General features: G+C 46.8%; 2 protein-coding genes and 4 pseudogenes across 4 annotated transcripts; 3 read left to right on the forward strand and 3 right to left on the reverse strand.

The window, feature by feature from the left end:
• Positions 1-1,486: 1,486 nt before the first annotated feature.
• Positions 1,487-4,970, reverse strand: LOC136513290 (cytochrome P450 71A1-like). Of its 2 annotated transcripts, none has more exons than XM_066507283.1 (2): positions 3,889-4,970; positions 1,487-2,280 (listed from the first exon to the last, which is right to left on the reverse strand). In XM_066507283.1, the coding sequence occupies exons 1-2, from the start codon at positions 4,858-4,860 to the stop codon at positions 1,669-1,671; spliced, it is 1,584 nt and encodes a 527-aa protein (XP_066363380.1). In that variant the 5' UTR covers positions 4,861-4,970; the 3' UTR covers positions 1,487-1,668. The 2 variants fall into 2 exon arrangements, with proteins under 2 accessions (XP_066363380.1, XP_066363381.1); XM_066507284.1 differs by having other exon boundaries at positions 3,901-4,968.
• Positions 4,971-10,783: 5,813 nt separating this feature from the next.
• On the forward strand, positions 10,784-21,584 carry LOC136511174 (uncharacterized; annotated as a pseudogene).
• Positions 21,585-30,119: 8,535 nt separating this feature from the next.
• On the forward strand, positions 30,120-32,535 carry LOC136511175 (cytochrome P450 71A1-like; annotated as a pseudogene).
• A 3,735-nt stretch (positions 32,536-36,270) lies between these two features.
• On the forward strand, positions 36,271-41,467 carry LOC136512467 (auxin response factor 14-like). 2 transcript variants are annotated; one of them, XM_066506424.1, is made up of 10 exons: positions 36,271-36,887; positions 36,985-37,041; positions 37,722-37,904; positions 37,999-38,083; positions 38,730-38,820; positions 38,902-39,066; positions 39,535-39,573; positions 39,648-39,723; positions 40,171-40,336; positions 40,426-41,467. In XM_066506424.1, exons 1-10 carry the CDS (start codon positions 36,639-36,641, stop codon positions 41,289-41,291), a joined length of 1,977 nt encoding a protein of 658 aa, XP_066362521.1. In that variant the 5' UTR covers positions 36,271-36,638; the 3' UTR covers positions 41,292-41,467. The 2 variants fall into 2 exon arrangements, with proteins under 2 accessions (XP_066362521.1, XP_066362520.1); XM_066506423.1 differs by having other exon boundaries at positions 36,274-36,887; positions 39,457-39,573.
• Positions 41,468-44,221: 2,754 nt separating this feature from the next.
• On the reverse strand, positions 44,222-47,306 carry LOC136512469 (O-methyltransferase ZRP4-like; annotated as a pseudogene).
• A 15,815-nt stretch (positions 47,307-63,121) lies between these two features.
• Positions 63,122-64,904, reverse strand: LOC136514362 (O-methyltransferase ZRP4-like; annotated as a pseudogene).
• Between the last annotated feature and the right edge of the window lie 7,025 nt (positions 64,905-71,929).

Consider the following 71,929-nt stretch of genomic DNA (forward strand, 5'->3'; position numbering starts at 1 on the left):
TCTTAGTTGTGCCGTAACTGCACATTTGTGCTTTTTTCGAGCGAAAACTCTAACGCACGACGGTCGTGCTGGGTTTGCAGCACTGCACGACCGTTGCACCAGCGGCGCCCCCATCTCACCAGAGGCATGTAGGGTTTGGAACTCTTCCCTACTCTAGATCCCCGGCAGCAGGTTGGCCCAGCGGTGGGTGACGGTTGGTGGGCGGGGTGGCGAGGCAGTGGAGTGCCACCGGCCGTGGTGGTGGTGGAGGTGGCGGTTTGGGTGGAGCAGGGGCGGGGGAGGCTCTTCAGCGACCAGTAATGAAGACGATGGGTTAGCGAAGGGCAGGGGCACACGGCAGGCGGGGCAACAAGGCGGCGGGGTGCTTGCAGCCGTGGCCAGTGGTGGGCGCGGGTGGGGTCACGTGCTCCTCAACACGCATGATGGGTCGCGCATAACTCTCTCCTTTTTCGAGCCTCCGATGGGACAATACACCATATAGATGTCAAAGTACATGGTTTCAGATTTTTGTATTTGGTACAGCAACCTGCAGATTCAGAGAACTACTTATATCAAATCTCAGTTGGCAGTTTGTTGCTTAGGTTTTGATTCTGACCATGACCCAAGCCATTTTCAGAAACGATTACTGTACTGCTGGCCCAAGCCATGTTACTGCAGTAGTACATAAAACTGATGCATGTTGGACTGAAATTTTTCTCAATGGTACCATGCTGGATTTATCAAAGCGACTTGTGTTGTTTTATTTTCTAAAGAAAAATACTAGCAACTGCAATATATGTTGGTATCGGTCTGAATCAATGTTTTTTGAAGAAAAAATGTCCTAAACCGCATTGGCAGATTCACAAGCTTCTGTGTCTATAGAGACTGTTTCCTGATGGTATGCTACGTACAGCATTGCAAATTTGGGTAGGAGCGTGTCACCACTAAAATCTTCCAGGTGAAAATAAGCCAAAGCTATGTATATATCACTGCTTTAGGTCATTGATCGTTTTAAAAACTTATCTGTGTGCAAGCTAAAAAAAAATTAAAATCAGATATATGACCGTAAAGTCTATTTCCTAAAATCTTTAACAGAGACGTTCCATTAAAGTGTGTCCGTCTCTAAAAATAAAAGTCTATTTTTACAGTAGTGGCTCCGTCGCTCCCAGTTTAATGGCCCAACCGTTTGTAGGCGGAAGGCATGGTAGCACTGGTTGGTCCGGAGGATTTTTCCGGTATGGAAGTACTCCCTACATTTGAAATTACAAGGCTTATTTTCGTTTTGTTAGAAAAATCCTTTGGTCAACAATTACTTTATTGATGTGCTTTTTTGAACACAATAATGGTGCTATTCGATCATATTAAAAATACTTAGCATGTTTATGATTTTGTATCACATAGATGAAATATTATATCATTTTGTATCACGCATATAGGTCAAAGTCTTATTGTAATGAATGGCGGTATACACCTTGTGAAAATACACAGAAGGAAAGGAGAATATAGATGGATAACTTCCAAATTTAGAGAATTGTGGCCTTCTTCTATATATAAATACATGCCCGACAAATTTCTTATCAGTTGTTGTTTCGAAGAAAAAAAAGGTTAGAGGTTGTATATGTATACTAAACAATAGGTGGCCTTCCACCATATCTAACATACATAACAAGTTCTGTGTGTTCCCCTAGTTCATGCTTGCGGTGTTTTCGATACAAGGGTCAAGGGATACTTAAGACCAGGGGAAAGGCCACTCGACTCCACGACTTCAAACGACTCAAGGTCCTGGTCATCTGGTAACTCCCAGTCAAAATGATACAACAAATTTGCTAGTGCAAGCTCCGCGAGGCGCGTCCCAAAGCCAATGCCAGGGCATCCTCTCCTCCCAGCACCGAACGGTATGAATCGGAAGTCTTTACCACTGTAGTCAAAGTTTGTATGCACAAACCTCTCTGGCCTGAATGCATCTGCATCCTCCCATGACTCTTCGTCTCTGCCAATCGCCCACGCGTTGATGAGGACCTGGGTCTTGGCTGGGATATCGTAGCCATGCAGCTTGGTGTCTTGGACCGCCTCGCGGGGGACAAGCATTGGCACTGGTGCATGCAATCGTAGAGCTTCTTTGATGGCGGCCTGTGGTCGTGTCGTTGTACTCAGTAACTCCTCTGTGACTCGTCCATGTTCCCCTACAATTTGTCGCAGCTCGGCCTGTACTTTCTCCATTTCCTTTGGGTTCTTCACTAGCTCGGCCATTGTCCACTCCATCGTTTTGGAGGTTGTGTCGGTGCCAGCTAGGAAAAGGTCCTGCATTAAGAAATTTGTAGTATTGCTGTGTTAGTGACGAATACTAGCGTGCTTACTACTCAATGTGTCGTTAATTCAATGAAGTTTATTGGAAGTCAAGGATCCACAATTTTAGTCGTGTTGACATTATGAAGGTTAAATACATGTAATTTTCAAGTTTTAATATCCACATTGGTGGATAAATTAGACTCTACCCCCTCCGTCGCAAGATAAATCAACTCCAAGAATCATCCTAAGTCAAACTATATTGAGTCTAACCAACTTAATAGTAAAAAATGACAACTCCTAGAATCGTCATGTAGTATGACATACTCCCTCTGTCCTAGTTTAAATGCACGTCTAGGTTTTAAATAGCAAACTTAGTATCCATGTAAAATAACACTGCTACCCCTATAACACATCCATCTGACACTCCACTCGCCAAGACTAGCAGGTACACCGAGGGATAGAAGCCTCGGTGGGGAACAGATGAACGAGTGGAAGAGAGCAATCGAGGGCCCCTAGTGGGTTTTCTTTTCTTTTTTTAATAATATATTGTCGTTGGACTCGTCCATGGAAAGAGAAAATAAAAACTAGTGTTGCACTTCTCTCTTGTTGGTTCCGTCTAGTGCTGCACGCTTCTACACTTTCAGGCCTATATGTATGGATTATTGCGGGACAAATTTTGAACCACAAAGGTGCATTTAAATCGGGACGGAGGGAGTATTATCTTGGAGTTCAACTTCAACAAGCAGACTTCATTCGTTAAAAAAAAAGTAGACTCCAAAACTAAGATCCTAAGTTCGTGTCAGAGCAAATGTAATTTTTTGACCTATTTAATTGAGTAGAAATTATGTGTTCTTTGATAAAAAAAAAAGATATTATATTCCTATTTGTAGGTTATTTACAAGGACACATACTGGACTCTCAAGTATACTCCAAACTAACATCCTAAGTTCGTGTCGGAGCAAGTGTAATTTTTTTTACCTATTTAATTGAGTAAGTAGAAATTATGTGTTCTTTGATAAAAAAAGATATTATATCCCTATTTGTAGGCTATTTACAAGGACACATACTGGACTCTCTTCTGTAAGATTGTACCAACCAAAAGAAAAACGACAAACTGAGGTAGCCATCTCGTGTTGCTAGAGACGATGGTATTGAAGATCTACGCTAGGCATGGATGGTTGTCGTATATAGACTTATTATAATGATTAGCTAGACGTCGCGTTTTTTAGTTTTGCTTTTTCAGAGCTTACCTTTTACGTTTAGAGGCAGGAACGTACTATAATAATAACATTGATTATACTCCCTCCGTTCGTTTTTTTCATGCTATAAGTTTAACTAGATTTATAGAAAATACGTATAATATTTGTATCTTTTAATCTAATAAATTTATTATGAAAATAGATTCAACGATTTATCTAATAATATTAATTTTTTTATATTTAAAATTGATTAAAGTTATTTATTGGAAAATGAGAACGATAATTATTTAGGAACGGAAAGAGCATGCGCTATTTCATAGATAGTAGACAGGTATAAATTCCTCCCTTTTCCAAAAAGGAAAAAGAAAACTATAGAGGATAGTCAAGATCAATAAAATGTGTACGATAGTGAAAGGAGAACCCTTTGGCTTACGATGATGAGTCCCTTGACATCAGTCCTGTCAAGATTTAAGCCCGCGCCGCCTTGCTCCACGGCCGAGAGCAAGTCGTCGAGGAGGTCATCGGCATCATCCCCGCGCCCGCTGCTCTTCTCGTGCTCCTGCAGCGCTACCTCAAGAACGGCGTCAAGCTTCCTCGCCGTCCTCTTTGTCCTTGCGTCGAGCCCCGTCGCCCAGTCCACCCAGCGGAGGCACGGGAACACGTCGCTCACCGCGATCGTCTCCAGCTGTTGGCTGGTCTCCATCATCATCGCGCGGATCGCTCCGGGCTCCATGCCTCCGAGCTTGCTCCCGAACGCTGCCTTGGAGATGACAGTGTAGGTTAAGCTGATGAACAACTCACTCACATTGACCCCTCGTCGGCGCTTTCCACCGCCGTCGTCCACATGGGCGCTAGCGGCAGCGCGGACCCGGTCCACGAAGGACGCGACCGCCTCTTCCCGGAGCACGCGGAAGGAATCGACCCGCTTCGCGCTGAGGAGGTGCACGACGGCGATGCGGCGCAGCTGGCGCCACCGCTCTCCGTAGGCGCTGAAGGCAACGTCCCGGCAGCCGTAAAGGAGGCCACGCGCCGTGTGCTGCTGCGGACGGCCGCAGAAGACGTGGTCTTGGGCCTTGAGCACCTCCTCGGCCATGGAAGCTGAGGAGACCACGCGTGTGGGCACGGAACCAAGGTGGAGGAGGAAAAGCGGGCCGTGGCGCCGCGCCAGCTCCAGCAGTGTCCGGTAGTGGTGGCTCCGGCCGAGCTGGTGAAGATTGCCGATGATGGGCAGCGCCGGAGGGGAAGGCGGCAGTACTCGGCTGCCATCTTTGCGGCCTGATGACCTGAAGCTTCTTACGATGACGAAGCAGGAAACCGCGAGGACGACGACAGAGAGAAGCAGGTTAGAGTAGTCGAGCTGAACGGGAGCCATCAGCCACGACTCCACGAGCATATAGCGATGCTTAGCGGCGGAGCTCAGGAGCGAGGAGTGAATTCAGCAGTGGCCAATGAATAGATCACGTAGAAATTAGATTATGCTAGCTTTAAGGACGCTTGCAATGCATTTTTTGCCACATGACACAAGAGGACACATGCAACTCAAGAGATAAGACATGTGTGAATGATAGTACAAGTGTACAACAACCTTCTCTATCAATGAAATATGCATAATCTCGTGCCCCTTCATTCCAAACACTAGAAGCGAAGCACACCGCGACAACCGCATCGCTATTTTTAGATAAAGGACAACCGGATTGCTATGTTTGAGAAATGAGATCCACATATAAGATTCAAACTAATAGGAAACGATAGCGAAAATACAACAAACGAGATTTTTTCAGACCAGAACCTTCGTGCAGCAACGAGACTAGAGGTGGGATTTGGATCGTGTCGTATGTGCCAGCATGGCCCTAATTTTTTATAATTTAGCTCTTTTTTTAAATAAAATTTACATTTGGCCTTCTAGGAGATTTAAACTCATCTTTGGACCCGACCCTGGGGTCGGCGCCAGGAATCATGGTGCCGAGGTAACACGGTCTCGGCGCCACAGATCTTGGCGCTGAGGTGCCTAGCCGAGCACAGCAAGCCATCCTAGGTGGCGTTCACGTGGCCGGCACCTCGGCGTCATAGATCTTGGCGCCGAGCATTGATTCAAAACCCGCGGCCGCAGCTCTCTCTCGCGCGCGCTCTGTCTCTTCTCACCGCCGCCATCTACGCCCTGTCTGCGGCGCCGTCGTCGACCGCGCCTCCTGCGCCGGCAGCAGGCCACCGGCGGCCGCCCGGTCCCTGCGCCCCCTCCCTTTCCCGGCTCCTGCTTCCCCATGCAACCGCCCGCAGTAGGCCGTCGCTGCGCCCCCGTCGCCGTGCGAAGCCCGGCCGCCCTCGTCGCCCCTTCCCTCCTCCTCATCTCTGTCTGGCGGCGAGGGCGGCCCGCCACCGCTCGCCAAAGCTCCCGTCGGCCGGCTGGGCTCCGGGCCCTGCGCCCCCTGCCCCTCCGGGCTGTGCGCGAGCAGCCCATCCAAGTAACTTAAATTAGTTAGTAATTTTTTAGTTAACTTAAATTAGTTAATGTACTTTAGATAATTTAGTTAGTAATTTTTTTAGAATATTTAGCAAATTTAATTACATAGGTTGAAAGTTAGATGCTTATTTATTTAGTTATATTATATACTTAGGAATATATGTATGTAGCTTATTTAGTTAGATTAGATTGTTAGAGACATAATTAGGGAGTTAGTTACCTATTGATTTAGTTAGCTAGTTGGTAAGTGTAGTTACCAAATCTCTTATCTTGTTATAGAGATAGTTAGGCAGTTAGATACTTATTTGTTTAGTTCGATAGTTAGGTAATTTAGTTAGCAAATGTAGTTAGATATTATGGTTAGTTATCTTATAATAATATACCCGTAATAACTTGGTTGATGTGCATACCAACTAGATGGACAACGTAGTCACCCTGTATCATGGAGGAAGTGTGGAGGAAGATGAGTTTGGTAATATCAGTTTTGTTGGAATGCAAAGGGTGCCAGTGATATTCGATGATCGGCCATTGTTTTGTGAGTTGTTTGGTTGGGCTCGTGATGAGCTTAAATGCAATTCAAATGAAGATGCCATCTTAGTTGAGGGGGTACTTCACTATGGCAGGTCAAAGACAATTTTGAGGCGGTTGGTCCCAATTGCATCAGAGGCTCAATGGGACAAATATGTCAAAACTGTCATGAAGAATGAGTTTCAATGTTTGGATTTGGTTGTGCGGAAGTTGTCCAATGATCCCACCCCTCATTGGTATTCACCTCCTAATGTTCATTCACCCCCTCATGGGTTGTCGCCAGCACTAGAGAATCCGGCACCCTATGAGCCTCTGTTACCCAACCGTGAGGTGGATGTGGAAGATGCGGTTGTAGTGCCCGATGCTCAATCCGCCCCCAATGAGGTTGGTGTATGTCCTGGTGTCCGTGCAGAATGTGGGACTGATGATATTGTAGGCGCCCCTCAGGAGATCCCTTTGACCCAGAATCATCCTAGTAAGTGATTTAGTAACACTTTGTGTCGAGTTCATATACCCGGGGTCCCTCGAGGACCGGCTTCCACGCCAAGGCTCGGCCCAAGCAGACAGCACGTAACTCATGGGCTGGCCCAAGAGTCTAAAAACAACAGGCCAGAAGGGCGGTCCAGTCACCGACCGGAAGGTCTGGCCGAAGAGGAACAACGCCCGCTCGTCGACTACTTCGGCCCACCTCTCTGACCAAAGCGCTCGCTTCGGACTCCAGCCGCCTCTGGATGGCCTCTCCGATCGGAAGGCCTGGCCCAAGCACTGCTGCCGACTCCGACCCCACGTCTTCGGCCGGGGTTCGCAGAAACCCTGCTCACCGCTCTTCTCCGACTGGCGCGACCAGAGCCGACTGGGGCCATCTGACCGGGGACGCCCGCTTGGAAAGGACCAGGGGACGAACGGAGAAAGCAAGCCAGGGCGCACAAGTCAAACCACGATACTAGGGACCATACCATGTACGCTTGCAGGAACAGTACTCTGCAACCGCCCTAACACAAACAGTATTGTAGGCGCCGACATTTCCCTCTACAGTATTGTGGGCGCCATTAACTCCCATACGGTAAGGCCCCCCACATGCCTCTGGGCATTGATAGTGTTGTGGGTGCCGAGATTTACCGTACCAGGTGAACATGGTGAAACTCCTCACATGCCTCTAGGCATCAAACAGTATTTGCAGGTACCGACATCTACCATTCCTGAAGAAGGCAACGCAACCTCCCACAGGCATCTGACATTCTACTGTGACATCAACATTATTGTGGGCGCCTACCACTATCTTGTACCCGCCGGCATAGGCAACAAAGCTCAGCAGCATACGTACCCTCACCCTCTCATTTGTGAATCCATCCCCTTTATCTATAAAAGGGGATGCGCTCTCTCCAACGAAGGAGAGTCTTTTTAGTTAGTTAACATCGATCAAGTTCACTAGCTCACAACCACAGAACCGCCGGGTTCGAACCTCAGGCACACGCTTGAACACTTAGCTCATAGCGTAGCTCCTGTCGCTCTCGGCCCTTCCGACTAGAGCCGACCGGACCTCTTCTACACCCCATCTTTCTCCTTCTCGTTTGTAACCCCACTGCAAACTTCGAGCACCTGGGCTCAGGAATAAAGTCACTGACCAACCCAAACTGGACGTAGGGCACGTTGCCTGAACCAGTATAAACCCTGTGTCATTGAGTGCTAGGCCACCTCCGATCACAACGTACGACAAAACTATAAATATTTACTAGTTGGTCACTTTCTGCGCCGACAGTTGGCGGCGTCCGTGGGGAAGACGATGTACGTTCAACACTTTTTGGTCATCAGATGGCCCACTTTTCCACCACCCTCGCCATGGCGGGCTCGGGCAATACGATTCGCTTTGGCTCGCTGGAGTTTCCCGCACTCTCACCTGTTGGGATGTCGGCTCCACCCGACTTCGAGCCATCCTAGGCCTTCCTCTTCGGAAGCCTGGACTTTGTCGCCGACCGACTCGGCGTACTACACCTCCACGAGGAGGCTCACGTCTCGGCACCCGTCGGAGGGGCGCCCTCCATTGACTCCGGGACGCGCGACTTCGACGACGCGGCATCCGCGCTTCATTCCGAGCACACTCTCTGCTCAAACCCCACTATAAGTAATATGTGTACTGTTATATACTCTTTATTTACTATCTCCCACCGATCACCCAGAGGGACTGTATCCCCTACGCCACAAACACTGTACGATCAGTTCCCCTACGGCCTCGCGTCCTCTGTGGATAGTACGCTCGGGGGCTCCGAAGGATGCTGGCGCCATCCCCCCTCACATCCGAATTCATGGGAATGGCAGGCTACGCTCCTGCCATTTTCCACGAACTCCCGGATGACGTGGGCGAGAGCGACGATTCCAGCATCGGCGACGTGGCACCCCGCCACCGTCCGTCCCAGGAGTGCGCTATGGCGGACACTCCGGGACAGCCACCTGTGGTTGTGGAGTCTGCGCAAACTCACACCCCTTTGGACCCGCATGTGGGGGCCCTCGCGTCTGCGCACGCGCACGCCGAGGAATTACGACAACGGCGGTAGAACCAGCCACTGCCTGTGCCGGCGCAGTCGGTATAGCACGTTGCGCCCCATGCACATGGCCTAGCGGGTGGCGCCCGGGGTCGTGTCCGTCAGGTCCAACACGACATCATAAATGAGGGGAACGATCTCCCACAATTCACCTGAGCTGGCCAGAACATCGCTGCTGCGGCAATGCTTCTGCGCGGCGTTCCCGAGCCCGTTGACCCCTAGGAGCGGGCAGTCTACCGGAACCTCCGGGTTCTCGTAGAAGCCGCCTCCATTCAACAGGCCGAAAGCTCCGTGTCACGACTCCGACCCGCGCCCTCTCTCCCCAACGGGGGAACAGGGACGCGCCAGATGGATCACTCCATTCGCTCGTTGCTACAGCCGTCAGGCGCGGCTTGGGGGGCGGCAGCCGTGCCATGGTCCGACCTGGCGCCTGCTCCACACCGACCGTCGGTACACGAGCGGTCCGATCCGCACCAGGACACTCGTTGCATCGTCAGCAACCGGCATCGGGCCTGACACGATGATGATGTCCACCGTACGGTGGTAGGCGACACGGATCCTAGCCGAACCATCGAGGGGAGCGATGAAACACGCCCTAGGCGCGGTCGTCGGTCAGACGACCGGAGCCCCAGCCCTAAGGGCCTGGGACCATGGGCCTTCAGCCGGCATATCTGGAGAGCACCGTTCTCACAGCGTTTCCGACCACCCACCAACATCACCAAATACACTGGGGAGACAAACCCAGGCATTTGGCTCGAAGACTTCTGGCTCGCCTATCGAGCCGGAGGAGTGGATGATGACTATTTCATCATTCAGTATCTTCCCATTTGCGTGGGGGAACATGTTCGGGCATGGCTTGAATTCCTCCCACACGACAGCATCCGCGACTGGGCAGACCTCAAGATGGTCTTCGTCGGGAATTTCCATGGGACGTATGTCCGCCCTGGAAACTCCTGGGACCTCAAAAGCTATCAGCAGGAGCCCAGCGAGTCCCTACGGGATTACATCTGTAGGTTCTCCCAACGATGCAACTCCCTCCCTAATGTCGTCAACGCAGACGTCATCAGCGCATTCCTCTCCGGGACGAACTACGAGTCCCTGATCCATAAGCTTGGCTGCCTGAAACCCCGTACCACCCACGACCTGCTCGATGTCGCCACTAACCATGCCTCTGGTGAGGAGGCGGTCAGCGCGGTCTTTAGCGGAGGCCGGGACAAAGGCAAGGCCAAGCGCGTGGACCTAGACGAGGGCCCCTCCAAACAGAGGGGCAAGAAGAACAAAAAGGATCGGCCTCGATCGGACAACACCACATGGTCGCTGCGGCTGATCGCACGGGAAAGTAGCCCCAACAGGGGCTGCTTGACCACTTCAACAAACTCATGGACAGTCCGTGCACCAACCACGCCTACCCCGTCAAACATCTCTACAAGGACTACGAGCTCCTCAAATGTTTCCTCCGACAGGCTGGTGGGCCAAAGGAGGGAGACGGCAAAGAGGCGGCGGCCAAGAAAGGAGGCACGGCAGGCAAGGACGGGGACGGTTTCCCCGATGCTGATGAATGCATCATGATCTTTGGTGGATCCGACACCATCTGGTCCAAGTGACAGCACAAGGTTCGCTATAGAGAGGCATGCACCGCTGAGACGGCCATCCCCTCCTTTCTCAGCTGGTTGGAATCTCTGATCACCTTTGATCAGAGGGACTATCCCTCCCACGTCGTGAGACCAGGACGCTACCCGCTCATCGTTGACCCCATCGTCCGCAAGAAGCGCCTTACCAAGGTGCTGATGGATAGAGGCAGCGGCCTCGACATCCTATACATCAACACCCTCGATGCCATGCGCATCCCCCAATCGAAGCTTTGCCTGGTGGGCTCCCCCTTCCACGGGGTAATCCTAGGAGTGCAGGCATACCCGCTCGGACAGATCGATCTGCCCGTCATGTTCGGCAACCGGGCCAACTTCCACTCAGAGGTCCTCACATTCGAGGTGGTGGACTTTCTAGGGTCCTACCATGCCATCTTGGGGCGGCCATGCTACGCAAGATTCATGGCAATCTCCAACTACACCTACCTCAAGCTAAAGATGCCTGGACCAAACGGCGTCATCACTGTGAGTAGCGCCTTTTCGCATGCCTTTGCGTGCGACCACGAGCACTATGAGCTCACTACTACGGTCGTCAACTCGTCCGAGCTCCCACGGCTCGGGGAATCGTCGGCCCCGGCAGTCCCAGACTGCAACAAACCAACTTCCTCGATGGCCTTCTGTCCGCTCAAAGAAACCAAGGCGGTGGGAATCGACCCCACCAACCCAACCAAGATGGTTTGGATTAGGACCCAGCTCCCAACCAAATAGGAATGCGAGCTCATCGACTTTCTACGTGACAATCGTGATGTGTTCGCATAGCAGCCTTCTGACATGCTAGGGATACCGCGGGAGGTCACCGAGCACACATTGTGCCTTATCCCGAGCTCAAAGCCCACCAAGCAGTGCCTGCGTCGCTTCGATGATGAGAGGTGCAGGGCCATAGGAGAAGAGATCGCGAAACTCCCGGCAATCGGATTCATCAGAGAGGTATTCCACTCTGACTGGCTTACCAATCCTATTCTTGTCAAAAAGAAGACTGGGAAGTAGAGAATGTGCATTGATTATATTGGACTCAACAAAGTGTGTCCAAAGGATCACTTTCCTTTGCCGCGCATAGACTAGATAGTCGACTCCACCTCGGGTTGCAAGATCCTCTCCTTTATGGATGCCTACTCAGGCTATCACCAGATCACAATGAAAGAATCCGATCAGCTCGCAACCTCATTCATCACCCCATATGGTTAGTACTGCTACGTGACCATGCCTTTCGGCCTAAAGAATGCTGGCACCACCTACCAAAGGTGCATGCAGTAATGCTTCGCCGACCAAATCAACCCGCTCGATCAGCCTGATCAAGCCGAGCTGCCGAAACCAACAATTGCTGTCTATGTTGATGACATAGTGGTCAAAATAGCTCAAGCTTGCGACCTAATTGCAAACTTGGCCGCGACATTCGCGAACCTCCGAAGGTTCAACATCAAGCTGAACCCCGAAAAATGTGTTTTCAGGGTTCTAAAGGGGAAGCTGCTTGGATACATCATGTCCGAGCGTGGCATCGAGGCCAACCCCAAAAAGATCAAAGCCATCTCCAACATGGGCCCCATACGCAACATCAAGGGCATACAAAGGCTCACCGGCTGTCTGGCTGCCCTGAGCCACTTCATCTCCTGGCTCGGCGAACGGGGGATGCCACTCTACAAGCTCCTCAAAAGGACGGACGCCTTCGTCTGGACTGAGGAAGCCCAGCAGGCTCTCAAGAGCCTCAAAACATCCCTAACGTCAGCCTCAATCCTCGTTGCTCCTAAACAGGGAGAACCCCTCCTCCTTTATGTCGCGGCAAGCAACCATGTGGTGAGTGCCACCCTGGTCATCGAAAGGGAGGAGCCGAGACACCAGCTCAAGGTACATCGACCCATATACTTTATCGGAGAGGTACTTACCGACCCCAAGGTCCGGTACCCCTAGGTGTAGAAACTCATATACACCGTGCTAATGGCGACCAGGAAGCTCCTAAACTACTTCACCGAGCATGAAGTTGCGGTCGTCACTTCATACCCACTCGGAGACATCATCCGCAACCACGACGTCACGGGATGAATCTCCAAGTGGACACTCAAACTCATGGGCCATGACATCAGATATACCCCTTGCACCGCTATTAAGTCTCAGGCTCTCGTGGATTTTGTCGCCGAATGGACGGAGGTCCAGCTACTGACCCCGGACGTCACCCACGAGTACTGGACAATGTAATTCGATGGGTCCATAATGGCGCCCGGCTCGGGGGCTGGAGTGGTTTTGATCTCCCCAGATGGGAGTAGGCTTCGCTACGCAATCCGCGTCCACTTTTCAGCTTCAAACAACGCCGCGGAATATGAGGCCCTTATCAACGGACTACGCATCGCCATTGAGCTCGGTGCTATGTGACTCTACATTTGCGGTGACTCGGAACTAGTCGTTGATCAGGTCATGAAGGAGTCCTCCTGCAAAAGCCCCACATGATAGCATACTGCCAAGAGGTGCACAAGCTCGAGGCCAAATTTCAGGGGATCGAACTGCATCACGTCCCTCGAAGGGACAACGATGCCGCTGATTTTCTTACAAAATTGGTCGCCATGCGGGATCCACCCCCGAGCGGGGTCTTCATCAACGACGTCCATGAGCCGTCCGCCCGCATCTAGGAAAGTTTGATCTAGACACACCCCGATGCCCAGCCGCCGCTCGAGGGCTCCGACCCCAACGCCAAGCCAACGCTCGGGGGCTTCGATCCTAGTACCTCTATGACATCATCACCCACGAACGTCGCCGTATTGGCACTCGGTCAAACCGACTGGCGAGTACCGCTACTCGCCTACCTCCTCGAGGAGGTTCTCCCGCCCGAAAGGACTAAAGCCCAATGGATCGCTCAACACGCCAAGACCTTCGTCATGCTCAGTGACAAGCTCTACAAACGAAGTCCATCAGGGGTACTCATGAAGTGTATCCCCACCAACCAAGGGAGGCAGCTCCTCCTCGAGGTCCATGCTAGGATTTGTGGGCATCATGCGGCCCCAAGGTCGCTGGTCGGAAAAGCCTTCCACCAAGGTTTTTACTGGCCCACCGCGCTATGAGATGCAGAGGAGGTCGTCCACAGGTGTGAAGGATGCCAGTTCTACGTTCGGCAAACCCATTTGCCAGCACAAGAGCTCCAAACTATCCCCATCACCTAGCCATTAGCGGTATAGGGCCTCGACATGGTGGGACCCCTCAAAAAGGGCCCAGGCGGTTTCACTCACCTACTCGTAGCAGTCGACAAATTCACCAAGTGGATAGAGGCAAAGCCCATCACCAACATCCACTCGGAGGAGGCAGTCAAATTCTTCCTCGACATCATCTACTGGCTCGGCATGCCTAACTGTATCATCACTGACCATGTGACTAACTTCAACGGAAAAAAGTTCCTAGACTTCAACGATGGATATGACATTAGGATCGACTGGGCTTCGGTCGAACACCCACAAACTAACAGTCAGGTCGAACATGCCAATGGCATGGTCCTCTAAGGACTTAAGTCATGCATCTTCAACTGACTCAACAAGTATGCCGGACGATGGGTTGCAGAGGTCCCAACGATCCTCGAAAGCCAAAGAATGACCCCAAACCGATCCATAGGGTCCACACCCTTCTTCCTGGCCTACAGAGCTGAGGCAGTATTGCCCACCGACCTCGACCATGGCACCCCAAGAGTGAAGGCTTTCGACCATGACCGAACCACGAAGGCTCAACAAGATGCAGTCGACTTGCTCGAAGAGGCCCGCGAGACGACCGTCATCCGCTCCGCTCGCTACCAACAAACCCTCCGTAGGTACCACAAAAGGAAGATCAGAGGGAGGATACTCGAAGTCAGCGATCTCGTACTCCGAAGGACCCAATCGACAAAGGAAAAACACAAGCTCTCTCCACCATGGGAAGGGCCCTATACGGTGACTGAAGTAATCCGACCAGGCGCCTACCGACTGGAGGACAACAACGGTAATGTTCTCACCAACACTTGGAACACTGAACAGCTATGTTGTTTTTTCCCCTAAATTTGGTCTAACCACTTTTTAGTTAACACATGCTCCTGTAAGAGCGCCCCAGCTTGAACACTTTCAGCCCGGGTCGCTCGGGGGCTCCATAAGGGTACAATATTGAATATTACCCCTCTTTCTTTTTACTATCACATAATAAACAACTTTGTCCTTGAACAGAAGCACATTCCATTCCTTTGATTGTCCTACGTAACTCTATTCTTACTCCCAACTGAACGCACCCCGCCACGACCTATGGTTACAAGCGGTCGAGCCCCGCGGGCCATGCCCAGGCTCTTAACAGCTGTAGCCTATGGAACTAATGGGCAGGTGAGAGAGAGAAAAGGATAAAAACAAAAGTTATGTTAGGATAAAAACAAGGAACATATATCATGGTTCTGTCACAAAGCAGTACTGATGTATTCATTGATACAAAAAACTGTTCACATGGGGACTCACCCACAAACTCAAACTATTACATTTTCTACTACTACAAAATACTACTACGGCCGCTCGACGACATCGCCTGAAGCGCCAAAGGAGAAACCACGGCACACGATGTCGGACATAACCACAACTGCTGGTGCCCCGCCTGGTTCCGCTCCCTCGACTTCGGCGAGCGCAACGGGTACCTCAAGGGACCCGCTTGGTTTCGCTCCCTCGACTTCGGCAAGCGCAATGGGTACCTCAAGGGCGTCACACCCATAGATGCTCTGCAAAAGAGCATGGAGCTCCTAACCTTCTCATGCAGTCGAGGCAGCTCCTGGGTAGGGGCACTGCTACCGAGGTATGACCGTCATGGCTGGAAGAGATCTCATCAAACTTTATGAACTGGCCAACCTGAGCAGCTGTAGGCACGGGACCCTGCACCGACACGATCCTGAGCGACTTCCCCTTTGACAAAACTCGCCCGGTGAAGATCCACAGGAGAAAATCCACACATGGCTCCACCCCGAAGAAGGCCTCACAGGTTAATCCAGCACCACCCGTGGTAGTCTCTAGTTCGACATCACGCTACGGATTCATGAAAGGATATGTAAGTCCTCCCCCTCGCTCACCCCCTCTCTCACTTAGGAATCGCCGCAGCATACAGGCACTCTCAGTGAGAAAGGAGGAGAGACAATAGTTGGAGAATAGGCAAAGGACTGCGACAGAGAGCCCTCTCCCTCCCCCTATTTAAGGAAGAAACGCGGCGGCCAAAGAAGGGCAAAAGATTAGAGCGCAAAACTCTCCCCCTTCCCCATTCAATACGGATGGGAAACGATGGGACACGCCCTGACCAAAGGGACATGCACTGACCAACGGAATGACGCCGGGTCAGATGGAACGTCGCCTGATGAGACAAAACGTGGCATGGGTATGGCCCACCACTATCACACAACCGAGCGCAAAAACCAAAGTGTCACCACATGCAGGCAGCTCTCTGCATCCCCAGGCGGGACTTGGAAAAACCCAAAATGGGATCTCCATCGGGAGAGACCATCGGGCTTCCCAAAGTCGATCGAACGGCTCAGAAAGACACACCAAGACACAGGTAGGAAGTGAAGGGATGCCCCATGTAGGCCATGCAAACTCCATCACGAACGACGAGCATGGGTCCCGGTCGGACATTTCTGACTGAAGCTCTCCGAACCCCGTCACTCAAGTCATCAAGGTGAACACTACCAACCCCCTCTATTTTCTTATAATCATTTCATACATCCATACACGCATTCATTCCATACGCCCGTGCCTCCCAGATGATTTAGGCCCTGAACCGCTCGGAGGCTCGGGAACTAAGCATCGCACGTGCAGTGAAATGCATCACAACGCTCCATGTTGCGTCACTAAGCGATGGTTGCCTCATTCGACATGAGCAACCAATAGAGCAAGGGGAGAAAAACGTAGATGAGCCCCATGCGGGCCTCGCCCAGTCTGGCAGACCGGGTCATCTCAACCTTCTCGTTCGATCCTGAACCTCTTGCCAAGCCCATAGAATCTCCATCGAGGGGAGGCCGTTAGGCCACCCGGGTTGGTCTCTGGAATGACCCAGGCATCTATCAGGTTGCAGGTAAAGGAGCAGTGGAATGTCACAAGAGGGCTATGCCGACCCCGTCACGAACGACGGACCCGGATTCCGCTCGATCATACCCGTTAGCGAACTCATCGAGTGCGTCACTCGAGCCCGAGCGATCGGGACAAGCGACAAAACTCAGCCCCTCCGGTTGTGAGGAACTGAGGATGGGGTAACCCACACAACTCACATCGACCCCTACTAAGGTCCAACGAGGCTCGGGGGCTCAAATACACAAAAAGCCTAGGTCTGCGACCCCAAACTCGCCCCTTCCGACTACGCTCCAAAAACACCTGGGTCTGCGACCCCCATCTCACCCCATCTGGCTATGATTCGACTGTGCTCCAAAAAGCCTGGGTCTATGACCCCGAACTTGCCCCTTCCGACTACGCTCCAAAAAACACCTGGGTCTACGACCTCGATCTCGCCCCATCTGGCTATGCTCCTACTGTGCTCCAAAACACCTAGGTCTACGACCCCAATCTCACCCCATCCGGCTACGCTCCGACTGCGCTCCAAAAACTACCTGGGTCTGTGACCCCGATCTCACCCCATTAGGATCTGCGAGCACCGCCTTGTCGCCTCGCCTGATCCCAAACTAACTATACAAACTGCCTCACTCGATCCCACAGCACGCATCAACGCTAGGATTCACAAGCTCCATCTCACCCAATCTCTCAAGCGACTAAACGCCACTGCTGTTCAATGATGCCTTGGTTGACAAAACTCCATCCCAACTAAAAACGCACACACACGCCTGCAACCAAACACCCCCCAGATGGTTCTGCCCGAACCGCCCGAGGGCTCGGGGGCTACACCCACGGGTGCGCTCGTGTGCACTCGCCGACAAAACAAAAACCTCCCCCACTAACAACACAGAAAAACCCCCCAGATGGTTCTGCCCAAACCACCCGGGGGCTCAGGGGCTACACCCACGAGTGTGCTCGCGCGCACTCACCGGCAAGACAAAAATCCCTTGGACGATTCTGCCCGAATCGCCCAGGGGCTCGGGGGCTCCTATCGGGTTCATATACTCGGGGTCCCTCGGGAACCGGCTTCCACGCTAAGGCTCGGCCCAAGCAGACAACACGTAACTCATGGGCTGGCCCAAGAGTCTAAAAACAACAGGCCGGAAGGGCGGTCCAGTCATCGACCGGAAGGTCTGGCCTAAGAGGAACAACGCCCGCTCGTCGACTACTTTGGCCCACCTCTCCGACCGGAGCACTCGCTTTGGACTCCAGCCGCCTCTAGACAGCCTCTCCGATCAGAAGGCCTAGCCCAAGCACTACTGCTGACTCCGACCCTGCATCTTCGATCGGGGTTTGCAGAAACCCTGCTCACCGCTCTTCTCCGACCGGTGCGACCAGAGCCGACTAGGGCCATCCGACTGGGGACGCCCGCTCGGAAAGGACCAGGGGACAAACGGAGAAAGCAAGCCAGGGCACACAAGTCAAACCACGATACCAGGGACCATACCCTATACGCCTATAGAAATAGTACTCTGCAACCGCCCTGACACAAATAGTATTGTAGGCACCGACATTTCCCTCTACAGTATTGTGGGCGCCATTAACTCCCATACGGTAAGTCCCCCCACATGCCTCTGGGCATCAATAGTGTTGTGGGCGCCGGGATTTACTGTACCAGGTGAACGTGGTGAAACTCCTGACATGCCTCTAGGCATCAAACAGTATTTGTAGGTATCGACATCTACCATTCCTGAAGAAGGCAACACAACCTCCCATAGGCATCTGACATTCTACAGTGACATCAATAGTATTGTGGGCATCTACCATTATCTTGTACCCGCCGACATGGGCAACAAAGCTCAAGTAGCATATGTACCCTCACCCTCTCACTTGTGAAGCCATCCCCTTTATCTATAAAAGGGGATGCGCTCCCTCCAACGAAGGAGAGTCTTTTTAGTTAGTCAACATCGATCAAGTTCACTAGCTCATAACCACAGAACTGCCGGGTTCGAACCTCAGGCACATGCTTGAACACTTAGCTCATAGTGTAGCTCCTGTCGCTCTCAGCCCTTCTAACCAGAGCCGACCGGACCTCTTGTACACCCCATCTTTCTCCTTCTCGTTTGTAACCCCACTGCAAACTTCGAGCACCTGGGCTCAGGAATAAAGTCACCGACCGACCCAAACTGGACATAGGGCATGTTGCCTGAACCAGTATAAACCCTGTGTCATTGAGTGCTAGGCCACCTCTGATCACAACGTATGGTAAAACTACAAATATTTACTAGTTGGTCACTTTCTGCACCAACACTTTGGCTCTCCTTATTCTTTGTTCATTCCATTCCTTTGTCTCAGTGGTATCCATATTTGTGCTTTAAATGTAGGAGACAATCCTGATAATGATGGTTGTGCCCCTATTCCTCCATCAACCAACGTGGACCCAGGGTTTATGGCCTCTAACTGTGTAGATGTTGATATTGCGGATGATGAGGAGCCTTATGGCACAGCAAGGGCCATTGATTCTGACGATGACCGCCCAGTTGCAGCTTTGAGCAAACAAGAAATGGAGCTCATCAGATGCTTGTGTCCTGATCGTGATCCACTGGATCATGAATTCAATGACCTTAGTCATTTTCAACATGCTTATGGAGAAGAAAGAGATGGTGAGCTGCTAGAGGCTCTTGAGGCCGATGGCAGCGTGGAAATTTAGTTGGGCATGGTCTTCAAGGACTTGCCCACCTTAAGAAGGTGGCTACAGGAATATTCTGTGAGATGTAAGAGACCATTCAAGGTGAGGCACTCCCATGTGGAGCGCCTTTACATAGTGGTGTGCGAGATGGCAGATTGCAATTGGAGGGTCTGTGCTCGCAAACAGAAGGCCATAGGAAAATTCAAGATCACCAAAATTGTAGGTCCACACACTTGTGCCTAGACAGATCTAAAATAGAAGCATAGACAGTTGACCTCTACCCTCATTGCCAGAAAGTTATACACAACTTTGAAGGGTCAGCCCAACTTGAAGGCCAGGACAATTATGGAGATGAGTAAGGAGATATTTAAGTATGACATAAAGTATGGGAAAGCATGGAGGGCAAAGCAACGGGCCTTGAAGATGATATATGGGGACTGGGAGGGGGGTACGAGTAGTTGCCTACAATGTTCAATGCAATGAAAGCAGCAAATCCAGGCATGCATTACGAGTATATCCCGAAGCCGAATGAATGGAAGGATGGGAGGCAGATATTCTTTCGTGCATTCTGGTGCTTTCCCTAGTGTGTCAAGGCCTTCAGGCATTGTCGTCTAGTGTTATCCATTGATGGTACTTTTCTGCTTGGCAAGTACATGGGCACACTTTTGGTAGCCATTTCCTATGATGCAGACAACGCATTGGTTCCTTTGGCTTTCGCTTTGGTGGAGAGGGAGAACAAAGATAGCTAGGGATGGTTCTTGCGGCTTGTTAGGATCCATGTTGTTGGCCCTCATAGGGAGGTAGGTGTCATATTTGATAGACACCAAGGCATACTTGGTGCCGTACAGGAGCAGATTTCGGGGTATGCACCTTTGCACCACCGTTGGTGCACTCGACACCTTGCCGAGAATTTACTTTAGAAGGATGGTACGAAGGACAACTTTCCTCTATTTGAGGAGGTTGCTCGCATGCTTGAGGTGCTGTTCTTCGAGGAGAAGTTGGAGCAGCTAAAAACAACAACAAATGCAGAAGGTAGGCAGTGGCTGAGAGGATTGATGAGAGAACCTGAGAAATGGACAAGAGCCTACGATGATGGTGGATGGAAGTATGAGTTTCAGACTAGCAACATGGCGGAGTCATTTAATAGTGTACTCAAGGGTATACGTGCCAAGCCCATCAATGCCATTGTATCATTCACCTTTTATAGGCTAGTTACATGGTTTAACGATAGACACGCTCAAGCAATGGCACTACAGAGTAATAATCAGAAATGGGCACCTAAACCTAATAAGCAACTCGACAAGGCAAAGGAAAGGGCTATCACACATGACGTCGATTGCTTTGACCACAGCACCGGCAAGTACCAAGTCACAGAAAGGGGTGGTACAATGTCCGATGGTGAGGTCCGGCCATCAAGGAGTTATATTGTGGTACTTAGTAATTTATCATGCCGATGTGGGAAAACCAGGCAGTACCACTTCCCTTGTTCTCATTATGTTGCAGCATCTCAGCATCGCAACTTTGCCTACGAGACCCAGATACCATCGGAGTTCAGTGTTGACAGCCTTGTATAGACTTGGTCTCCCCATTTCGAGCCTTTCCTGGATGAGGGTCAGTGGCCACCTTACACTAGGCCAAAATACATTGCGGATCCAGATACCCGTTGGGACAAACGTGGAACCCGGAAGAGGACGAGGCACAAGATGGTCATGGACCAGGTTTCTGGTAGAACAAGGTGAGGGAGAGCAACCCCCTTTCTTACTGACCCCGAGCAGAACCAATGTGGCAAATGTGGTAGACTTGGGCATAATTCACATACATGCCATTGGCCGCTTAGTCAGGTGTAAATAACTAATGTTTCACATGCACGTTTACTAGTACCAAAAAGTTATTTATTTGTTCATATAAAACTTATCTGTACTTTGTCATTATATTTTGTAGGATGGAGCCGTTCCACCTGCTAGAGCCGTACTACGAGGAGAACCACCGAGGACGACTCACCGCGGAGGGGGAGGTAACAACTTTACTTCTACATGTTATTTTTCCTCTACACATGTACTTGTGTTCATGAATTAATATAATAATTTCTATTCTTTGCAAGAACTAAACCCTCTTTGTCCTCGTTCCCACGATAAGTTCGAGGACATGCGGTATGACAACAGGTACACTCCTCTCCTTGAGAGGGCTGGACTTGATGTTGTATTGTTCCAGGTTCGCCGTGGGGTGCCTGCCTTCAACCCCGTAGTGATCTCAGCTCTAGTCGACAGGTACCAAAATTATGAACAGATTCACTTCCATTTATATTTTTGGTTCTCGATGTGCATATAACCTTAGTACTTCTTTCTTGTTTTGTAGCTAGAGGTCGGAGATGCACAGCTTCCACCTACCTTGTGGAGAGATGATCGTTACTCTTCAGGACACGCAGAAGTTCCTGGGTGTCTGTATAAGTGGCCGCCCAGTTATTGGCCCCTACACTGCTGCTGGTTGGAGAGGTAGAGTTGAGGCCTTCCTTGGAAGAGAGCTTCCTCCAGAGACACCGGGTGCCCCCTCCTCTGGAGTACTCATTAGTTGGCTGAGGCAGAACTTTGGTCAGTGTCCTGATCATGCGGACGAGCAGACCGTTACCTACTACTGCAGGGCATGGATCATGCATCTTTTTGGTTGTGTTATGTTCCCCAATGCGACGGGAGACACCACGTCATGGATTTACCTGCCCTATCTTACTAACTCGGACACGGTGGGGGGGGCTACAGCTGGGGCAAAGAGGCACACGGATCGTTCACATGGCACATTGAGAGGCCTCCATTCCTCGTCTCAACCTATAAATAACCCCTCACTCCCTCTCATTCAAACACACAACAAGGAGGAAGAGCACTCCTCAGCATTATCTTTCATTGTAGTACCAATGTCTAGAGGGTCGTCTAGAGGGAGAGGAAAGGGGAAGGGAACTACCATTAGGTGGGAGGGTCCTCTTGGTCCCGATTTCTTTGAGGAAGCTCTTTATGAGAGGTTCCCAGTCGAGAGCAAAAGTGATTTCACCAAAGAGGCACCACTGAGAGGATACAATGAACGAAAAGAAGAGTGGCCAAAATGCATGCATGGTGAGGGAATAGATGGAGGCCGACATTTCTTCAAATGCCCGCGAGCATGGGTAATTGCTATTACTATTTGTTTCTTCAATATGTTCATCTTCTATACAACTTACATGACATACTTATTATAGACTTTCTTGTCCGAAGAAAACTATGGGTTCACTAGGTGGGTCGATCCTCGACCTATTTATCCACATGCGGAGTACATCTACTACCTGCAGGACCGTATCTTTGATCTAGAAAGGGAAGTTAGCAGTGGTTATAAGGACGACGAACAGGAAGACGACAACAATGGTGCCAGTTCATAAGAGGCACTCTGCAATGATCCATATTGTACCTGCCCTAATCACAGGAACAAGGGTCCTCCACCGCCACCCCTGCCGCCACCACCACCAACAATAGGAGGATACTTTGGAGAAGGTGCAACACAATTTGCTATGTGGCCACACTACTAGGACAAACCAATCTTTTTAACAGACGACATCCATGTGTTTGTCTTTTTGCTTTAATCATCTAAGGCATGTTAGGGTTAGTCGAAGGAAATATGTACCCTTATTTGGCACATGTTCTCACATGCCATTTTATGTGCTTGTTGTTTGTTTCAATTACCTAAGGCATGTTAGGTTTAGTCCAGGACCTCTATACCCTAGTTTGGTACATGTTATCACATGCCATTTCATGTGTTGTGTGTGTTGAATTAGGTAATCCACTACTTCGTTACATTTTATTTGCACTACGTGACCTCGTTTTACTACCTATGCAATATTAAAATCAATATTATGACAACAAATAATGAAACCAATGACACTATGAAACGTCCAATAATAGAGCACATTAATCAACATAACAACATTTGAAGTACATGACGACAAACTAAAAGTGCATTACATGACAACACAATGCAAAGTCCAAGATTAGACAACATTGTTCGTGAATATACTATAGAAATAGCAAGTTATGAAGACTACTGAGTGCAACGAGGCCACTTTTCCTTCCTCTGGGCATCGAGATTCTCCTCCATCGCTGCCTTCACTCGCTGCGCACGCTTAAGCTTTCTCTCCCTCTCCTCCCTGTGCGAAGCAACATGCCTCCTTTCCTCCTCTTCCTTGTGCTCCTTTTCTAGAGCCTCCTCTCTATGTCTCTTCTCCATCATCTCCTTGTCCTCTGCCTCCCACCGTAACAGTTTTTGCATCCACTCCTTGTCTTCCGGCTTGAGCTTAGGGTCGATCCACTGCTCAAAATCACAGAGCGGTGGAGGGGTCTGCAACAAATGCAATTGTTACAAAACAAATAAATCATGCAAGACTTCATTTGACACAATAAATATTAAACAACATTAATTTCTCACCATCTTGTTAATGCGGCACTGATGAAGTGTAGGCTCAAACGTAAAATTGGCACGCATCCAATACCTCTGCCTATACGTGTCCTCTTCATCGGACTTGGCTACCTTGCAAGGATCGCCGCAAAAGCACATGGGCACTGGAACACCACTAGGCAGAGGCAACGGGTCGAAAGCATTTCCAGTCATCCGGCCATAACTACAATTGAACATAAATACAAAAAATAAAACATAATACCAAAAATAAAAACATAATATAACAAGATGAAAAGAGATTACCTTGGCTTACTAGAATTACCATGCCTTGGCATCCTACCGTCACATAATATAAAAATATAAAAAATACTTCAAACATTAGGTACTAACGTATCTAGGGTTGCAAAATAGACATAATATATACCAAATCAATGCATAAAATTTGAAAAGGAGAGAGAGGATACCTTGCTCGTGAAGATGTATGGATCAAATCCAAGTATCCAAGGTCAAATCCATCAATTCAAGAGATTGGGCGGGGTAGGGAGAGGAAGAAATCGAGAGGGGGATGAAGAAATGAGAGCAGCATCGGCAAGGGAAACTTGGTTTCAGATTTTAAATCAATGCTCGGCGCCAGAATACATGGCGTCGAGCTTGGCGCCAAGATCTGTGGCGCCAAGACGTGTTACCTCGGCGCCATGATTTCTGGCGCCGACCCCCAGGGTCCAAAGATGAGTTTAAGTCTCCCAGGGGGCCAAACATAAATTTTCTTCAAAAAAAGGGCCAAATTGTAAAGATCTCTCATGCTTTGTGCTGTTTTGGATTATAACCTAGAAACGTTGGGTCATGCCGTTATGGCACAAGATAAGTGTCATTGTTTCAGTCTATATCACGTCTTTGTGTTGTTCCAACCCTAGCACGGTCCTCTTGCGGATAATGCCAACTCTAGCTCAGTGGACCATTCGTACTGATTATTGCCAACTCCAGCTCAGTGGACCTCTTGCCCGCCGACCCACCACGCACACTGCCAACCTAGTTTTTTAGTGAAGAAGTCTTTTCTTCGTCTCCTTTTTGAACTAGACTTTTTTTTCTAAATTACACAGTACAACGTAAACGTCCACAACACGCACGCACTCTCACCTCTATGAATACACGTACACAAGCCCCTATCTCTATGAGTACCTCTGAAGGACTGAGACGGCAGATTCCGAGATTCACGAAGTCACCACAGGTGCCTCGATATCGACGGGGGCGTCGTCTACCACTGAAAGCATAGCGCCATTAAATCTTGGAATAAATCCAGAAAAATGCGAGCACTAATCTTCCTTTCTACCCAGGTGGAATTTAATTTTCTTCTACCAACCCTCCATGTGGGCTTGTTTCTTTAAATGTTCGCATGTTTCTTTCGCAATGTTAGCCCATGGGTCCTAATAGACCGTTTATTTGTTTCATTTATTTATTTTTATTTTATTTTTACTTATTTTACTCTATTAATTGAATTGAATATAATTTGAATTTATTATTTGAAGAGTTTCATAAGGATACATTGCCCCTTTTTATTTTAAACTTTGGCATAATAACCCTTTACTAAAACAAAAGGAGGCTCAAAACATAAAGCAATATTGTCCTATTTGCGTACTCAATGTTAGTTTTAAAATTTTCATGAAGGTAGCCTGCAATAGGTTAAGTTTGGTGGCTGATAGTATTATACTATTCTAAGGCCGTCACAAACAACTTTCATATCAGGTAGAAATATTATGGAGGGAGTGGTAATACTTCATGAGACCATACATGAATTGCATAGGAAAAAAGTTGAATGGTGTTATTTCAAAACTTGACTTTGAGAAGGCTTATGTTAAGGTGAAATAGTCCTTTTTGCAACAATATTTGCGAATGAAAGGATTCTCTCCAAAGTGGTGTTCTTGGATAGAACAATTTGCCACAAAGGGTTGTCCTGGTGTGAAAGTAAATGATGTTGTGGGAGATTATTTTCATACAAAAAGGACTTAGACAAGGTGATCCACTTTCCCCAATATTTGTTTAACCTAGTTGCTGATATGTTGTCAATTTTAGTTTGCCCAAGAAAAGGAGGATGATCAAGTTGTGGGAGCGTTACCACACTTAGTGGTTGAGGGACTTTCTTTATTACAATATGCAGATGGCACGATTATTTTTATGGGGCATGATTTTGAGCAAGCAAAGAATATGAAGCTATTGTGATGTGTTGTTGAACAATTATCGGGGCTCAAAATTAATTTCCATATGAGTGAGCTTTTTTGTTACAAAGAAGCAAGGGATTTTCAAGAACAATACTCTCACCTTTTTAGTTGTGGTCTTGGTTCATATCCTTTTAGATATCTCACTATACCAATGCATCATAAGAAAATTAGCAATAAAGATTGGAGAGAGGTAGAGAATAGGTTTCAAAAGAAACTTAGTTCCTGAAAGGGATGTGTCTTATGGAGTCCATTTAGTTTTAATTAATTCATGCTTAGCAAGCTTGCCTATGTTTATATTATCCTTCTTTGAGATTCCTAGTTTTTTTTGAAAAAGTTGGATTATTTTAGATCCTGATTTTTCTGGCAAGGCGATGGCCCAAAGAAAAAATATTGACTAGCAAAGTGGAATATTCTTTGTCGCCCTAAAGAACAAGGGGGGGTGGTCTTTGGGATAAAAGATCTTGATGTGTAGAATAAATGTCTTCTGAGTAAATGGCTTTTCAATTTAATTAACAAGGATGGGGTCTGGCAACGTTTATTACAAAATAAACATTTAGAGTCCAAACCTCTTTTAGGGGTGGAAAAAATACTAGTGACTCCCAATTTTGGATAGGTTTGATGAAGGTTAAACTTCTCTTTCTTAATGGGGGGAGATTATAAGGTCAACAAAGGGATCCAAGTGAGATTTTGGGAAGATAAGTGGCTAGGAAGTCTTCCTTTAAGTGAATAATAATATCTGAGTCTCGATTACATTGTGCATATAAAACATGATATTGTGGCTAATATAATGAGCACAACTCCACTAAATATATCCTTCCAAAGATCACTAGTGGGAAATAAGCTAGTGGCATGGCATGATTTGTTGGCAAAAATTGCTAATATTAGTTTGAATGATCAAATTGATTCATTTAGATATGGCTACAAACAAAAAATAGACAATTTATAGTACAATCTATGTATAGAATTCTTATTGACGATGCTGCGGTGGCTCAAAACCTTATTGTTTTGGAGGCTCAAAATACCTTTAAAGGTTAAGATTTTCATTTGGCTTTTACATAAAGGGGTTATTCTTACCAAGGATAACTTAATTCGAAGAAGGTGGCAAGGAAGCAAACTTGTTTTCGTTCAAAGGATGAAACAATACGTCATTTTTTATTGTCCTTGTGCAAATTTCCTTTGGAGTATTTTTTGGTGACTTTTGGTTTACAACCTCCTTTTAATGTTGCACACATGTTCAGTTCTTAGCTAAATGGAGTAGACAAAACAATAAAACACCAAATTTTGGTGGGAATTTGTGCTCTATGCTGGGCTTTATGCCTAAGTCAGAATAACATTGTGTTTGATAAAACAAAAGGTACCATCTTTTATGCAGGTTTTATCAAGGCCACATAATAGATAAGGTTCTGGCCATTACTACAAAAGGTGGAGAATCGACCGTGATGGCACCGCATAGAGGCGCGTACGATCAGGCAGGCGAACAAGACTACTTGAGGCCACCACCACCATTCGTCCTTAGGTCCGTTAGGCTGTTAGTGTCTAGACGGGGCCATCCATTTTTGTTCAGGGAAAGTCCATTGGACTTCTCCCAACTTCTATCGAATTGAGCAGTTTCAAATTTAATAGCAATTTTGTCCAAGTTAGTACAAAATAATTAGATACTCCCTCTATTCAGAAATGGTAATCGTATTTGAACAGAGGAAAAGTATGTAACACCCTAAAATTTGCTCCTTTCGAAATAGAGTTAAAATGATTTAATTTTGTATTTTTGTGCTCATGAAAACATAGGAAAATAATTTTTTTATTAAATTAAAATTCATCATAGGGAGTAGCAACATTTTTGTGCATACATGTTGGTGCATATGTTTAATTGTGATGAGTGGTTTTGACTTAAACTAAAAAAGGATTCAAAACTCTATTTGAAAATGGCTTTGGAAATTTAGAAAAAAAAAAAAGAAAAACCTCACCCTCTCGCTCTTTCGGTCCGAAGGCCCAGCTCGCTCCACCCGCGGCCCACTCAATTCCCTCCATCCTAAGCACTCGCAACCGCCGGAGCCCTCCTGAGCTCCCCAAACCCTAGAACGCCGTCGTCGCTCTTGCCTTCCACATCCACCACCTCGCCGCCGCTTTGAGCCACTCCCTGAGCTTCACGTGCTGGTAAGAAGTACATCGGTACCTCCGTTGCTCTCTCCCTTCCTTTTTCATAAACGCGCACGCCGAAGCAACGTCGGCGACCCAAGCCGCCAAATCGAGTCCGCTCTCGCCTCTGTGCCCTCGCGGCCTCTCCCGATCCCCTAACTGAGTTCGCCTGGCTCTACTCTATCTTCGTATGCTTTCCATTCGGCCGATAATGCTCGAAGTCGCCGTATCGATGAACTCCGGTGAGGTGTTCAATTCCGATGACGGCGCCGCCAGCACACCTCTCCCTTTCCCCTCTAATTTGGATCGTCCAGGTTCGATCCAGCGGCTGGAATCAGCCGATACCGTTTTGGCTGGTAACTTTGCTAAAGAGCCCCTACACTTTTACATATTCAAACTGTAGTCCACTCAGATTGAAAATCCTGATTTTTTTTATTTATTTTAATTTGAATTAAAATCTAGTTAATTATAGTTTTGCCACTGAATTTGTTTTAACCATAACTTCTACGTTTTAGCTCCAATTTGACCCATTCAAGTTGCGTTAGATTCATAACGACGTAATCTACATATTAGTAACAAGGTTTACTATGTCACTAGCTCTAGAATTTCATGATTTAATCCTAACTTGATTAATAATTATGCAACTGGATTTATAAGTAAAATATGATTAATTTTACTTTAGTTTTTCAATACAAATATAATTTGGTTTAATACAATTTAGATGTTTCTCCAAAGTATCTTATACATGCTTTTATATAGTTAAAATAAATAAAGCTTAAAAGTAAATCTTTCGATAGCCGTTTCTTTCGCATCATAGCTCCGATTAGCGTGATTTTCGTGGTTGTGTGTTCGTAGCAATATGTAGATTAGTTTTCAAACATTTTTATTGATTGGTGTAATGTTCTAATCTAGTCATATTTGTATGCTATGCATATTTGTGCTTGGATGTGTGTGTGGTGCTTTATGGTCATGTCCAGTCGATGAGTTTTACGTGGTGATCAAGAAGCAATCTTTTGGAGCTACGAATTAGCAAGAGATATGAGTTTAAGGCAAGTATAGTATGGGATCATCCTTGTCGTCCTATTTAGATTAATTATATTTTAATCATACTGCATGTGTCCCCCTTGATTACCACTAAGGATTTCCTAGTACTTTGTTACCTTATACCTTGATTCCTATGGGTTTATGCATTTGAGTAGTATGATGCTAGCGCTCAATTAAAGACCATGATTTTATACCTTAACTAATGGTATATGCAATAAACACTTAAAGATATTTTTTAGCAATAAGGAACAAGGGGGCTAAAGCATAGTTTTTGTGATGTTCTAGATTTCTCTCCTTAAGGACTTATCTGTAAATGGTTAACCAGTACTTACAATACAACCATGAGTGCTATATGGCTCTGGCTTTAGTCAAGTATAAAGATCTTTTCTAGCTTGTTAGTGGTTATCTTTATGGCGCAAGAGTGGCTTGATGAGATGGGTACGGTGCGGCCTCTATCCCTATGTGTACAGCCTGTGCGGAATGTGCCATTCGAAAGGGGGGCTCTACATCTGCTTGCCAATTGGAATCCTAGCGGCTCTAACTTGTTAGATGAACCTTTGAAAGACTTCATAGTGAACCCTGTCGGCCATCCTTGGTAGTGGGTCAAGAGGCTGGCTACATCGGACGAAAGGGTAAATCACGGCTTATGGTGAAAGTGTACAACCTCTGCAGAGTGTAAAACTATTATAACAACCGTGCTCATGGTCACGAGCGGCCTTGGAACTCTTACAAAATAGATGATCACTAATGGTTAATTGTTTATGCTATTCATTATTCATGTTTACCTGATCATGTGTTTATATGGGCTTATGATAAATTTGATGCTACTCAGTTGCTTAAAATCGTGACTTACTAAAAGCTAATCGTAGTAAACTGTGTCAACCTTTTAAGCCTCATAAAACCTATGTTATATTGCTGAGTACGATATGTACTTACGCTTGCTTTACTTTTTTATACTTGGACAAAAACCCCGGATGGGTATCAGATTGCTAGATTCTAGAATAGTTAGGCTTGTGATCAACCAGTCAGTTGTCCCTATGGAGTGGAGTTTTCACCCGAAGATTGAAGTTGTCTATCCAGGTTTGTGCTAAGGTTATTTTCTCTGTACTAATATGTTATATGTTAAGCATTGTCTTTTGATATTACCCCTATCTGTAGTCATATGTGTGATTTGACTTCTTAGGCTCACATATGGTGTGTATCTGGTTTTGTCCTTAAAATCGGGTGCTACAAAGTCAAACTTTATAAATTTTGACCAACAATTTGTTAAATTTTATGAAAGCTTAGAGAAAAACTTGCATCAATGTATTTGTATTAAAAGTGCCTATAAGATGATATTGACTTTTAAGTTGTCAACTTTATATTATAAGAGAAATTAGTAGTTAAAATCTATTTTGTATGACTTTTTCTCTGAGCTACTATTACTATTTTTGAACGGGTGGAGTGTGTTATTAGATACAGTTTTTTTCAATTGGGGTAGGCAGATCAAACTCGGAAGTTAAAGAGGTCAGATAGGTTTTTTTATTTTTTTTGTAAGGAAAACTTCTTTTTAACTGTAGCAAATCACCGTTACTGTAGCAAATCCGTTGTTACTGTATCACAACCGCCTCTGAAAACCCGCCCAGGGGGTAAAATAGACGGTTTTGAAAAGTTGAGGGGGTAAAACAGACGGTTTCATAGTTGAGGGGGTGAAGTAGAAGTATGAAAGGTGGGGTGAAGTAGACTTCTTCCTTTCCTGCTTCGTCATCGTCAGAAGCTTGTGCAGGTCCGGCCGCAAACGTGGTGGCTCGGTACTGCCGCCTTCCCCTCGGGCGCTGCCCGTCATCGGCAACCTCAACCAGCTCGGCCGGAGCCACCACCACCGGAAGCTGCTGGAGCTGTCGCGGCGCCACGGCCCGCTTTTCCTCCTCCGCCTCGGTTCCGTGCCCACCCTGGTGGTCTCCTCAGCCTCCGTGGCCCAAGAGGTCCTCAAGACCCAGGACCACGTCTTCTGCGCCCGCCCGCTGCAGCGCACGGCCTCCTCTACGACGGCCGAGACATCGCCTACGGCGAGCGCTGTCGCCAGCTACGCCGCATCGCCGTCCTGCACGTCCTCAGCGCGAAGCGGGTCGACTCCTTCCGCGCGCTCCGAGAAGAGGCGGTCGCGTCCTTGGTGGAGCAGATCCGCGCTACGAGCGCCCATGTGGACGGCGGTGGACGAAACCACCGCCGAGGGGTCGTCCATTTGAGTGAGTTGTTCATTAGCTTAACCTACACGGTCATCTCCAAGGCAGCGTTCGGGAACAAGCTCGGAGGCATGGAGCCAGCAGCGATCCGCGCGATGATGAAGGAGACCACCGTGCTGCTCGAGACGATCGCGGTGAGCGACGTGTTCCCGCGACTAGGGTGGGTGGACTGGGCGACTGGGCTCGACGCGAGGACAAAGAGGACGGCGAGCAAGCTGGACGCCATTCTCGAAGGGGCGCTCCAGGAGCACGAGAAGGGCAGCGGCGGGGACGCCGATGACCTGCTCGACGAATTGCTTTGGGTCGTGAAGGAGGCAGGTGCGGGGTTAAACCTTGACAGAACAGATCTCAAGGGACTCATTCTTGTAAGCCAGGGTTATCTATCCTTTCACGTACTGCCATGATTGATCTTGCTTGTCTTCAACTTCAAGGCATACTTCATGCTGCACAATCAAAAATTTATACGTATTTTTCGATATACAGAAACTTTTGATGAGAAAACTAAAGTGAAACCATAATATGAAACGGGGACAGTACTAAATATTGAGTGTAGCTAGAATGCTGGCATTCGTCGCTAACACAACAATACTACAAATTTCTTAATGCAGGACCTTTTCCTAGCTGGCACCGACACAACCTCCATAACGATGGAGTGGACAATGGCCGAGCTAGTGAAGAACCCAAAGGAAATGGAGAAAGTACAGGCCAAGCTGCGACAAATTGTAGGGGAACATGGACGAGTCACAGAGGAGTTACTGAGTACAACGACACGACCACAGGCTGCCATCAAAGAAGCTCTACGATTGCATGCACCAGTGCCAATGCTTGTCCCCCGCGAGGCGGTCCAGGACACCAAGCTGCATGGCTACGATATCCCAGCCAAGACCCGGGTCCTCATCAACGCGTGGACGATTGGCAGAGACGAAGAGTCATGGGAGGATGCATGCTGATGCATTCACGCCAGAGAGGTTTGTGCATACAAACTTTGACTACAGTGGTAAAGACTTCCGATTCATACCGTTCGGTGCTGGGAGGAGAGGATGGCTTTGGGATGCGCCTCGCGGAGCTTGCACTAGCAAATTTGTTGTATCATTTTGACTGGGAGTTACCAGATGACCAGGACCTTGAGTCGTTTGAAGTCGAGTGGCCTTTCCCCTGGTCTTAAGTATCATATCCCTTGACCCTTGTATCGAAAACACCGCAAGCATGAACTAGGGGAACACACAGAACTTATGTATGAGGGTGTTTGTTTTCGATTAAAATCGGATCTGTGCGGTCTCCCTACCGCGAGAATCAATAAGATCCTTGTAATTCAAATGTAAGGAGTACTTGCATACGAGAATAAGTATGATGTGACGATTCAGAAGGTGGATTATGAATTTAACCACAACCGCAAATCATCATCAAGAAAATTTATCATATGAGAATTATTCATCTCAAGTTAAAGCTTTCTTCATCTAAAAGACCGACCGACATATATGTAAAAAAATACAGTTTGTCTAGGCAAGAGTGATTTAGTGGAAACCATCATTTGATTCTTTTCCCCTTATATTAGATCTAAAATGAAGAGGCCCAGATCAAATCTCCATATATCTTCCTTCCCAGATCAAATCTCCATCTACCTGGGCTGAGGGGAGGATTTCTGAACTCTAGTTCAAGGAGACGAAAAAAAGACTTGTTAGAAAAATAGAAAAAGTTGGTCATGTGTGATGGGCCGGCGTGGACAAGAGGGCCACTGCATGCGTTTGAGTCAGCCATTAATAGATCAATTAATGATTAGTTAGGAGACTACTAACTATTAGTTCCACTGGCAGACATAGAGCTGCTAATAGTTGTAGCAGGCAGGTCCTAAGACGTCAACCACTTTTTTTTTTTGAATTAGTCAACCACTTATTAGCAACATATTAGAAGATGGATCTAATTAGGCTTGTACTAAGAATTAAGGGCTTTTATTCCGCTGCTCCTGTCCCGGCCCAGCTTGGAAGCCCATCAAGCGGCCCAGCTCCTGACATCCATGCAGCATCAAGGGCTCCCGGAGAGCAGTAACGACTACAGTAAACGGCCAGCTGAAGCGGAAACTCCCGGGCTCGCTGGGGCTCACCACAGCCCACAGGTATTTCATGGTTCACCCCTTGACGGCCCCAGAAAAGCCACCGACGGGCCCTTCTCTCTTCGAGCGTCACATCACTGAGCACGACTACAGTATCGGTCACGGTCGCCGAGGCAGAAGCACTGCTGCATTGACCGGTCGTCAACAGGAGTGGCAGCCGCCAGTGAGGCCCATCAAACGAATTCTTTAAACTTAATTAAATTATGATTAGACATTAATCATTAAATAACAATGAAAATGCTATAGCGTGTCATGTAAAAGCGGTCGTGTCACTCGTATCACGGGCGGGCCACGCCACGTGAACATCGCCAGACCTGCAGGGCAGAGGTCAGAGCCGAGCAAAGACGGCTGGACGCAGCGCGCACTCCCGGAAAAAAGCAGAGCAGCAGCAGCAAGCGCGCGCCGGGTGGGCGACACCGCCCCCCGTGAAAGCCGCGCGGCCTCTCTCCCTGCTGCTGCTGCTGCGTGCCGTCATGTCGTCTGACGCGACGCGCCCCCACCAGAAAGGAACTCGCCGCCCGCACGGCAAAGGTCTCCTCCTCCCCTCCGCCGAATGGGCCCGGTTGTCTGACGCCCGGCGAGAGGAAAGGAGCGAAAGCAAGGGGTCGAGCGCCCGGCCGAGGCGCTGCTCGGCTGCTGGCCCGGCCGTGGCACAGGCGCGCTGCGCTGCGCAGGCAGGCGGACCCGGCGCCGGCTGACCGCGCAGTCGCCACAAAAGCGACGCGATGGAGCGGCTGCCGCCGCTTTTATGGCGTTGCCTCGAAGAGCATCGCGTTGGGCCGTTGGGCACTTGGGCTCGCTTGATGCGCCGGGCTGGGCGACGGCGGCGCAGTAGACGGGCGATTTTGCGGTCGGGTCGCCGTGTTCCTGACAAGACGCAGACGCCGCTGGTGGTGCGCATGACTCGTACTCGACCGGGGCCTACTTGGCTGTTTCGGCTAAACACTTGTGCAACTCGGCTGTATCTGTATCCGTATCCCTGGGCTCTCTTCTCTGCCCAGAAAACGCAACCAGGTGGCAGGTGGGGGCGTGTCCTGTTCCCTCGTAACACTTTCTCCAACAATAACATCTACCCATTTTACCTTTGGACAGTACCATAGTTAAAGGGTTCAATATCCGTTTCGACATTTTCTTTGACAACAGGACCTAAAAAAGAATTCTTTCTGTAAATGATTTTAAGTAGAGAGGATACTCATATTTGAGTTTTGTGAACCCAAAATGGGTCTCCCGTATAGATAGTTTGTTGGAGGCTAATTTTATATCTTCATTACATATTTTAGGTTTACATGCCCATATAGATCTATTGTTGACCGTGTAACATACGGCATCAAGGTCGTCTGTTGGCCTAGTCGGGCGGGCACGGCACGACACGGCTTGAGGGCTTTAGGGCCGTGCTTGGGCCATTGGTGCCACCCGTGGACTAGCACGGCACGGCCCGCTGCACCATACGGGCCATGCCGAGCCAGGGCGCGTGTCGTGCCGGGCCGGGTGGTCTGAATGGCCATCTATATCCATAACAAATCTGTAACGAGGGCTCTATTCGCTTAAACTTAAATAAGCCAGAATTAACTCTATACTTTCTGCCATAAAACAATATTTTTCTCTCACAATAAATTAGCTATACAAATCGGCCGCCATAATTTCAACCGAACGGAGCCGAGGTTCGGCCCACTCTCCTCATCCAGTGGTTCCCGTATGAAAGACAAAAGTAACTACTCCACCGTTTACCTGCTGCTCGATTTGATGACAATTATAAAATGAGACCACTTGATTGCGTATTTGCGTTCTCCCTGGCAAAAGACAAACAATAGATTCCATTTGCCAAAAGCAAATCTACCCGTGGGTCGGTTTGGAATGAAGAAATCTAAAACGCAGGAATAGAAAAAAAAACGTAGAAATAAAATATAATGAAAAGTGAAAAACTACGAGATTTTAAAACACAGGAACAGAAAATTTAGACTATTTAGAACACAAAAATTTATAATACAGGAATTTATAACAGAAAATCCTCTCTCGCTGGCCGCTACAGTGTTTTAGAGGAAAAGCTCTGTCCGATTCCTTTGACCAAACACCCTGCTCATCTTTCTTTCCTACGTTTTTCTTTCCTTCATTTTTTCCTATGGAAATCCCGTAAACGACCCCTTCATGGGAAAAAAATAAAGGTAAATCTGCCGGTAAAACGAAGCAAAAACCTCCTCCGCCTTTCCGGAGCGCGGCGCTGCCGCCGGGGCCGTTATTTTCGAAAGCAGCACGCACAGGCGCACAGCACACAAGCAACGCAAAAAGCACCAAACAACGATGGCAAACGAGCGAACGCGGAGCAAAAGCCACCTTTTCTTCGATTTAGGGCGTGTTTAGTTCCGAAAATTTTTGGCTTTTGGCTACTGTAGCACTTTCGTTTGTATTTGGTAAAAATTGTCCAATTATAGACTATTTAGGCTTAAAAGATTCGTCTCACGATTTCTCGACTAACTGTGTAATTAGTTTTTTTTTCGTCTACAGTTAATACTCTATGCATGTGCCATAACGGTTACTATGCAAAAATTTTTTGTTTTTGGGTGGAACTAAACGGTGCCTTATAGCCGGTCCCGACGCCCGAGGCGGCGAGAGGAGCAGACACCGGGCCTCCCTGTGCGGGAACAGTCCCGTCCGGCGGCCGTTACGGCACGGCTCGGCACGGCACCAACGGTTCCGCGCCTACGGACGCTGTGCCGCGGCGCCCGATGGGAAGAAACCCCACCAAAACCACCCAGAGCCGAGCCAAAAGCCCGGCTGCCCCATCGCCACGGCCCTGGCCCCCACCATAAAGTCGCCACGGCCACTGCTGACTGCCGTGCTGCCGCAGCGGGCGTGGCGGGAACAGGAGCCGCGGCCCGCACGCATCGAAGCCGCTGCGCTGCGGACTGCGGTGGTGGGCTCTGGCTCTGGCTCTGGCGCAGGGGCGTGGGGGACGGGGCACTGCCCAGCCTCGGCGGGAGCGGCGCCTCCGGGGGGACAAGCGCATTAATGCCACTGCCGCCTCCGCCGATTTATCTGCCCCGCCCGCCTCACCTATACGCCGTCCGCTTCTTCGCTTCGGAGGTTGCTGCCTGCCTGCCATTAACGTGCCGCCGCGGGTAGGCCGACGGACGGACCCCATTAGAAGGCGGGAGAGAGAGATGGGGATTGATCTCAACACCGTGGAGTTGGACGAGCCGGCGGGCGGCGCGGTGTGCGCGGAGCTGTGGCACGCGTGCGCGGGGGCTGGGGTGGCGCTGCCGCGGCGGGGCAGCGCCGTGGTGTACCTGCCTCAGGCGCACCTCGAGGCCGGCGGGGGCGACTGCGACGGTGGGGAGCTGCCGGCCCTTGCGGCGGCGGCGCGCGTGCCGCCGCACGTGGTGTGTCGCGTCGTCGACGTCGAGCTACGCGTGAGTTGGTCCAACCTTGCGTCGTGCTGCACGACTGCTGATTTGGTTTGGTTTTGTTTTGTTTCTGACGCCGGTGCGTGACTGCGTGTGCGTGCAGGCGGATGCGGCGACGGACGAGGTGTACGCTCGGCTTGCGCTGGTGGCGGAGGATAAGGTGAGTGCCGCCCTTCCATCCCTTCGAACAAGTTTGTAGCTCGCGGTGGGGGCGCAGTGTTTTCGGCCAAATTGTTTGATTGATTTCTAGTTTTCTACTGGGAATGTTGGATATGGTATCTGTTCCATTGACTTCTTTTCCTGTTCCTTCTGCAGTTTGCATTTTGCCAGAGCGTTTCAGCTAGATATCACTAGAGTATTTTTTTTTTTTTTGGTAACGGAACGAAACGTGGAGGACCTAGCCAATTTGACTTTTTTTTCGAAGTGATTGAATTGGAGTCAAGAGTACAGTGTCACATCGATTTAGAGTTAGTGCTTAGGCGTTGGTCCTTTTCCTGTTTTCCTTATTATTAATATTAATGCTTGGTTTCACTTTGGTGACTTACGGCTTGATAATTTGATATCAGTCACAGTAACAAACCATTCCTTACTGTAGTAGTAGTCCTTTTTTTCCCCCTTGGGATTACTTTGTTATAACTTAATTTTGGAGGCATTGCTTCGTTCTTGGTGTTAGTACTAGTTGCTTACTAGTACTGTACTACTAGGAGAATCGATCATAGCTTATTTCGGCACCTCATTGTAATGGACAATGGATGAAATAGGTATCTTGCATGCTGTGTGGTTGGAAACAAGAAAACTTTCTCCCATAGGTCTCTAGAAACATTGTTTATTTGGACCCAGATGTTTGGCCGAAACATCCATGATGGTGAAACTGAAGAGAAGAATGGTGAGCAAGAGGATGGTGATGGAGAAAAGAAGCTCACATCGCACATGTTCTGCAAGACACTCACAGCTTCTGATACAAGCACACATGGGGGATTCTCTGTTCCTCGGCGGGCTGCAGAGGACTGCTTTCCACCATTGGTGATACACATGGAACAGACTTTAGTTTGCTCTTAATCCCAGATTAGGTTGAAATGCTGCTCTAACCAATTCCTGTTTCATCTTTTTCTTCTAGGACTATGAGCAGCTTAGGCCTTCCCAAGAGCTTGTTGCCAAGGATTTGCATGGCGTGAAATGGAGGTTCCGTCATATCTATAGAGGTACCAACACATGGTCTAGTATTTTGGAGTACTCCTACATTGAAGGTCTAATTTGTATTAGAATTTATAATTGCTAATGCAACATCTATATGGCGTATGCTTCTTCATGCTTCACATGGAAAGTGAATGTGCGCTACTTTTCCCCATGTAACGTTGTGTTATGCTTGGTAAATGGTATGGGCCTGAACTAGTGGGTGAAATTGGGTCAGTATTAGTATGGAGCATGTTTATTGTTGGACTAAAAAGAGTTCATGTGTTTCAGTTTCTAAAGCAAGAGTTCATTTTATTGTGGCAAGTATTCAATTGGTTAGATCACTGATGTATGCACTGTAGGAGTCTTTCCTATTGTTTTGATTTGTAGAAAGGAATTGTTGGGTCGGTAAGGTAAGAAATGAAATTTGGGAAGAGTATTGAGTAGTATTAGAAGTTACTGCCAGTTGTATTAACTAGGGAATCTGTTGATGGCTCATGTGGAAGCACTTTCCGCCTTCCTTTCTGACAGTGTGCTAAGTTTCATAATTTGTTCCGCCTGGTCCTGTTATCTGTCGATGCTTGTCAGAACTTGGGGCAAAACACAAGGCCCAAAGAGTTAGATTAGCGCTAAAAGTTTGTTAGATTAGAGCTAAAGCTTTTTCTTCAATTTCAGGTCAACCTCGTAGGCATCTTCTGACAACTGGATGGAGTTCATTTATCAATAAGAAGAAACTAGTCTCAGGGGACGCAGTCTTGTTTCTTAGGTAAGCATGTTGGCAATGTGCTATACGAACCAACTTGAGTGGTTTCCACTTCTCATTTGTGTTCATTCCTTTGACATACAGAGGTAATGATGGTGAGCTAAGATTGGGTGTGAGGAGAGCAGTACAACTGAAAAATGAAGCTCTACTTGAAGCTGTCAACTGTACTGATTCGAAGCTACTTATGCTGTCTGCTGTGGCCAGTTCTTTGGACAACAGAAGTGTATTTCACGTCTGTTTCAACCCAAGGTCTGTTTACTGGTGCACAGTAGGATCATTAGATTCTAGTTAGTCACTGTGAACTGCACAGGGGTAGATACAACCATACAGTTCTTTGCAAGTTCATAATTCTTCAGCTTCTGTAATCTTTTTTTCACTTTCTCACAGAAAAATTTATTGGGTAGCCCAGTTAAGTGGTCTTCAAAATTTGGATCTCTGCACCTCCAAGGTCACCTAGTGATGCCTGACATGCCTTGAATTAGTGCTGTATTTTTATTTTGTGAATGCACATTTGTCTGTACTGCTTAACTCATGCGCATTTGTAAATTTTAAGGAACATGCAACCTCCAAAAAACAATGTCTACTTTGAGTATTAGTATAGTTTTATTTAACTAATGACAGTGTTTTGTCCTTAAATAGGGTTAGTGCATCAGAATTTATTGTGCCGTATTGCAAGTTCTTGAAAGGCTTGAACTATCCTTTTTCAATTGGAACCAGGTTTAAAGTTGGTTGCGAGAATGAAGATGCTAACGAGAGGTCTACATTCTTTTAACTTTGGAAATCATTTTTCCATGTACAACAGTATCTTGAATTGTCTTCTATGTTTGTAGGTCCTTTGGATTGATCTCAGGTATTAGTGAAGTTGATCCCATACGCTGGCCTGGATCAAAATGGAAATCTCTCCTGGTATGCATTTTAGACGTCCTGAGCCATAGCCAGATTTTCCTCTCGTTCTTAATTGTGGTGTACTACTGATACCTTTAACCCACTGAATTCGACCTGACTAGCTTGCAATGAACTTCAACAAGTTGGTAAACTTTGATCTTCCACTTGCTGATTTTTTGGGTGGAAGTAGGATCATCATTAAGGTTGAACCCAACCTGGCTATATATATGTGGGGTAGGAAAAGTGTAACCTAGAGTGGTCTGTGTACCCAAATCTAATATGGTCCACAACTATGCTTAAATATGGTGAGATGGTGTTTAGATTCTTGGTGCTTTTATAATCTAACCTCCTACGCAATATAAATAGAAATGGATATATTGTTTAAGTGAGTTAGTACTTATTTCGACTTAATGTATGTCTTGGGGGTACTTGACTTTCCTTCTTCTCATCTGTTTGCATGATTTACAGGTAAAGTGGGATGGTGATACTAAGTACAGCCACCAGAATAGAGTATCTCCATGGGACATCGAGAGTGTTGGCAGCTCAGTTTCAGTTAATCACTGTCTTTCATCTTCTGTTTCGAAGCGAACAAAGTTGTGCTTCCCCCAAGGTGATTTGGACGCACCAATTCTGGGTAGGTTCCATAGCATGAAACTAATACAGATTCATAGCTAAAAAGTTTCTTTAGTCAGGTCCATTTAACTATTTGCATGAAATATGTAGATGGAAATGGTCGTCCAGACTCTGTGGAAGCTGAACGTTTCCACCGGGTCTTGCAAGGTCAAGAATTGGTGCACTCTAGGATTCATGGCGTTGCATGCTCTCATTCATCAGATACCCCCAGATGTCAAGGCTTTTATGGAAGGAGATTCTCTGCTGATGTGTGGAACTGCAAGATGAATGATGCAATGAGTGGCCATCAACACCTAAATGCCACTGGGTTTGCTTACCAGCCCCTAGGTTTCATTGAATCTGTCAAATTCTCAGAGGTCTTGCAAGGTCAAGAAATGTCTCAGGTGGTTCCTTCTTTCATGAGAGCTGCTTTCAATGCTGGCAAACAGAATGGCAGGCTTCGATCATTTGATTATGTGCAGAGATCAGCTGCAAGTCGAGGATATGGTCTCCAGCAGTTTAATCTGCCAGCCGCAGCAGTGCATTCTCCCTCTTCTGTTCTTATGTTTAACCAAACCATGGTACCACATGCTGAGCTAGATGGTGTGACCAACCGTGAAGAAGCATATGGCAGCAGGTACTCATCCATTGCATTACAGAGAGAAGCTGAACCATGGCCATCCATGCAGCAGCAAAGAGTGAGCGAAAATGGAAGCGAACCTCTCGACATAACTGAAGCCTCAGCGCCTGCAAGTATTGCTAACTCTGGATTGGTCAACAATGGCATCGGGCGAAGCAGCTGTAAACTTTTTGGTTTCTCCTTGACTGAGAAGATCCTTGGAACAGAGGGAGGTGGTGTGAAAGAAGGGAACTACGAATCGGGCCAGCAAACTCCCCGGGTGCTAGACTTGTTTGGGCACGGCCATTCTAAGCCCGGTGCTCTGCATGCTCTCTGCGCTGCTCCCTTGGGAATATGATGATGTTTTACTTAGTGTGTATAGTAGTTAGATTTATGTAATCCTTCTGTCATTTCCATAGTGTTGGACTATGGACTATCTGGACAAAACCACAATATGTCCGACGTAGTCGGTAGTCTTCAGTCCTGCCTGTAATTTGGCGTTTTTCTGGTATGAATAGTACTCATGTTGCTACACATCCTCCCTTGCGAAGTTAAGATCCATGCATGCGATTTCTGGCAGGCATGCGTGACTGGCAAAATCCTGATCTTCAGCCGTTGTTTTGAACTTCGGTCGTCCGGCTATTTCCCCGTGCGGATCACAGATCGGTCAAGTTCTGTTGAAAACCTGAGGACCGGACCGTCCGATGATGGTGAAAGCCGTTATGTGCGGATCACAGATCGGTAAGTGCTGTTGAAAACCTTGTCACCGGACCGCCCAGTGATGGTCAAGTGCTGTTAAAAGCCTGAGCACTGGACCGTCCAGTGATTGTGAAATCCATTGAAAACCTGAGCACAATCTGTACTGTAGTACTGGAACTCGCTGACTACTGATGATTAGAAAAAAGCACGTGGCCGGACTGTCCGCTGTTTGTTTTTTTCATCGAGGAGATCCATGAACATCTTCAGGAAAATACATCGGGAAGACACACTTATAGCATTTTTATAGGATCAGTGAAATTATCTAGAATGCCCATAAAACCCGTTGAGAAACTTGTACAAAACACCTGATACAGGGTTTGGAAAAACTATTTTAAAAAATAGTATATTGTTTTTTGTATTTCGATCGATTGATACCTCAATCGGTTGGTACCTCTATATTTATATAGGGCGTGAGGTTTTTTTAGAGGTAAAAGTCAAAATACTCTATCCGGTGCTCGCATTTTGTGTGGGCCTGTCTATTTTGGCTGCGAACACCGTACTTGCAATTGTAGGAGTCTATAAACAACATGTTCGTTTCGTCGTAAACGATCGTAGATTATTTACTGTTAATTAGTTTGGTGTGAGAGAAAAATACTATTATAACTTATAATCCACGATCGTATACGAACAAGCGAACATGCTGAAAGCATCTAATTATCTGATCTCACGGAGCATAGGATTCTGCCCCAACCCCACTCGATCATTGTTCGATCAATCTCCATCTGATCACATGTTGCGCGTTGATGCTCTTAGATATTCATATAAATTTTAATATAGTACTGACCATATGGGTGAAAAACAAAGCAATAGTACTTGCAGAAGTACACCTAGAGACAGGACCTGTGCGAAAGGCACTTGTGACGCTATTCCTAGTGATTGACATAGCGGATTCAACGATCATACCTGTTGGCTCGATCGTTTACGTGACTTATAAGCCGGCTGATACTGTTTTGGTATGAAAAAAAAACATTGTATCATGACTGATAAGACTAACTGATACGATCAAGCGAACAGAGTGATAGTTGTTCGTGCTCGATGCAATGCAGAAATGACATCATGTAGTCGTTCCCGTTTGCCTCATGTCAGGTATTGAGAAGTTGCTAGGAACAGAGAGAGGAAGCAGTTACATGAAGCGCTCTCAAAAACCTAATTGCTCGTACATCCAAATAGATATACCACCATGTTCGCTGATGCTAAAATTTGGCTTGTGTTGAAATGTTGTGAGAGAAAAATACTATTCTATGACTGAAAAGTAGTTCTGACTAAGCTCAAACGAATAGGACGATAGTAGGTGGTTTCGGAGCCCTATTCTCCCGGTGAGCACCTCTTTTGTAAGCGCTGACGGTGGAAGGTGAAAAGTAGATAATGAACCTGAATATCACCAAGGCACACAGGAGTTACCAAGCCCGTTACAAATCCAGCCATCAACCACAATCAATCCACCGTTAATCAGACAAGTGATAAAATTAGCTCACCACGCACCACATCTTGTCGTGGCAGCCCGAGCCTGAGCGCGTGCAATGCCACGCCACGCCATGGCTTGGCTCGGCTCAGCATGCACGTGTCGCGCGTCTCCGTCTCTCTCAACTTGACAACACGTGCACAAACGAATCACTATTTAAGCTAAGTCAAGTCAAATCTTTGTGCACGACTAAGATTTTATTGAACCTAGCATTTAATCTTGGCATTATGATTTATTTGATTTTAGTTGAATAAAATCAGTCCAAGAACCCTTGCTTTTTTTATATAAATCAAGCCGAGGTCCAAACTTGTTGAAAAAGAATTAGTTTTAGGTCCTATTTTTAATAGTTTGGTACCTAGAGTTTTATAGAAACAGAAGCAGCTTTCCAACACCTCTAGTTTTGTAAGCTAATATGTTTTGGCCCTCATTTTTTTTGCAGTTAGACGCTTGATACCTATGAAGGTTATTTTACGTGACTCCAAGGATAATTTACGTTCTATTGAGTAGTATCTAATTAGTATAATTGTAACATTATCAATATCATGTCTTGACCTGTGTCACATTCACGTCACATACCTTGGCTTGGCTCGACGAGTGAGTGTACCGCCTTTTTTTCAATATCATAATCTGTGCAACAAAAAGTACTCTTAAAATTTGGCTGAACTCCTTTAATCTGTTTCATGTGGAATTAATGCACTTAACTTCTAACATTAAACATAGGGCTTGGGATTTTGTTGATTTAATTAGAAAAATAGATCAAGCCTAGTTAAATCCTATGCTTGGCAGCACAAGAAAGATTGATCACCACAACGAGGCAAGCCACTTATTGTGACTATATTTTTTTGCGAAGGGAAGAGAAAATTATATTAAAATTAAGGACAGTACATTCTCAAATTACACATGAAAAAAATCTGAAATAAATAAGATACGATATTTTATCTAGACTCTTTCGTCGTCTTCTTCGTGGCTTTCTTTGATGCAATCATCTTCCCTATTGTGAGTTGTGACTGTGAAGTTGACAAGAACAACCTATTACCAAAAAAAGGAAACACTTATTCACCAAACAATTATGGGTAGACCTCAATGATGGATCGAACACCAACGGCCTGTTCGCTTGAACTTATAAGCCGCCTTATCAGCTAGAATCTACTGTTTTCTTCTCTCACAACAAAACAGCTTCAACCGGCTTTAATACCAGCCGAGAACGGCTATGATTTTGTAATCGCTAAATCCAGCTTCGAAAATGATCTTCTTCCACTCTTGTTCGTCTCGCTCAACGCCGTTGACAAACATGATGAAGAGATCAAACAAGACCTGAGTCACTTTTGTGCTTAATGTTTGACGATTGGCCCCCAATAACCTTATCTAGGATTATGACCTTTCCTCCTGCATCGCCCCAGTCATGCAAAACCCACTGAAAGCAGATAAATAAATAAATAAATAAAGAGGTGCCAAATCAAACAATTAAAAAACAATACTAGTAACGGACGATGTTTTTTTTTTTGAATTCTTACAGCCAACTTTATTCATTCGACAAACGGTTACATCTCTTACAAACATTTGCAGAATGAAGGTAGGGGGGGGGGGTCATCTATCCAAACAAGAGAGCTTTTGCCTACCAAAACTTGCCTAGCTAACTCATGAGCAACAGAGTTACACTCCCTGATACAATGACTAATAGATATAACATTAAAATCATTCCAATATTGCTCGCATTCATCATATATCGTCCCTGCTGCCGTGGCCGAGAAACCTCCCTCTTGCATTGTTGTGACGACTTCCATACAATCTGATTGGAACTCCACGCGACTACAATCGATCTGCTGCGCCAGTAGAATTCCATCTCTCAGAGCTGCAGCTTCCGCCATGGCCGCATCCACGATATGTGGAATGTAGCTATGTGAAGCAACGATAAACCCGCCTGTGGAGTCTCTGATTACAGCGCCTGTGCTTCCTGATCCTGAGATCTCATTAAACCCAGCATCAACATTGATCATCAAGATACCCTCTGGCGGTTTCCACCAGCCCTTGTTGATCACAACACTTTGTTTGGTCGCCACGTTATTGTTTGACGTGATCACTACAATGGACAGGGCTGACCTTGGTGGTGATTGAATATCTTCTCCATGAACTATCTGTCTTCGCTGCCACCAGATATACCAGCATCCTGTCAAAATAATCTCGGGCAGGCCAATATTACTCCACTGCACAGCTCACCCTCCCCTTCTGATTGCTTCTTGTAGAATAACTGAGCCAGGTCTATCCTATGCCACTAGCGCTTGAATTTGCTACCAATTACTGAGTGCACTCCACACCTCTCTAGCCCGAGAACAAGCAAACAACGGCATGCCTTATGTCTTCAGCATCCGATTGACACATAGGACATGTTCCTGAATTCATGATATGTTTGTTTGCCAAAATAACAAAGCACTGGGATACACCCATGAAATACACGCCAGGCAAAGATTTTGATTTTGCTAGGTAGCGCTAGGTTCCATAGCTGCCGCCAAACTGGAGTCACCCCCAATCCACTCACCGCCACATGCTGCACATTGTTTCCAAAGCTATGACTCCATTGACAATGTAGGCCGATTTCAGTGAGAATAAGCCGTTCCGATTGAAGTGCCATGCAATCAATTCCTCCCGCATAGGGGCAATTGGAATTTGGAGGGTACGGTGCACATCCACAGACCAGAAAAGGGATCTAATCAGCTCTTTATCCCATCGACCATTAATCGGATTAATAAGTTTATCCACCGTTGAGACTAAAATATTACCTCGAGGAGTCAGCACTTTCATATTGTGGCTACTTGGAATCCAGTTATCGTTCCATATGTTTATTTGTGTACATTCTCCGACTCGCCAAATATATCCGAGTTTGAAACATTCGAGGCCTTCTAATATGCTTTGCCATGTAAATGAATTCCCGCTCCTCATCCTTGCTTGAAGCAACTTACCATTCAGGGTAATATTTTCCTCTCAAGACCCTTGCACATAGGGAGTCTGGATCACATAGCAGTCTCCAGACTTGCTTGGCAAACATGTAAATTGAAGCTATGAAAATCCCTAAAGCCCATGCCTCCTTTACCCTTTGGAACACATAATTTCCACCAAGCTTGCCAATGAATCCTTCTCTTTTCATCGTCATCACCCCACCAAAAATGCGATATAGCGTTCGTCATCCCTTTGCATATTTTTTTGGGATTTTGAAAACTATCATCGCATATGTTGGCATAGCTTGGGCGATGGATTTAATTAAAACCTCCTTTCCACCCATACTTAGCAGTTTCTCCTTCCATCCACCAACTCTCTGAACAATTCTATCAATGAGGTGGTGAAAACAATCACTTCTGTCTGCTCCTACTAATGCAGGTAAACCCAAATATTTGTCATTAAGGGAATTCACTCATAATATTCAGCGATTCACGTACCTCTGACTTCACATCAGTTTCTGTGTTTCCTAGAGAAAAAAATACTTGACTTGTTCTCGCTCAACAATTGACCGGAATTTAGACAATATCTGTCTAGTAAATTCCTCGAGGCAATCCGCATTACTTTTATCAGCATGCATAAGGATTAAAGAATCATCAGCGAATAGAAGATGAGAAACTCAGGATCCCCTGCAGCTCTCCACTCTCCTCAGCGTGCTTGATCATACTCGATAAGCCTTCTGCAACAAAAAGGAAAAGATAAGGGGACTGGGATTCCCTAGTCTAACGGGCGATGTTACCTTAAGGAAGACGGCGTCTGCCGGTGGCAACGCTCTCAAACATGTCACCAGCAATATACTTCACACTGGTGCTAGCTGGAGCATTGGCGGCGATATGCGGGAGATCCAGCACGCTGCACTGGACATCCAGGAACGCGGTCGAGATGGCCATGGCCGCCCCTCCGAGCCCCCCAGCGACGTCGACAAGGGAGCTCAGCCCCTGGAAGACGTCGCCACACTCCTTGATGACGATGTCCATGATGAAGCTGCTGTCGCAGACCATCCCCTGGTTGAATAGCTTGCCGGAAGGCAGGGTTGTGGTCGTTCAGGTCCCACGCAGTCTGCCCATGCGTCATCTCAAACATGGACGGGTCTGAGTGCTCTTGCTGGAACCACGTGCCGAGGCCAAGGAAAGGGGACACGAAGATCCCATGCAACACCATGTACTAACTGTTTTTTAGTTCAAATTATATAGCTGAAAAATAAAACCCTAAGACCTCATGGTTCATACTTTATCGTTAACTACCAATTGAAGATTGGGTATCGAAACTTACCTCAGCTCGTCGAGGTGCTTGAGAGACAGGAGATGAGTAGAGAACTTCTCTCTAGAGGCCGTCGGCAAGTCGTCACTCGTATTCCGTCCGGCGGCCGGCCAGGCAAACAATCTGCAATCACCGCCAGGAGGATTTGCGCTGTGAGAAGATGAGAATCACGAAGTCGAAAGGGCGACCAGCGACAGCCTGTAGCGGCGGTCGGAAGAAAAGGGCAAGGAAAGTATGCAAGTATGGCCTTCTGGGATGCTGATGCGAATGGATCGATTGATCACTAATGGGTTGGGAGATGAGGATACGGACTTTTGGTGCTGTAGCCTGTTGGACTGCCAATCTACCAGGGCCCGATATATTTTTTATTGGGGTCTTTGCCGGTAAAAAAATCCTGGATATAAAGAGCGACGGAAGAACCGTTGGGGTCGACCCACCCCGATGAGTCCACGTAGCTTCGCCACTGTACGTGATGGCCACCCATGCTGGCTAGTGGCCCATCAGGGTGTTACCCCCGTTCAAACAAAATGCTGCTATGAGATTCATGTGAGTCAAACGAGTTTAAGTTTAACCAGAACTACAGTGAATACTATTAACATTTATGTCTCTGATTTAGTTTATTATAAAATTGTATTCTATAATTGAATTATGAGATTTATTAAAGTTTCCGCTGCGTATTTAAAGTTATTATGGACTTTTAATTAAATTCGAACCAACGGGAGAATTTGATTTTAAGAGCCAAGAGATAAATATGAGTTGATTATGATATTGTTATTTTTCTGACCAACGTTGTTAATAGCAATATTATAATTTTAATGATTATGCATTATTTCTATTTCTGCCCAACGGTGATGTAGATTTAATGTATAAAACAATTGTATGTTTTAATTTTGACCAACGTTGAACTAAGGCATGCAATTGTTGTTATTATTTATGTTCTCACACTATTTGAATTGTGTTTTCAGGAGGATACAACTTAATGAGTTGTATCAAAGAGATCTTCACTCTAAAAGGATGATAACTATATTGAGTGGAAGAAAAAGATAGACCTGACTTTCATCCTCGCTGAGGTAGGACTGGGTTGTCACCACACCGTGTCCCAAAGAACCTGTGGCACCGGTGAGGGAGACAGATGAGACTGATGCTGCTATGGCAGAACAGAGAGCGGGACTTTGCTCCCGTAAAGATGTCTTTTGACCTTGAAAATAGAAAGTGGGTCACAAGTCAATAAGAAATGTTTGGCTGTGATAAAGAATACAATTGAGCCTGCAATAGTGGACTCAATTCCAGACTGTGACACGGTTACAGAGTACCTAGAAAGAATAAAGAGTCAGTTCACTGGCTCTTCAAAGACATATGCAACCCAGCTGATCAAGCAGCTGGTTACAGAAAGGTACTCTGGTGGCGGCAGTGGCATTAGAGAGCACATACTGAGAATGAGCAATCTGGCATCTAAGCTCAAACCAATAGATTTGGCACTCAAGGATGAGTTTCTTATTCATTTGATTTTTGCTTCTTTGCCCAAAGAATTTGACACCTTTGTTGTTAATTACAACATACAGCCTGAAAAATGGGATTTAGAAAAGCTCATAGCCATGTGTGTGCAGGAGGAGGAAAGAATAAAAGTTTCACAAGGTGGTACTGTCAACTACCTAAAAGATAAGAAAAAGAACTATAATAACAGCTCTTCCTCCAAGTCATCTGAAAGGGTCCCATGCAACAGTCTCAGAACAAGCAATTCCCAGTGGATAAAGATCAGTGTCTCTACTGTAAGAAGACGGGACATTATAAGAAGAATTGTCCTGATTTCCTAAAGATGATAATGAAAAATAAAGGTGAGAACATTATTACGTTCGTAAATGAATCCTTGTATGTAAAGTTTTCAAAATCTACTTGGTGGATTGATTCAGGTGTAACTATTCATGTTGCTAATTCATTACAGGGATTCCGTTCGATGAGAACTTTGCAAAGAAGCGAAAGTTTCATTAAAGTCGCAAATGGAGTACAAGCAGATGTTGAGGCCGTTGGCGATCTTCCGCTAGAGCTTGCTGATGGCTTCATACTTTTTCTTAGAGATGTTCTTTATGTACCTTCTTTGCAAAGAAACTTGATTAGTGTATCAAAGTTGGACCATGATGGTTATGATTGCCATTTTGGAAATGGCAAATGTCAGATATTATTTAATAATAGATGTATTGGTCTTGCCTTCCGACTAAGACGAGCTTTATTTGTTATCACTTCGTGAAAATGTGAATTCCGTATGTGATGTGAATGAGAATGTATCCTCATCGAACAATGCAAACAGAAAACTGAAAGAGAGCTCACGATGCGTTGTCGAAATTATGGCACTGTCGTTTAGGCCATATTTCGAGGGGGAGAATAGAAAGACTAGTTAAGAATGATATTCTTCCTCCATTAGAGCTCTCAGATTTAGAACAATGTAGAGATTGCATAAAAGGAAAATATGTAAAGAAAATTAAGAAAGATGCCAAACGAAGCGCAGGAATTCTACAGATTATTCACACAGACATATGTGGTCCTTTTCCTGTGAAAAGTGTGGATGGTTATGATTCATTCATAACATTCACAGACGATTACTCTCGTTTTGGCTACATTTATCCAATTAAAGAAAGAACAGAAGTGTTGGATAAATTCAAAATATTTAAAGCAGAAGTTGAAAATCAGCATGATTTAAAGATTAAGATAGTCAGGTCTGACCGTGGGGGAGAGTACTACGGTCGGCATACCCCATATGGACAAGTTCCTGGACCTTTTGCAAGGTTCTTACAGGAGAATGGTATAGTCACCCAGTATTCAACACCGGGCGAACCTCAGCAGAATGGAGTAGCTGAAAGGCATAACCGTACCCTGATGGATATGGTGCGTAGTATGATAAGTTACTCCACTTTACCGATGAGTCTGTGGATGGAGGTGTTAAAAACCGCCATTCATATTCTCAATAGAGTACCAAGTAAGTCGGTGTCCAAAACACCGTATGAGTTGTGGACAGGAAGTGTACCCTCACTTAACCACTTGCGTGTGTGGGGGAGCCCTGCTGAGGCTAAAGTTTTTAACCCAAACATTGGGAAGCTAGATCCCAAAACAGTGAGTTGCCATTTCATTGGCTACCCAGAAAAATCAAAAGGTTTTCGTTTCTACTGTCCTAACAGACATACAAAGTTTGTGGAAACGAGACACGCTGTCTTCCTAGAGGATGAAATGAATTAGGGGGAGCATGGTAGCTCGAGAAATTGACCTTGAAGAGAAGCGGGTGTATGCACCCACTCCGATCATTCATGAGCCATTTTTCTCACTACCTGCTGTTGCTGCACCGACAGTACAAGACACTGTGGTGCCAGTACCTGTTGTTATCCCGCCTGTGGCAACAATGAATGATGATGAGGAACCTGTGCCTCAGGATCCTATAGAACCTATTGCCACACATGAGGGGGAGCAACAACAGCCTCAAACAGAAAATGTGCCAAATGAGGAGGTCCCCTAGAAGGTCTCAAAGAGTTAGAAAATCAGCTATTCCTGCTGATTATGAAGTGTACAACACTGAAGAATTTCAAATGGAGGATGATCCCACCTCATTTGAAGAAGCCATGAAAAGTGATCATTCATCAAAGTGGCTTGAGGCCATGGAAGATGAAATGAGATCAATGAATGCGAATAAAGTTTGGGATTTGGAGATAATTCCTAAAGGAGCCAAAACAGTAGGCTGTAAATGGGTCTACAAAACAAAACTTGACTCTCAAGGGAATATAGAGAGATATAAAGCCCGACTTGTGGCAAAAGGTTTTACACAAAGAGAAGGGATTGATTACAATGAGACCTTTTCTCCAGTCTCATGTAAGGATTCCTTCAGAATCATAATGGCATTAGTGGCACATTACGATTTAGAATTACATCAGATGGATGTAAAGACGACATTTCTCAACGGAGACTTAGAAGAAAATGTTTACATGGCACAACCGAAAGGTTTTGTCATGGAAGGAAAAGAACGTTTGGGATGCCGCCTAAAGAAATCCATTTATGGATTAAAACAAGCTTCAAGACAGTGGTACTTGAAGTTTGATCAGACAATAAAGAATTTTGGGTTTAAAGATAATGTTGAGGACAATTGTGTCTACGCAAAGTTTAAGAATGGGAAGTTTATCTTCCTTGTCCTGTATGTGGATGATATCTTACTTGCTAGTAGTGATGTCAGTCTACTACTGGAAACAAAGAAGTTTTTGTCCTCAAAATTTGATATGAAAGATCTTGGTGAAGCTTCGTTCAGTTCTAGGGATCGAGATTCACCGAGATAGAAGTAAAGGGGTATTAGGACTGTCACAAAAGGCATACATAGAAAAAGTCTTAAAGAAATTCAGTATGCACAAATGTAGTCCCTCACCTGCTCCTATAGTCAAGGGCGACAGATATGAGGATTTTCAATGCCCCAGGAACCAATATGAGATCGATCAAATGAAAGTGGTTCCATATGCTTCAGCTGTCAGAAGCTTGCAATATGCTCAAGTGTGTACGCGCCCTGACTTGGCATTTGTTACCGGGTTACTTGGCAGATTCCAGAGCAATCCTGGAATAGAACACTGGAAATTGGTAAAGAAAGTCTTGCGTTATTTGCAAGGAACGAAAGGCCTCATGATGACGTATAGAAGATCTGATTCACTCCATATAGTGGGATATTCAGATTCTGATTATGCGGGAGATAATAGAAAATCCACGTCTGGATATGTGTTCACTCTCGCAGGGGAGCTATTTCATGGAAAAGCTCAAAGCAAATCCGTCACTACATCGTCCACAATGTATGCCGAGTTTGTAGCGTGTTATGAGGCAACGGGGCAGGTGAACTGGCTAAAGAAGTTCATACCCGGTTTGAAGGTGGTTGACGACATCAATAGACCACTGAAGTTATACTGCGATAATAATCCAGCAGTACAGTATGCTCACAACAATAGGTCAAGTGGTGCTGCCAAACACATTGACATAAAGTATTATGTTGTGAAGGATAAAGTCCGGGATCAAATGATAAGTCTTGAGCATATAAGTACCGAAAAGATGCTCGCGGATCCGCTTACAAAAGGCTTACCACCCAACGTGTTCAGAGAACATGTAGCCGGCATGGGTTTAAGGGAAAGCCTATGATTCCTGGACTATAAAGGGCCCAAAAGTTAAAGTAACTATTTCAGATCAGAGACGTGCATTGTAGCTGTTAAATCTATCGGCGATTGACCGTGACGATGAAACATGCTCTATGCATCATCTGTGAAGAAATGAGTAAGGATAAAAGGATTGAAGTTTAAAGTTTAAAGATAAAAGTAATAGTGAGATCAAGGGGGAGAATGTTAGATTGATCTCCCAGCCAATAAGCCCAACGGCCTATTGGGCCTTGGTCACGCGCCCTGATCGGGGGCGCCCAACCCTACATGGTTGGTGGGCCCCCGTCGCACTGCGCTATATAAAGAGGTGGGGGCCGGCGGCTCGAGGTACGAGGTTCACCGTGAGCCGCAAACCCCACCGACAAACCCTAGACCGATCTGAGAGGGCGCGCAGCCAGCGACGGGAAGCTCCACTGACTTCGCCGTCGCCACTGCTACGCCGTCGTCTCCACTGCGTCGCCTCTCCTCACCGACCGTCGCTGCCCGTGTGCTGCCTCCATCAACGAACCTGAGATGGCCGGCTCCAGTTCATCCACGACTCCCTCCGAGGGCTCAGGTTCAACACCAACACCTCTCTCTTTATCTCTCCGATCTTTCCCCTCTGTTCATCCCGTATTCAAAGGAACGAACCCTAGATCTACTGCTAGAGATCCTAAATGTATTTAACAAATACTATTAACATTTATGTCTCCGATTTAGTTTATTATAAAATTGTATTCTATAATTGATCTAACAGTACTTACTCCCTCCTTTTTCAAATTATCAGACGTTTTGATTTTTGTAGATACACTTAAGAGAATCACTCCTCTCTAAAAAACTATTTGCAGAGTTCCCGCTGGATTCAGCAGAGAATCAGCTTTGAGAGCTCTGCCAAACGAGATTACGGGCCGTAATTCTCTGAAATGAACTAAGAGACTGAGAGCTAAAAAGTAGCTTCTCCTAATTCTACAAAGTGGTTCTCCTTTCAGCTCTGAGCAAAATTATTGCATATTCTGATGGGGATTCTCTCCCCCCCCCCCGTTGACTTTCAAAAAAAATTTACAAAGTGATTCTCCATTACAATTTTAAAAGTTTATACTAAAGAATTAAAAAGAATCATTTTCAGCCACATAATTAGTTCTATGCCATAAGTAGTTACAAGTACTCCTTTCAGCCACGTAATTACTTCTATGCCATAAGTAGTTACAGGTACTCCAATATGATCCTATCCTCCAACACGATGCGGATCAATATGCTCAGGTTGTGTTTAGTTGGATGCAAAGTTGAAATTTGGGGTACTGTAGCACTTTTATTTTTATTTGGTAAATAGTGTTCAATCATGGACTAGTTAGGCTCAAAACGTTCGTCTCGCAATTTCCAACCAAACTGTGCAATTAGTTTTTTTCGTCTACATTTACTGCTCCATGCATGTATCGCAAGATTCAATGTGACGGGTACTATAGCACTTTTTTGGAACTATTTTTGGAACTGAACACGGGCTCAGATCTTTGTCACAGAAGAAGTCAGCGCGTGTTTAGTTGGGTGAAAGTTGGAAATTTGGTTACTGTAGCACTTTCGTTTTTATTTGACAAATACTATTCAATCGTGGACTAATTAGGCTCAAAACGTTTGTCTCACAATTTTCAACCAAACTGTGCAATTAGTTTTTTTTCGTCTATATTTAATACTCCATGTACATATCGCAAGATTCGATGTGATGGCTACTATAACACTTTTTTGGAATTTAGGGTGAAAATTAGACACGCGCTCACTATCGGGACCCGGAATTTCTCATCCAGTGTTATTAAGGCCATGTTTAGATTGTAACTTTTTTCAACCCGATAAATAGTACCACTTTCGTCTTATTTGGCAAATATTGTCCAATCGTAGACCAACTAGGCTCAAAAGATTCATCTCGTGATTTTCAACTAAACTGTGTAATTAGTTATTTTTTACCTACATTTAATACTCCATGCAAGTGACTAAAAATTAATGTGATGGAGAGAGAATGAAAAAACTTAGAATTTAGATGGTATCTAAACAAGGCATAAGCCGACTGACATTTAAGAAAATCCTGACACACAGAGATATGATTGCCCAGCACTGAAAAGCCTGCAGACTTATCTGGCCACCACTGAGGGCTTCTTCAGCGCGGCCACAACTCATGTATGCCTCGCACTAAAGACCCAGGCCACATAGGCATCAAAGTTTTGGGCTCCCGAAACTTCCAACGCAGGCAGCAAATGGCGTCTTTCCTCGCTGGGCCAGAACGTGCGTCACCTCCGTTCGTCTCCACGTACCTCCGTGCTGCTCCGTCGCCGCAACGCTCGCTCGATCGCTGCCTGCAACTTTTGTTAGGTGAAACCATCGACTCCTCTGCAAAAGCCAACCTGCAAGGCTATCATCTGCGGTGACATGGAGGCTGGGTGAAGACGTGGAGCACCGAGCAGCACGCTAAGCCCTGATAAGCCTACAACTGCCGAGCTTTATTTTGGATTAAAGATCCACGTGAAAAATCGTGGCAGCAAATAAGCCACGTACTCGTGGTACCAACTCACCACGTTCTTCTTCTTCTTTTTTTCTGCAAATATGTGCATTGCATGTATCTCATTAAAGAGGGTAACTCATCACGTTCATGGTAGACCTTAGCAGCCAATGCAAGTTCTCGAAACATTGGGATCAACTTTTAAAACCTATGGTACGAAGAGAGTATACCTATGCCTATTTTTTACTGTTCCTATAAAAAATCCAAGGTCTATCAAGTATAATTGGAACAAGGTTCCCTTAAACCAAAAACAGTGATGCTTGTGTTCGTGCGTACGGACGCATCGGACACTCAGCGGACCCACAAGGAAGGCTCTCACAAGTAAGTTCGGATGTCTTCGTCCTCAGGCTTACTTTATTATTTCTCTCCTACCTTTTCCTCTTATCTTACTTTTCCACTACAGCCAACCCTCGTTGTACGGCGCCGCTGATGGCTAAGGCATACACACCGCCATTCGCCGCCGCTGAGCGATTTCTTGGCTTCCCGCGCGGCGAGCTGTGGCTGCCTTTCGCAGCTGGTGTGGCTGAGTGAGCTCCTGTCGGGTATTAGTATTAGGGATATCTAGAAGAAGCAAGCTGATGGCCGCGAACGTTAACTCGTCCGGATGGTCAATAGCGTATTTTGGTCTCGCCCGACCCCGAGGGCGCGGGCTCCATCACATCTGACCCCGAGGGTGCGGGCTCCGTCTCGCCAGACCCCTCGGGCGTAAGCTCCGCCATGTCTGACCCTGAGGGCACAGACTCCATCTCGCCCAACCCCGAGGGCGTGGACTTCGCCTCGCTAGACCCCTTGAAGGGGGATTTCGCCTCGCCCAACAAGGGTCCGTACCGCCTCCAACCACTATGGGTCTAAGAGTACGAACTAGTACGTTAGTCATTAAAGTGCTCGTTAGCTTGCGAAGCGTAATCATATTTTAGAGTTGCAGTTACCGTTGATTATTTACGTCTCTGCGTTGCATCCACATATATCATAATAGGAACAACGATGGATCATGGAGTTGACCGAAGAAGCGGAAAAGATGGTGCCTTGATGATGGTGTCACCAATGAAATGCTAATCTTTGGTTATATCTTGCCCAGGCAAACCCCAGTGCATAACTCCTATTATTCTGCACTTTATTTTATGCTTTTGCATTAAGTTTTAAGGAGTTTTAAGGAGCTTATGCACCTTATCCTATGAGTCCTACTAGTATGTCAGAATCGAGTAGATTACTATGCTATAGGATCCGGTAGAAGTCGAGTGATTACCTGTCACTCGCGAGAGATAGAAAAGATATTATTGTTGTTATTATATTACTATCACATGGAATATATATGAAAGATAATTGGAGACCGGGCGGAATGGTACTTTGGATCGGGACTTGGTTAGGCATTTGAGCGAGGCTCGGATTGCACTTGTTCCGCCTGTGTCGATTGAGGATCGTCCATTGCTGTGGATGGTAGACTTATTATCCTGAGCACATACTTGCTTATGGGAGCGGGAAGGCTCGTTACGCTCTTGTCGTGGGTTCAGGCTCTTTTCGAATCGACTGATTGGAGGTGGGGAAAGGTGGAGGTCTAAGCACCATACTGAGACCGGGTCTCAGGTGTTGGGGGCTTGAAGTCCAAGTTTGGACGGGGACATGGACCCCTTGACAGGAGTAAAATGGGTTGGTCTTGTTTGTGCCTGGGGTACAAGCGAGGCGTGTGTTTCGGGGTACCCAGTTGGGATACATTGATTCATAAGTCGTCGTTTCTGTGAGACGGTACGACTTGGCTATGGTCTAGCACCGTAGTAAGAACTGGAACTTGAAAGGTGATAAAATGGTTCTGATTGCTTACCACCTACTTGAAAGTAGCATAGGTACTTACATAGAATAGTTAGTTAATGAACTAATGATGACTACTAATAAAATTAAATATATGGACACACGTTTAGTAATTCTTCCGTAGATGTAATAACCCACAAGCCAAATAAGCCATGCATATCCTTGGAGTCTTTTATTTTTCTCCTGTCGGGTAAGTCTTGCTGAGTACAATCGAGTACTCAGGGTTTTATTCCCCCTATTGCAAGTGATCGGAGGATACTTAGAGCTGACACTTGTGTGTGGAAACCTCCTAGTAGACTCAGAGAGGATTCCTTTCACGCTACGACCGTAGTGTTTATTTATAACCCTCACTAAAGGTTTTTATAAGAAAAGATGTAAAATCTGCTAGCATCTCTGGTATAAAACTGTCCACTATGTTAATGCTCCACCATGTCATTAAATTAATCTTTGTTTCCTCTGTAACTCTGATAACATTGTTATATTCCGCTGTTGTAATCAATTGAGGTAATATTCTACTACTGTAATAAAGTGATGTAAGAAATGACTTAAGAGTGTTGTAAGCTTTATTCTCTCATTTATGATCATGATGGAAAAATATGGATTTTTAAGTTCTCCCTTAGGGTGTGCTCGATGGAACTGCGTAGTTTAGTATCCTATCTTGAGTACTTAGTGTCTAATGGAAGACTAGTACTCCTGGGAGGCATTAGATTAGGCAGTTTTGCCACAGCCTTAAGCCTAGGATCTTCAACCGGCTGAATAAATTCGGCGGACGATGGGTTGCGGAGGTTCCCACGGTACTCTGGAGCTTAAGGACAACCCCCAGCCGGGCGACCGACTACACACCTTTCTTCATGGTCTATGGTTCTGAGGTGGTCCTCCCAACCGACCTCGACTACGGAGCACCGAGGATTAGGGCGTACGATGAGCAGGGAGCCGAGGCGTCCCTCGAGGACGCCATGGATCATCTCGATGAAGCGCGCGATGTTGCCCTCCTCCACTCGGCCAAGTACCAGCAAGCGTTGCCTCGGTACCATGGCTGTCGGGTGCGAGGTCAGGCCTTCAACGTTGGGGACTTGGTGCTTTGCCTCATCCAGAGCAACAAGAACCGCCACAAGCTCTCTCCACCATGGGAAGGACCGTACGTCGTCGTGGAGGTGCTCCGACCGGACACCTACAAGCTTAAGACCATCGATGGCAAAGTCTTCATCAACACCTAGAGCATCGAACAACTACATCGCTTTTACCCCTAGCCTATGCATGTACTTACGAAAATTAAGTATGATGTTTCTAAAATGTGAAAACATTTTTTCTTATTGGTTTCGCTATTTGTCTCCTCAATCTTCAGTGACACCCGACCCCAGCAACAGCAAGAGGTCGGGCCTCACTCGGGGGCTGATAGGAGTATATCCTCTCTTACATTAAGACCTAGAAGTAAGGGCTGTGGGAACAAACGCTAAGTAAAACTGGTCGGACCACAAGAAACCTACGTCCCAGCGGCTACGGTGTTTTTGCTCACCAGCGTGATCAGAGTTTTTTGCCTGCACCCCGAGCTTTATAGCCTTAACTAAAGAAAGGGTCGGACCACATTAACCTTTTTATACACAAAAAAAGGAGAAGAACCAAAAGTCTATTCGGCCATAACAAAAATTCAAAACTTGTCTACTTATTACAAGTTCGATGCATGGCCTATCTATCTAACTAACTGCTCAGGGGGATGACCTCATCCTCGATCTTGATAGATGGGTCATGCGCCAAGGGGACCACCAACTCCTCAATCTCCTCTAGCTTGGTGTTGGAGTAACCGGGCGTGAAACCCTGACTCATCGTCGCTAGACCGATGTTCTCGTAGTGAGAACGAGCGATCGTAAATGGCCGATGAACACCAAAGCGAAGCGTCACGATCTCGCATGTCCGACCTATAATTTAGGCAGTGCGGACCGCGAGCGAGCTGATCTCCTGCTCTAGGGCCAGCTTGAGGTCGTCGTTGACCAGCTGGATGGTGACACGTAGGGTATCACGCTCATCGCTCTCCTTCAAGAGGAAGGTCTTCACCTCGCTGAGCTCCTTCTCCAGGCCGCGGCTCTTCGTCACCTCTGCCCCAAGCTTGTCATCGAGACCTATCCAAGTCATATACCGCCCGTGTCAAAAGGCCTACAACGGATTCTAGGGAGAAAGACAACAAGGGAAACCGAAGGCTTACCATCCACGTCTAACCGAAGCTTGCGCACCTCATCATGCTGCCGGGTCACCTCGACCTCCAGGCACCGGACCTCTTCCTAGCGCTGACCGACCTCTGTGGCGAGCCTGGTGGACACGCCATCGGCCGTAACTTTTAGGTCCCTCTCCCCCTCAAGCTCACCCTTGAGGAGGTCGATCCACTGCTAGGCATCGGCACGCTCCTAGAGAGCCAAGTCACACTCCGTGCAGAGCCCCTCTACGACCTAGAGCAAATCGTCTCGCTCCTTCCACAGCCGCTCGGCCTCCGTGGCGTCCGTGCACACCCTCTCGATCAGGGACATGAGCTTCTCCCCAGCCTCATGGGCATCATCGCGAGCATCCTTCTCCTTGACTCGAAAGTCAGCCAACTCCTGGGCGGCGGGGCAAGCTTAGCCACCTCCTGATGGGGTGGTAGCGATCTGAGCGGCCAGCCCCTAACTCTGCCATGTCTCTTCGGCGAGGCGGTCCCAAACATCCTTCTCACGACGAAGGAATTAGGACTTCTCTCAGCTGCGGACCATAAGGGACTACGAAGAGGACAAGACTTAGAGGCGCGGAAAGGGAAAATGAGAGTCAGAAACACGGTCATATCATACCTATCCAACTAGGGCGACGACATCGCGCAACGAGCTCAGCGCGATGATCAGGGCGTGAACCACGGTCCCAACCTCCGTGTGGACGATCCCCAATTGCCTCTCCTTTGCTACGTCATCAAGGGCAAAAAGCATCATCCCTAGGTCTCGCCGGTCTCCCCACGCATGCGGGTCGCCGCCCACCCGAACCAGAGACTAGGATGGCTCCGCGCCGATCCCAAGCGACGCGACCTCTCTTGTGGCAGTAACTCCTACGGAGCAACCCCTCTAGCGGTAGAGGGGGTGGGTGACATCAACGCGGAGGCCTGCCCCATCACCACTTCTGCTATGGATGCCTCGGGTGCACCCTCTTCCGTCCGCTCCGTCGCAGACGCAGCCACCTGCACAGACAACAGCTCCGGTTGCGCCATCTCCGCCTGTGACATCGTAGCCGCACCCGGCTGTGCCACGTCTGCCATGGATGCCTCGGGTGCGTCCTCCTCCATCTACCCCATCGTAGAAGTGGCCACCTGCGCAGATGATGGCTCCGGCTATGCCATTTCCACCTGTGACGTCGCGGCCACCTATGCGAATGATGGCTCTGACGGCGCCATTTCCGCCTATGACGTTGTGGCCACACCCGACCATGCCACATTTGCCAAGAGCGGCCCGGACGCACCCTCCTCCTTTTGCTCCCCCACGTACGCAACCACCGGCTGCACCCCCCCTAGTCGACACCACAGCCGCCCCGGCGCCACTCCCGCTCACGTCCGGCGTAACGCCAGCTGGCTCCTAGTGCGTCTGCCGGAGGGCGAGGCTCTTCTTCAGCGCAAGCCTTAGGAGAGTCCCGCGTCCTCCAATGCTGTGAAGGACATGACATAGCCGTTGAGCAGCATTGGCACCACCTCACGACCAGGCACGAGCCACTCCGCCGTGTCGGTCCTCCCGCAAAGAAGGCCACGCTTGACAAGGCCCTCCATGCGCGCGTGAGTGACATTGGAGTGATACTACGACTCCATGGGAAGCAAGGGCGGAGGAACAAAAGCTTCGTTGATGGTGGAAGAGCACGGGCAGAGGAACAAGGATTTCGCAGGCGGCACAATAGCGAGGACAAGAGGTCTAAAGCGTTGGTGGCAGAGCAGCGAAGAAGGCAAGGCTACAGTTAGGTGTACCAAAAGGCGAAGGGAAAGACCGCTATTTATAAGGGAAGGTGGAGCGAGGGGCAAACCGTTCACCTAGATTGACGTGCCTACCGCGCCGCATCACATCACCTCTCTAGGAATCGTGCACATGCCACCCCCAACCGCTCCTCGAAGCTTGCACCGGGCAGCGGTTTGCCCCCTCAATGGGCCGAAAACCGCCGTTGGCAAGAAGGGATACGGAGCTGAAAATGCTCCCACGACCCATTAAGGCCGAGGAGTTCAAAGGTTGGCCCACCAACGGTTTCACAACTACTCCAAGGCACCTTTAGAATGAGGGTTGGTAAGAGATGGGCCCGCTAGCGGCCGGTACTCGGACGCACGAGCGCCACGGGCATCCCGACCCACGTTCAGGTCTTGGCCGGAGCACGGTCCATGGTTTTTCTTCTTAGAAAGGCAACGACGGACCCAAGAACTATATGGATTGGCCGTCAGAAATCTAAAGTCGGTCACCAGCTGACCCATGCCAGACCCTCACGAACGGGAAGCCGGGACCCCACTCGAACTAGCCCGTTAACAGCTCACCGAGCACCATGATTCGTCCATCGAGGAAAACACGGCACAGCTCAGCCCCTCTGTTTTATCGAAAAACCCGCTTGAGGGAGGACGACCACAAGACGAGCTGACCCCTCGATCGGACCCTTGCTACGCGTGGGGGCTCGAAGAAAGTTGGACTCGCAAAGAGGCCGAATACGCGGTTGCACGACAATGGCGGATCGATTGGATCCTCAGGAATCAAGAGAAATCTTTTCCGACCCCCGAATCCCGCAGCTGCATGCTCCCGAAGAGTCTGAACGCGACGAAAAGGAATCGCGACCCTACATCCCGCGGCCCTCAAAGGGAGATCAAGACCCTCAGAATCATTCCATCTGAAAAAGCCTTCGAAGGAGCATCCTACTTCGTAGGCTCAGGGACTACTGTCGGGTATCAGTATTAGAGATACCTGAAAGAAGGAAGTTGATGGCCGTGAATGCTAACTCGTCCGGATGGTCAAGAGCGTATTTTGGTCTCGCCCGACCCCGAAGGTACGGGCTCCGTCTCGCCCAATCTCGAGGGTGCAGGCTCCGTGTCGCTCGAGCCTAAGGGCATAGGCTCCGTCACACCTGACCCCGAGGGCGCAGGCTCCGTCACGTCTGACCCCTAGGGCGTGGGCTCCGTGACGTCTAACCTCGAGGGCGTGTGGATTCCTGCGTGCGCGAAATGGAGCAGGCGTGGGCCGGCCCTATGTACACGCGGAAGCGGAGCCAGCAAGCGGGGTGGTCTGTGCATGTGCGAGCGAATTCCGCGTATGCGCGGGATGGGACTGGAAGCAGCGTCTAGACGTGTCCTGCGGCCGGACACTAGCTGCCCCGAATGTGAAACATGTTCTATTCTGGTACTGCATGCTGAGGTAACCAATTTAAATTTATTCCATTGTATATCATTACATTTTCATCTAGAACCTACATAGTATTTACAAAACTAAAATAGGTGATATGATCTAATCGCATGGCGAAGACGAGGAAGTTTCACTACTATCAGCATCCTAAACTTCTAGTTTAGATTCCCCCACTTTGTACATTTCCGCTACGTTTGGAAATTATCATGATGTTTTCATTCCTCATTTGGCAACGAAGTTCCGGAAACATACAATGAGGGCATGCGCCTCCTAAGGGCTCGTTCGGTTGTCTGGAAATCATTCCATGGAACGATTCTCAACTGGAATGTTTGGCTAATTTGTATAAAAATTGATTAGCCGGAATGGTTCCTAGCCTCAATCCAGCATAACCGAACGAGCCAAAGGGGTAAGCTAAGGTGTAGACCTGGATTGAGGGAACACCTAGAACCGTCGTTGTTAAGCCAACAGACCGACGAGCTCACTGAAGTGTAAATACCCTTGTAAGTTGTAAGCTTCTTGTTTTGCTGGTGGAAACAACGAACAGAGTGACTATGATCATGCTCTGTTCCATTGCATTCGGGCTGCAAGATAGCACATACATAGGTGGCGATTGCAGAGAGCAGAAGTGCCAGTAGACAATGGAAGATATATAGAACACAACGGGCTGAATCAAACGAAGAAAAACAAGTACGACATGTGCCCTGATATATAGAACAGAATGGTCTTTAGAAATCAGAAAGCAGAAAAAAAAATGGAGTACCACACATTTCGTTGGGATACAAATCCACACGAACATCATGCACGCCAACAGCCAACTGAACCACTTGTGAATTGTGATCATCATATCAGACGTTTTGTTCAAGGGTAAACCTCGATGATCGATCGGACACCTAGAACTGGTGTTATTTTGTAGTCGCTGAATCCAGCTTCCAAGAAGATTTTCTTCCACTCCTGCTCATCTCGCTCCATGCCATTGACGACCATGATATATAGGTCGAACAAGGCTTGCATCTCTCTGTGCCTCGAGTCCGATTGTCCTGCCCCAACCACAATATCTATGATTATCACCTTCCCCCCTTCTTCTCTTGGAGGAATAGCCTTCTGCCGTTTTTCAGTATCTTGACACACTCCTCGTGGCCCCAGTCATGCAGAAACCACTGAAACGTAACAAATATATGTTTTTTATTGAGTGTCAGAAAAGAAATATTGATCAAATATATGTAGTAAGCATTGATCAAATCTCGACTCCTTCCGCATGGCCGGGTTAGGTAAGATTTTGAGGATTTTAGCACTTAATTTTTACATGCACATGGACTAATTCAATCACCAAGAAAGCGAAGGGTACCATTCTGACAGCTTATTTAAAACCAAATGGTTTCTTTTGTATATAAAAAATAATGGCAGGTTAGCTACTTCCTCCAGTTAGGAATATATGTACTACAACCATTTAAATCTTAATCGTAAGTTTCTGACACATGAAATTACTTTATATAAGAAAAATGGTGTGACTAGATATGCATATGCATGTGCCTTAGCTTGGAAAGTAGTATCATTATCAATATATTACTTTAAAAAAATCTGGTTCGATATTCTTCCAATGGATTGCATTCATCTCTCAAGAATGCAATGGATTGTATTCATCTCTCAAGAATAAAAGATACGCATCCACCAAGGTAAGCTCCCTAGTTTCTTACAAATTCTCAACCAGCGTCTAATATATCAAAATATTTCCTCTATTCCAAATTATAAACCGCTAAGTCTAAAAAAAGTCAAAACAACTTATAATTCGGAACTGAGGAAATACTTCCAGTTACAAGTAAAACGTACACACAATGCAACAGGAGATGACTTACCTTCAGGAACATGGCATTTGCCGGTGGTACAGACTCAAACATGTCGCCACCAACGTAGCACACTTGAGTGTCACTGGGAACCTTGCTGACGACGTGGTCGAGCTCTAGCACGCTACATTTCACACTCGGGAACGCCATTGAGATGGCCTGCGCCGCCGCGCCGAGCCCTCCACCGACGTCGACCAGGGAGCTTATCCCTTGGAAGACATGTGCACACTCCTTGATGGCAATGTCCATGATGAAGTGGCTGTCCGAGAGCATCCCGTCGTTGATGAGCGCGTCGAAGGCTGCGTCACCGTTGGCGTGCTCCCACAAGGTCTGGCCGTGCGTCTGCTCGAAGATGCACGGGCCCGGCAGCCCGCGCTGGAACCATTTGCCGAGCTCGAAGAAGGGCGTGACGATGGCCGGATCGACGAGCAGAGCGGTGAGCGGGACAAGGTTGCGGCGCGGGCCGACGAGGAGGGCGGACATTGGCGTGAGCTTGTAGACGGGCTAACTGTCACTGCTGCTGTCACCTGACGGCGACGAGTGCTGGATCCGGACGCTGAAGACACCGGTGGTGGCGAGCACGCGCATGAGGCGACGGAGGTGGAGGGTCTTGGGGAGTGTGACCCTAGCGACTATCTGCGGCAGCGTGGCGCTGCCCCCGTGGTGGTGGATGGCCTCGGCGAGAGGCCAAGGTCCAAGGCGGACTTGAGTGCCATGGATTTGATGTAGGCGACGGTGTTGTGCCAAAGCTCAACCTCAGCGTCGAGCAAGTCCTGGTTGGTGATGCCGGTGAGTGCCATATGGTGCAATGGTAGCTAGCTACTGTGGGGTTTTGCTTCTATACGATATATAGGTGGAAATGGAGAGAAGTAACACATCATATATATTAATATATGCATGTTCTATATACAAGTGGATCGTAGTATTCATTATAGCAAAGTAATACTTTTAGGTTTGTAATTTTCAACCTGTTCCTTACTCGTAGATATTTTGAACTATAAATAAGATGTTATTTATCTTTTTTTTGGTGCAAATAAGATGTTATCTATCTATTTTAAAGTAAATGCATAATTACCTTTTTTTAAAGTGATCCAAATTAATCTCTTAACGTAGCCCTCCATCTACCGACCATGTACTTTTAGAATATATTATCCCACGCGATCAAAGGGAGCCACCCAAGGGGTACCACCCACTAGTAGAGAAACGACATTTGATCTCATCTTGAAATTTGGCTTTAGTTCCGGTATTTTTCGCGCCCGGGAGTATACAGACCTTTAGTCCCGGTTTGTAGCTCCAACCGGGACTAAAGGTCCCTGCCCAACGGCTACTGCAGCAGGCTTTTGCTGCAGGGGACCTTTAGTCCCGGATGGAGCTACCAACCGGGACTAAAGGTTCACTTTTACTCCCGGTTTGTATCTCCAACCGGGAGTAAAAGTCTACTCCCGGCTGGAGGCTCCGTCCGGGACTAGAAAGGGACATTTAGTCCCGGTTTCTGTATACAACCGGGACTACAGTTCTCCTCCTATATACCCCTTGTTCCTCTTCGAGCCCAAGCCACTTCGAGCTCAGTGTTCTTGCTTCATCGCCGGCCTCTCTTCTTCGGTGATCATAAGATTTCTTCCATTCCTCCATCGATTCTTCGGTTCTAAAGGTTACCAACTTTATACTCTCATGTTTCATCAGTAGCTTATTTCATTTTGTGGACTAGATATATGTGGGTTTTTTTATGGTAGATTTTTTTTATTTGTAAGCCATTTAAGTTTAAAATCACTTTAAAGTTTGCATATTTGGATGAAGGAAGGTTAAAGTAGTTATTCAAAACTAGTATTGAGCTTTCATTTCTAGCATGCATAGCCCACTTTATGCTTTAGAGATATAGAGAATTTTAGAGTTTTTTTTAATTTTATTTGTTTATAAAATGAGAAATTTATATTATATTAAAAATAAGTATAGAGAGTAGATGGCAACTGCTTTTGGGTCCTCGGCCTCTCATCGGGTTATAAAGCGACTGAGACCGGACCTCCCTCTCATTGCATGCGGCAAGTGTGAGGAGAAGATTATGATGGAGTACCAAGTGAGGAAGAAGTGTCCCAACAAGGGCCGTATCTTCTACAAGTGTCCGGATCGCAATGTGAGTTATTTTATCGCATTTGATGATTATGGTTAATTTATACTTATTTTCATGATGATTGTGATTAAAGTTCTAATTTTTTGTTTTAATTTCAGTGAGATGACACTGGATGTTCAGGCTAGTACTAGGAGAAAGAGTATGTTGAACACGTGCAAAACTCTCTTGCACAGGCGGTTATGGCGGCTGATGAGGCAGTGATCCTGTGGAAGAAGTCCATAGATGTTGAACAAATACATGATCTGTCTGTTTTAGTTGGATTGGTCGTGAAATCCTTATGCTGCTGAAGTGCATTTTAGCTTTAGTTTTTTTTAGTGATAGTTGGGATTGTCTAAATTGTAGCGAGACTTTCATAAATTAATACCTTATGTGGTGACATGCATGTCGTATAATTAACTAATTATGTTCTAGGTTTTAATATGGTATGTATGTCATGTAATGCAGATGAGACGGTATTGGATGTACAATACTGATCGCCGCTCCCAAGAGTTCATTGAGGGCGTGCATTCTTTCTTATGTGTGGCCGAGGCAAACAAACGCGATGGTTTCATGTGCTGCCCATGTGTCATATGTAAGAATTTAAAGGAATATGCTAGCTCAAGGAGTCTTCATTCACACTTGTTGAAGTCGGGTTTCATGTCAAACTATATTTGTTGGACGAAGCACGGAGAAATCGGGGTTGTAATGGAAGAAGGTGAAGAAGAACAATGGGACGATGATGGCATTATTGTTGAATATGGGGCCTTCAATGATACTGCAATGGGGGAAGCTGAAGAAGAGGTAGGGGCAGAAGATGAGCCCGCTGATGATCTTGGTCAGGCCATTTGTGACGCACAAAGAGAATGTGAAAGTGAAAAGAAGAAGATCAAGTTCGAACGCATGTTAGAGGATCACAAGAAATTGCTATACCCAACTTGTGATGCGGGGCAGAAAAAGTTGGGTACCACACTGAAATTGCTGCAATAGAAGGCAAAGAATGGTGTATCTAACAAGGGATTTGGGGAGTTACTGAAAATCTAAAAGAAGATGCTTCCGAAGGATAACGAATTGCCCGCCACTACGTACGAAGCAAAACAGGTAGTCTGCCCTTTGGGATTAGAAATTCAGAAGATACATGCATGTCCTAATGACTGCATGCTCTACCGTGGCGAGGAGTACGAGAAGTTAGATGCATGCCCGGTATGTCATGCATCGCGGTATAAGATCAGTCGAGATGACCCTGGTGATGTTGAGGGCGAACGTCCCACGAAGAAAATCCCTGCCAAGATTATGTGGTATGCTCCTATAATACCACGCTTGAAACGTCTATTCAGAAACAAAGACCGTGCAAAGTTGTTGCGATGGCACAAAGAAGACCGTAAGGTAGACAATATGTTGAGACACCCTGCTGATGAGTCCCAGTGAAGAGCAATCGATAGAGAATTTCCGGAGTTTGCAAATGACGCAAGAAACTTAAGGTTTGCTTTAAGTACGGATGGTATGAATCCTTTCGGGGAGTAGAGCAGTAGTCATAGCACTTGGCCTGTTACTCTATGTATCTACAACCTTCCTCCCTATTTATGCATGAAGCGTAAGTTTATTATGATGCCAGCGCTCATCCGAGGCCCAAGGCAATCTGGCAACGACATCGATGTGTACCTGAGGCCACTAGTTGAAGAACTTCTACTTTTGTGGAATAGACCAGGTGTACGTGTGTGGGATGAGCACAAACAGGAGCACTTTGACCTGCGAGCATTGTTGTTTGTAACAATCAATGATTGGCCTGCTCTAAGTAATCTTTCAGGACAATCAAACAAGGGATATAATGCGTGCACGCACTATTTCGATGACATTAAAGGTATATTCTTGAAAAAATATCAAAAGGTCGTGTACCTTGGCCATCGTCGATTTCTTCCTATGAATCACCCCTTAAGAAAAAAAGGCAAGCATTTTAAAGGTAAGGTAGACCACCATACCAAGTCGGGCAACCAAACTGGTGAGGATGTACTCAATATGGTTAAGGATGTGAAAGTAGTATTTGGAAAGGCACATGGCAGCGAACATGTTCTGAACGACGCCGACGGTCACGCACCCATATGGAAGAAGAAGTCCATATTTTAGGAGCTACCCTATTGGCAAGTCCTAGAGGTCCGTAGCACGATCGATGTGATGCACCTGACAAAGAATCTTTGTGTGAACCTGTTAGGCTTCATGGGTGTGTATGGGAAGCCTAACGACACACTTGAAGCACGACAGGACCTACGGTGTTTGAAAGAACAAGACAACCTGCATCCAGAGAAGACAGATGATGGACGCCATTACTTAAGTCCTGCCAGCTACACTCTTAGCAAAGAAGAGAAGGAAAGCATGTTTGAATGCCTAGCAAGCATCAAGGTACCATCTGGATTCTCCTCGAATATAAAGGGTATAACAAATGTGCCAGAGAAGAAATTCCTAAACTTAAAGTCCCATGACTGCCATGTGCTCATGACACAATTGCTTCCCGTTGCATTAAGAGAAATTCTACCTCCAAATGTACGTCTAGTCACTATGAAGCTATGTGCATTCCTAAATGCAATTTCTCAGAAGGCAATCGATCCAATGGATCTAGCTAAACTACAGAATGATGTGGTTTAATGTCTTGTCAGCTTTGAGTTAGTGTTCCCTCCTTCCTTCTTTAATATCATGACACACCTAGTTCATCTGGTCAAGGAGATTAGCATTCTCGGTCTTGTGTTCCTACACAACATGTTCCCCTTTGAGAGGTTTATGGGAGTCCTAAAGAAATATGTTCACAACCGTGCTCGACCAGAAGGAAGCATCGCCAAGGGCTATAGAACAGAGGAGGTCATTGAGTTTTGTGTTGACTTTATTCCCGACCTTGACCCGATTGATGTTCCTGAATCGTAACACGAGGGGAGACTAAGTGGAAAGGGGACACTAGGGAAGAAACCATATATTGGTATGCAGGACAATTATTTTAATAAAGCACACTACACAGTTCTGCAAAACTCCTCTTTGGTGGATCCGTATATCGAGACACATAAAGAGTTGCTCCGATCCAAGTTTCAAGGAAAGTCTGAAGCTTGGATTACGTGTCAGCACATGGAAACTTTCAGCGACTGGTTGCGAAAAGAATGTCAGAGTGATGAGAGTATTGATGAGCAACTTTATTTGTTGGCTAGGCAGCCATCGTGGCATATCCTCACATATAAAGGGTACGAGATAAATGGGAATACATTTTACACAGTAGCCCAAGATGAAAGGAGCACCAACCAAAATAGTGGTGTCCACATAGATGCCACCGACCCTAATAGAAATAAGCAAACATATTATGGCCACATAGAGGAGATATGGGAACTAAACTATGCACCTACTTTTAAGGTACCTTTGTTCAAGTGCCAATGGGTAAAGGCGACTGGAGGCGGGGTAGCAGTTAACGACCAGTATGGAATGACAACCGTGGACCTCAACAATATTGGGTACAAAGACGAACCGTTCATCCTTGCCAAGGATGTAAATCAGGTGTTCTATGTCAAGGACATGGCTACAAAACTGAAGAGAGGGAAAAACAACAACGACCCAATCAATGAGCCAAAGTGCCACATAGTTCTTTCAGAGAGAAGAAACATCGTCAGAATTGAAGACAAGTCAGACATATCAGAAGATTATGAAAAGGATGACCGAATTCCACCCTTCACAGTGACTAAAGACCCAAGCATCTAGCTAAATGATGAGGACACTCCATGGTTACAGCGCGATCATAACAAAGGGATATATGTTAAGAAAAAGTTTACTATTGTGCCCACTTGATATATATAGTGATGTATTAGACCTATTATGTAATAATTGTGACTTCAGATTTTATTGTCGTGTTTTCATATTTTCTACGGTTCAAATAAATTTTCTGCTAGACGGTGGATTTCCCGTGGAGAATGTGTGATGAAAAACCAAATGATGAACATTAATAAGACGTGAAAAGTAATTTCCTATCGAAAAACAATAGTTTTAATGATTTTAATTAAGTAGTATATTTTTGCATGGTGTAAATTGTAATTATTATTTACACTATGTCAAAGATTTATAACAAAAGAGTTTAGTTTACAAATTTTTGTTGCGTATAATAATGCAAAACCAAGTCAAAGATTTTTTATAATTTTTTTGGATAATATTTTATTTATTAGGCAATTAATAACTCTCTACATAAAATAAATATATAAAAAAGGAAAAAAACTTACTTTACTCCTGGGTGGATCAACCACCCGGGACTAAAGGTGGTGCTTTAGTCCCGGGTGTATACACTAGCCGGGACAGATCCCCCTTTACTCCCGGGTGGATCAACCACCCGGGACTAAACGTAGAGCTGCAGTTTTCGTAGCCCGTCCAAATGCCCTTTACTCCCGGGTCGTGGGTACACCCGGAACTAAAGCTCAGACCTTTAGTCCCGGTTGTAATAATAGCCCGGGACTAAAGATTCTTTAGTCCCGGTTGGTAGCTTCAATTGGGACTAAAGGTATCCCTTTGTAACCCACGCCCTAGTTCTCTTCCTCTCTGTCTCCGCCATGCCGTCGCCTCATCTTCTCCACCAGATCGATCCAGCAGTGCCACCGCTCCTAGGCGACCACCCTACCCTCGCCTCATCAGCGCGCCTCTTCTCCGGCCGACCAGCGCGCTTCTTCTCCGGCCAGCCAGCGCGCCTCGCTCGTCCTCGCTGGAGCGCGCGCCATCCTCGTCCCTGGCCCCAACCTCGCTCGTGCTCACCAGAGCGCGCCAAGCCTTCACCGTGCTGCCTCACCAGAGCTCGCCCGAGCCTTCCCCGTGCGCGCTGCCTCACCGGAGGACGACCGAGTCTTCCCCACGCTGCCACATCAGAGCTCTCCCGAGCATTCTCCGAGCGCGCTGCCTCATCGACCGAGCCTTGTAATTAGTTTCGATCTCTTGTATGTGCATGTCTGTTGCGTGTTTGAGCCTTCTCTGAGCGCGCTGCCTCACCGGCCGAGCATTCGCCTCACCGGCCGAGCATTGTATGTTTGAGCATGTTTGAGTTTCTGTAAAACGCGACGTATGGGAAGGCGGAGAACTCGTGCTGCCGATCGACTCCACGCAGCTGTGGTACCCAGTGGTGTGGCTCGTTTCCATCGGTAGCGCTAGGCAGGCGTCAATCGTTGTCGTTCAGCTCTGCCAGTCATGGTTTTGCGGTTGCGTTGCTGTCTTGTGCACTTCGTTCATAGAATCAGAGCCCGAACAGCCGGCCTGACAGTTTTCATTTCGTTTCGTTTCGTACAATGCGTTGCTAGGTCAAAATATGGTCGTTTCTATGGATTCCGCGACTAAACATTTTATTTTAATTTTTTATGAAATGAAAAACTTAGAAAATAGTTAAAAAATTGTAGAAAATCTGTACTAGTTGAACTTGCGGACCGTGATCAGCTCGGCGAGCATGTTCTCTGCCGAGCGGTAACGGACGTTAAGGAGGAGCTTTGATTCTACGAGGGAGAGCGGCAACGGTCGTGGAAGACCGTGTTCCCTTTCTCGTAGAATCGGAGCTCTTCCTTGGCCACATACGGTGCCGTCCGGTGGAGAAATGCTCGCCGAGATGATCACGTAAGCAAGGTCAACTAGTACGGATGGTAATTTATTGAAACATGTTTTTGAGCTATAATTTGATGGATATTTAATAACTTTAGACCTACAAATGTCACAAATTTTACTATCCTC

The sequence above is a fragment of the Miscanthus floridulus genome, chromosome 16, assembly GCF_019320115.1.
Source record: "Miscanthus floridulus cultivar M001 chromosome 16, ASM1932011v1, whole genome shotgun sequence".
Classification (NCBI taxonomy): Eukaryota; Viridiplantae; Streptophyta; class Magnoliopsida; order Poales; family Poaceae; genus Miscanthus; species Miscanthus floridulus.

Coding starts and splice junctions, on each gene's coding strand:
- LOC136513290 (XM_066507283.1), bottom strand. CDS start 4,860: ATGCTCGTGGAGTCGTGGCTGATGGCTCCCGTTCAGCTCGACTACTCT. Junction 2,281..3,888: donor TCATCATCGTAAGCCAAAGG/GTTCTCCTTTCA, acceptor TTCTTAATGCAG/GACCTTTTCCTAGCTGGCAC.
- LOC136512467 (XM_066506423.1), top strand. CDS start 36,639: ATGGGGATTGATCTCAACACCGTGGAGTTGGACGAGCCGGCGGGCGGC. Junction 36,888..36,984: donor TCGTCGACGTCGAGCTACGC/GTGAGTTGGTCC, acceptor GTGTGCGTGCAG/GCGGATGCGGCGACGGACGA. Junction 38,084..38,729: donor GTTCCGTCATATCTATAGAG/GTACCAACACAT, acceptor CTTCAATTTCAG/GTCAACCTCGTAGGCATCTT.